General features: G+C 43.7%; 2 protein-coding genes across 4 annotated transcripts; one reads left to right on the forward strand and one right to left on the reverse strand.

The window, feature by feature from the left end:
- The first annotated feature begins 15,913 nt into the window (after positions 1-15,913).
- MRPS18A (mitochondrial ribosomal protein S18A) lies at positions 15,914-38,665 on the forward strand. 2 transcript variants are annotated; one of them, XM_085055147.1, is made up of 7 exons: positions 15,914-16,069; positions 16,240-16,271; positions 19,742-19,846; positions 28,218-28,341; positions 29,148-29,214; positions 37,867-38,032; positions 38,119-38,665. In XM_085055147.1, the coding sequence occupies exons 1-6, from the start codon at positions 15,970-15,972 to the stop codon at positions 38,009-38,011; spliced, it is 573 nt and encodes a 190-aa protein (XP_084911273.1). In that variant the 5' UTR covers positions 15,914-15,969; the 3' UTR covers positions 38,012-38,032; positions 38,119-38,665. The 2 variants fall into 2 exon arrangements, with proteins under 2 accessions (XP_084911273.1, XP_084911272.1); XM_085055146.1 differs by having other exon boundaries at positions 37,867-38,665.
- Positions 38,666-39,925: 1,260 nt separating this feature from the next.
- Positions 39,926-58,126, reverse strand: RSPH9 (radial spoke head component 9). Of its 2 annotated transcripts, none has more exons than XM_085055144.1 (5): positions 57,789-58,121; positions 57,462-57,624; positions 56,623-56,752; positions 55,954-56,100; positions 39,926-40,184 (listed from the first exon to the last, which is right to left on the reverse strand). In XM_085055144.1, exons 1-5 carry the CDS (start codon positions 58,013-58,015, stop codon positions 40,024-40,026), a joined length of 828 nt encoding a protein of 275 aa, XP_084911270.1. In that variant the 5' UTR covers positions 58,016-58,121; the 3' UTR covers positions 39,926-40,023. The 2 variants fall into 2 exon arrangements, with proteins under 2 accessions (XP_084911270.1, XP_084911271.1); XM_085055145.1 differs by lacking the exon at positions 39,926-40,184 and adding an exon at positions 40,194-41,167 and having other exon boundaries at positions 57,789-58,126.
- Between the last annotated feature and the right edge of the window lie 2,822 nt (positions 58,127-60,948).

The raw sequence follows: 60,948 nt of genomic DNA on the forward strand, positions 1-60,948 counted from the left end.
GCATTGCATCTCATTATACTGTCCCTGTTTTTCCTTAAAGCTCCAGAACCTGATGACAGATGATTAGGTGAGAAACATGTTATCTGCACAAGACAAGTTTCTAGCTCTATGTGTGTGTGTGTGTGTGTGTGTGTGTGTGTATAAAACCGAAAACTGTGACGCTAATGCAATATGTTTTCTACACAAGAGAAGTTTCTAGTAGTCTTCACTGTGGGGAAAAAGTACAAAATGCTATTTAAAGGCAACTCTAAGGCTCAGAAACTGGTGCAAAGAGATAAAATGTTGCATTTATTCTTTTACAAAAGCTAACAATTTTACCGTTATCACAAATTTTTGTGGTCCAGCTTAAAAGGTCTGAACCCTTGGGGCTAAAAATACTGAATTTTAGGCAATGTAAACTGCTTTAAGCTCCCTCATATCTCAGTTCTTTCTTGCTTCTCTCAGTTGCAGGGCAGCTCAGCAGCTCTTCAGAAACGCTCCTCTGCAGGGTCTGCCTCCCCCCATGCTGCTGACTTTCTAGATTTCATCAGACATCCCGTTCCAGTCACTGTTTTTCTTAAAGCTCCAGCTCTCAGACTCACTCAATTATGTGAAAACTTACATCGTATAAGGAAAGGTTCCTACGGCTCATAGCTGCCAGGAAAAGCTAGCAATGGAGCCTCACTGTAACCTGAAAGCCCAATATTGAAGGCCTGAGAAAAACACCAGTATCTTCTCACACTACTGAGATGTTTATGGTTTGAGAGATTCAGGTTTTGGATCGGGTATCTGAACTCCTGCTGGCAACATTGCTCTTCCAGCCCTCGATTTTGAATGGATTTCTCTCGCCTCCAGCCTGCTGCTATGCCCTTCTAGATTTACACTGCTGCTTCCTAAAAAAGGCTAAAGGGCTAAAACACCAAAACTCAGTCCACCGTTGAACACCAAAACTCAGTCCAGCTCAGGTACTAGTAGTATGTCCTTAGCATGGCCCTGAGCTTTGTCCCAGCAAATGTCACTGTCATGTCTGCCTCCAGCTGAGCTCTGTGTCACTCTCCTTCATCTCAGGGCACAGCATTGCCTGGCCAGGGAGCAAAAGCAGCTCTCCTCTTCCTCTTCTCCTCCATTCCTGGCTCCCCTGCCAGGCTAGCAGAGGTAGCCAGAAGCTGGTAAAGGTTACAACCAGTTTTCTACTGCTGTTGCAATTTGGTTCTTGTTTCTACAGCACAGCACCCTTTTGAGGATAGGCTTTTGAAACCCTAAAGGCTTTCTGACTTAAGATGGAGTTGGACCTGAGGTTAGGGTGTTCACAATTTGCATGGGAAGTTAATGACCAAGCCCAGGCTTTGACCCAGGTTTAGCATACAGTGTGAACATGCTCATATACTACACGTCTTGTCTTGGGGCCAACATCTTACAGCAGCATCTTTAAGGTGAATGTACACATCTCCTAACTTTGTGTAACCTGCTCAGCGAGGGGTTTCCAGTGCCTCCCTCACCCCTGTAGGTGTGTGAGATTTGCATCTGTGGCTGCTGCACACAGGCAGAGCTTTCCAGGAAAGATGTGTTTTCCAGCTCTTTCCTGTGCCAGTATTGCCGCCACCTGGAGATGAGAGGAATGAATGGCTCCCAGCCATTACCTTACCTTCATCTCTCTGCTTTTTCTCAGCCACAAAGCATCCTCCTCTGTTTCAGCTCGAGAGAGAGCTGGCAGCTTCCCAGCTTCTGTGGTTACGATGTCCCATGAGCGCAGCCTGTTGTGAGCCTTGCTCTGCAAGGGACGGGGCCCTTACGCTCTTGGTAAAAACAGCTCCTGGGCACTGGGGGAGGCTTTGGCAAAAGGAAGCAACCCCCACTCGGCTTACTCGGAGTCCTTCACCTTTTGGGAGGAGGCAACTTGCCCTGGGCTTTCCTGTCCTTGTTAGTTTAGAATTTAAGTTGCAGATCTGTGTGAATGAATACAAGCTTGTGTGTTCGGCAGAGCTGTACACAAAAAGGAGAAGGGGTTTTGTCCATGTATTTTATGGCACTGCCTGCGTAGGGAGATGGGAGGGAGCTTATATGCTGCATGTGCACGTGCACTTTTTCATGTTGTCTGCACGTGTGTGCATGCGTATGTGCATTTCCATATTGTGTCTAATAGGCTCTTTGTTTCTCCAGAGAAGAAGGAAAAGGAAATCCGCATGTAATGAATCCATTTATTTTATGGAGCTCCCCTGGAGAGGGGCCAGGGAGCACGATTTATGCAAAAAACCAGGCAGCTGCTGTTGGGAGGGGGACATCAATCTGGTTTTGATTTTAATTCGTAAGTGGAGGTGGCCACACAAGCCAAGGCCTCGTAAACTCCCCATAGAAGAGAGTGGCCCGTTGGTGTGAGGCTGTCAGAGCCTATTTGGGCCATTACTATCGAGCTGCTCTCCACTGCATCTGACTAATTCCTGCCCTGTTACTCTGCTTTCCTAGGATGTGTTTCCCCGTATTGAGGCCTCCCATTAGAAGGGAGAGGCAGAGCTGTACTGGGGCACAGACTGAAATCTTTGTATTGAAGGGCAAAAAAGCCCTTTACAGAGCATTTGCAGTTTATGTCACAATCCAGAGTACAATATACACTAATAAAAAAACCAACAAGAAGTAACATGACTTTTATGCTACAGTCCAGTTCCTCTATGCCATTTACAAAAACACAGAGAATGAGGTGGGATGGAAAAACTCCTGGGTTGGGATAAATGGCCTGGAAACTACATACAACTCATCAGTCTTTTTTCCATCCCTGCCATTCTGCATAACTCAATGCATATTGTCAGGACTCTGCATGTAAAGGGACAATGGTGAGATTCTCAGTGGAAGAGATGCTTTAACAGAGCAGAAGTCTTGACAGAATTCTGTTTTATTATATGATTCTTCATCAGATTAAGAGAACATGCAGTTTAACCATCAGTAGTATAAGAAAAAACTGCCCATAGCATACCATAACTCACTCTGTGATTCTACCATATGACAAGAAAGTTGCATTTGGCTTCCTGATGATCTCCCCCAGCTGTCTGTGCATGGCATAGCTGATATGCAAAGAATTTAACTCAGAATCTAACTCAGGTCTGTATTCTTCACCATAATCTCATGCATGTTCAGCAGAGATAGGTGGGTAAATGGACAGACAGATATATCAATTCAGGAAACCAAGAATGAAAACTGGTCTTTTCTGAAAACTGTCCTCACATGCTACCAGAAATTAATTACTGGACAAAAGTAATAATTTTTGTATTTTACTTACTCTATATAACTTGGGTCCCTGTAAAGAACACAGATTCTCTAGTTCTCAACACTGAATGATATTTTTAGATCACTCAGATACATGTTGTCCCTACAGAGAACAGACAACACGTCTGTTGACATTGAACTTTAAAAGACTTTTCCTTGGCAGAATTAAGGCCTAGTGGTGGGTCAGTGAGAAGAATTTGGAAGAGGTGTGGTTCACTTACCACTCCCTAAAATGCCCAAACCACCTTGCAGAAGAAGGATTTGTTTTGAGAGCTACAAAAAGGGAGATGGCTTATTTGCATGTTACACCTTTGTTGATTTTCCAGGTAGTCTTTCTGTGGCTTTCTAAGAACTTCATTTGGCACCAGCTTATAAATCAAGGGTGTTTACTCTATGCTGCCAGTAATACAGCCCCTGGCATCACCCTGCTCTTGCATCACCAAACATTCTGAACCTCCTGTTCCCAAGGATCTGGAAGGAAAAAAAAGCTTTGAAAACATAAAGGCCAAGTATGCACTAATGTGAAATGCTGACTTTAGGGAGCAGCCACAAGGAATGCTGGGGTTTTTTTCTGAAACCAGTGGGATTAGGGCCTTTCTCTGAAACCAAAAGTGGTAGGTCAATTGGACCATCAGTTTTCAGGCCAAAAGAAAAAGCTGCTTTTACAGGCCATGCTGGAAAACACTCCTATAACAGAGTCTGATCTGTGGAGGAATGGATCAGGTCATAGAACTTCCACCAGCAATAGCTTTCAAGAATAAAAGTGAATCCATTTCACAATTTTATTTTAAAAGAAACCTAATTGCTTAGGTCTCAGAACTACTAGCCCTGTAGCAGAGACTAATAAAGATTAGTTGAAAGACCTCAAATTTGCAGTAAAATGCCATTATCCACACTTGCCCTTGATAATCCCCATTTCATTCCCCAATTTACTTTGTTTGAGAGACAAGATTGAGCAACAACAACCAAAACTGCGAAAACCAGGTGAGTAGCTAAAAGGAAACAGATCACCTTCTCTTTTACATTTTTCTTCCTTGTATATAAACATAAGCGTCTTTAGTAGCATTGCAAAGAGTATTTACAAATAGGGAAATGTTTGAACTGATCTACCTCTTCACCTTCTGCATGTTTTCACTTCCACTTATCAAGCTCACATGTTTCAAGTCATCTGATGAACTGTATATTTTATGAACTTTTGGTTGAATGATACTGTACCTATCAAAGTTTTTCAATGGTCCTTTCAGCTACAGCTTGTGCAACGCCTAATTTTAATGTGTTCACCTTCATACAGACCTGCAGGAAAGAGAGGCACAATTATGTCCCAGTTATGGTTAAGCCCCTGAGGCACTCAAGACTAAGGCTCGTCCCACACTGCTCACAAAGCTCATTCAGTCAAAGAGGGCTACTGATATAACTGTGCCAGCAAAACACCTCATGCAGATGACTTCACACAGATGCAACTCTATACTGTCTTCATTTTTGTCACTGGGTAAAAATAAGGAAATGGCCTAAGGCTGGGAAAAGAGGCAGTAAATGATGCCCAGTCCAGCTTCTAGACATGCAGACTGGTGGCTCTGCCCATGTAGCTATGCTTCTGATCATAGGGTAATTAACTTATTCTTCAAGTGAAAACACACAGACCACATGTAGGTACTCTCTACTTCATGGATGGCCAGCATATAGAAATTTATTCTTGCTATTCTCTTGGAGTTTGACTTCTGCTTCTAAAAATGTGTCCCTCAATTGCCCACAAGAAAAACATGTTGGAAAAATCACCTTATGACGTGTCCAGGTCACACAGAAAGTCGGTAGCCAAGCAGAGAATTGAGGCTAGGTGATCTACATTCCTAGCTAGTCACCTGAGAACATGGATCGGATGAGGCATGAGAAGCAGGAGAGTCTGGAAGCACCCCGAGAAAATTTGTGCCATCATCAGGATGTAACAACCCAGAAAACAGAACACAGTCCTGTGAGGAAGGATGAGCTACTTCAACCAACCGACACCAGGGCATGCTTAGATATGCTGATGCAAGGCTAGAGACATGGCATGCTGAATATTCCACAAGATAACACTACATATATTGGTTATCATGCTAGGCTATGACACCTCCTCTCCAAATGGATGGCTCTGAGGACAGTGAGAGCAAACTGGTTCCTACAATATCCCTGAAGATCAAGAGAAGCCTCCACATAACCAGAGAGAAGGTTCCAGCCTGGCCTCTGGGCATCCACAAAGGGCATAAGTAACTTCTGATGCTCCATACACAACAGCTGTAGGGGCATTGCTGCCTCTTGGAAAGAGTTTTAGTATACAATGAGGAAAGTTGAAAAAAAACTTGAAGAGCCTAGTCTAGCTCAGCTGGTTGAGAACAAAGACCCTCCTAGCAGCAAATAACTCAGCATGGCCCTGACTCCTTCATCTAGGAGGTGGTTTTCATCCAAAAGCTCCTCACCAGGAATTACACCTTTTCAGCCAGCTCTCTGCAGCTCCTACTGTCTTGGTCTAATGAAAGTGACTCCTAACCAATACCAGCTTAGTAAAGCTCTCACCAGATCAAAACTGGCCTCGGTTGGCTCCTGTCATTTCCAAAAAGCTCCTGCTGATTTGGCTGACTGACTGAGCTCCAGGAAAATTGTGTGTAAGACTTGCATTTGCAGAGGGTAAAGTCTCCCTTTCTGGAACACAGAGGAGACAGGAACAAAGCCAACAGGAACAAACAGAGTCAATTTGTCCGGATGAAAATGTTTGCAGCAACCCCTGTTCTAGGGCTACTGCCTCTGAGCTGGACTCCAAGACATCCTGGGCAGAGCAGCATCCTATGCCACAGTGACACTTGGGCTTGGCCACTTTCTTTCTGGCTTTATTGACTGCCCCAGGCCTGGACACCAGCACAACGGCATGCTGTAGCCACTTGCTGAGAGAACTATCATTAGGAAGAGTTCTTTCATCTTGCAAGGGGCCAAAAGATTAGGCCCAAAGCAGACACTCAAAAGGACCCTGCACTTTGGAGATGAGCCCAGCAAGACTTTCAGGCACTTTCCTCACCTCTCTCAAACTCTTTGCAGAACTGTGATTCAAACTTATTGCTTTAATTAGAGGCCTACAGCTACTTAAGCATCTGACTTCCATGCATGGCCCACCTGGTAAAGCAGGCACACCTCCCCCAAACCCATGGGGGCCCATAACATTTGCAGGCTGTGTGGGCTGCTCTCTTTCACGGCCATGGAGCCTGCCGTGTTCCCCTCCAGCTGCAGCGTCGGCAGCATCACGCTGACAGGTTCAAGCCATGCAGAGAGGGGTGTTTTTATAACCCACTCTCTTTTAACAAAACTTTCCCAAGCTTATTCCTCTACATTACAGTCAAGATCACCTGCTGCTCAAGGGGATTCAGATTCTTAAAGCAAAATTGCAAAAAAAAAAAAAACGCCTGGAAAAACTGATACATAATAGCATCCAAAGAAGAAGAAAGCACCTCAGAACTAACCAGTTACTACAAACACTGAGCTCTGCCAACATCCCTCATTCCTGACTGGCAACTCCCCTCCTCTCTCTGCTGTTCCCTGGTGCCACCACAACAAGCTCTGCTGACCTGCAGCTCTCTCTACTGTTCCAGCCCTGGGACCACAACATACTGCCCAGTAGTTGTCTTTGAGCCTTGACCAACAGCCCCCAGTGCAACAGTAACACGCTGGTCCACTCACAAATTAATCGCAGCTCAGCTCAGTGATCCCACATCACACCTCTGCTGCATGCCTTGGCCTTCGCTCATGACATCCCAACTGTTCATGTTCCTCATTCACAGCACACCTCCTTCCATGCACCCCAGTCCCAGCCACCATCTTCTGCCCATGCAGATGGAAACCAGCAATGTGGAACATGTGAGTCACTCAGCTGCATCAGTCCCAAGGTCTCCATAGTTCAGTGTTTTACCTCCTGGAAAAGCTACCAGATTAGTCAGGGGAGGATTTAAAATCTACTTAGTAGCCTGTCCACCATCTAAATTTGAACTCACATTAGTTTAAAAGCCTGAAACATCATGTTTATTCTGGCTTTCCATTACGTTGTTAATAACCACAGTGATTCTCCATATACTTGCCATTCACACAGTGCCCTACCAAGTAAACAGCAATATTATAAGTGCACTGAGTAGTGCTGCTCAGGTATTTTCCTAAACTAACAATTTAATTAGAGCAATTCAAGATGTCTGGGCAAATGGGTTTTCTCCCAAATCACGCACTGTCTCCTGGTATTCTACAGGGAACTTAATTTGCCAAGGAACTTCCTCTTTAGCAAGTTTAGCTGGGTTTCACTGAACTGCTCTCTAGTCTTGATCAACCTAAATTTGGCTAGTGCTCACATAGTAATATTTAAAGCTCACGCAGTGCAAATGAAAAAAACATGCTATAAAAGGATTCAAAACAATACCATTTGTTTTTTGTTTCAATTCTGTATTGAATTTCATGCTATTGAATCCACAGCGCTGGAGACCAAAGTCCCCTTCTTAACTCAAATGGAGCTGCACAGGCAAGACAAGATGCTTCACAGGATGCTGGAAGATTGACTTCTATGCTCCCTAGTGAGTTTAGACTCTGAGTAATATTTAGTCCACAATTTCTTTGGTTAAAATATCAATGAGCGCAATGAAAGTCCAAGGCCTTTCAGAGAAAGGGATATTCTTGCTCACTAGGAATTGGACTACAAAAGACCCAACTTTTTTCACACATGTACTGCCAAAGAGCTGTCAAATGGAAACAGCTTATTGTGAAATGTTTTTGTCATGAGAATGAATATTCAGTCAAGAACAAAACAAAACCTACCAACCTCTCTGACTTTAAAAACAAAAAGCCCTCTGGCTAAGAGTTTCAAAGCTGTTCATCACCCTCAGTTGGCCCGACATCCAGGATCCAACAAAGTTCAAGAGCTGCTGCCCAGTAGGACAGAGAATGAGATCCCAAACAGGTGTGGACCAGGTGTGAAAAAGTAAAAGATTAACACACCCCATCCATCACTAGACAGCACAACTGTAAAAACGAAAATAAATATTAACTCAAGTCACTATTTGTCTGGAGATGAGCAGAATTCTCCCTAGTGGCAACTACAGAATATCATGTGGTAAGGACTGCAGCTGAGCTGTTTTACTGCTAAACTGTGCTTGTATGTTTGCAGGAGGCTCTCCTTCCCTTGCTGCTGAACTGCTTCTTCTTAATACAAGAGACAAAGAGTACTAGTTCTCCTCCAAATATCTCTCTGGTTCATTTTTTCAGTTGCAAAGCAAATGGTTTGAAGTTTCATTGTCTTGCCAGACTCATAAAAAGAAACTATCAAGCACTAGCCAAATTGTGAAGAACAGCATGTTTTATGAAAACCCAATTAAACTATGGCCATCAGTGTCTCACTTTCATCTTTGCCGAGCACTGCCTCAGCTTTCTTGTTGCATGCCAAATTCATGTTCTTCTCTGAGGCATTCAGTGAGATTACAGTTAATAGTTTTGTTTTGTTGTTTGGGGAAACACACACACACACAGACACAGACACACACACGCACACACACATACACAGTCCTTGTTTATATAGTGGATCTGCAGGGTACCAGGAGTAAGTATCTTTGGGATGAGGAGGGGATTTTATTTCCATTTATTGGCTATCAAAATGGAAATTGCTTGTCATTATCACTCACACAAACAGGCACAGAATGTCTTTCCCGAAAACGAACTGACAGAAAGTAAGTGAAAAGCACCATGTTGCAATACACTTTGGGAATCCTCATCTGTGGAACAGCTATTTGGACTGCACAACATAACCCATGTAGACCCTACAGTCCAATGTACCAGGAGATTTGGAAAGTGTCATAGAAGTACTCCTTTGGAAATTCTCTTTTCCCTTATCTGTCTCTAAACAGGTCAGGCATCCAGCCAGCTATGACTCAGGAAGACATAGGGAAATGCAAGATCATACTGTGTTTTCACCTGATTGCAAGGACATCACTATAGTTTTCCAGCAGCCTCCAAGTCTCTTCCAGTCGATGATAACTAAAATACTCAGTAAAAATGCAATGCAACAGATCACCAAGCAGAAAGCACACACAGGGATGAAGTAAAACTGATTTTAATGGACCACCAATCATCACTCCAGCCCATCTAACCTTTTTTCCAAATGCCAGTCCAGGAAGTAAGCTTGATCATGACTGAAACAAAACAAACAGAGATGTCCTACTGTCTTGTACTGTTATCACTCTATTGTCTTGTACTGTCTTCTCTTTAGATGACTGTCTAATAAGACTCTCTCTTATTGTCTACTACTCAGTGCAATTTTGATGCTAAGTGATAAAAATGCAATGAGAAGGGTATTCCTTGCTTTTTATTTGTCATGATGTTTGAGGCTTTTCATGCTGAGTAATACTGGGGGGAAAAAAACAAACAACCAAAAATTTAGAAAGCAAATGCATTCTTTCCATATTTGCAGAATGCAAAGAGAAATCAAGGTTCTGGTAACAGTTCTCTGTGGATTAAACAAATCTGCTGAGACCCAGATTGGTAGCGCATATAGGTGTGTACAAGAAGTGCCATGTTCTAAAAATTTCTAACCAGCTGGGAAACAGCAGCATCACAAAGAAATACCATTCTGAGAACTACATCAACAGCACAGTTGGCTGAGTAAGCACTCTTCTCAGAAATACTTGGAGGAGTTATATGACTGAAAGTCTCCAAAAGTAAAGGACTTTGAGGCGAATCCAGCTGCTATATTTGTTATATGGTGCCAACATAATTTCCCTGAATGGCTAAAGAAAATGGGAAGCATGAAAGGGGTCAGTTGGGAATATATGTACATGTGGGGGAGGGGAGCAAAGAAAAGGCAAAACTAGCTGAGAACAGGCTCCATTTAAATTGCATACAGACCTCACACAAAGCACAGAGAATTGGTCAGTAGATTGAAGCCATCTGGCTGGAGGAGCCATAAGAGTAAAACCCTGCTGGAGATCTCCCCATCACGTCCCATCATGGTCCAACATCAGAGCACAGCACGGGCTTCCCCCACTCCAATCTCATGGAGTGAAATATGGGAAGATGAGCAAGAAGAGGATTGAAAAGTTCATCGTTATGACAGAGCCCCTACTCTTTTCACAAAGTATGTTGTCCCAAGGCCTCTCCAATAAATCTCAAGCTTTGGTGGCAACAAGAGAGAAACTGAGTCAACGCTCTACGTGCTTCAGCCAACAGCACAGAACATTGACACAGACAGCTGGCTTCAGGCTTCCATGAGTCCCCAGTGAAAGACCACCCCAGGGCTCTCCTAATGTGAATGAACCAGAGGACTCCAGTCTCCTCCTGCTCATCCTAGCCATTTACAAGCACGTCTGCTGAGGAAGGCAAATGCAGCATTTGTTACAGTGCTGCCTGGAAACATCTGAAGAATTATAAAAACATATAAATGTATTTTAAAACTTATAAAATGTATCTTGATTTATGTCTCAGATAAAGCCCCTAATTTAATTTAATGCAAAGTAACACTGCTTGTGTTTCAGCACACTGGTATCTGAACACTCAGCAATGCAGTGGTCTTTATGCCAGCCAACCCTTACAAATTTAATGGGTTTTTATTGCCTGTTTTTCTGAAGTCCCTCCTTTACCTAGGTTGGAAAATCAAGGCACTTAACATCTGGAAAAATTAAAGCTTTGGAAGTTTGCCGGTCTGATTGCCATGGTGTTGTTACAGAGTTTTTGTTCCTTATGATTCTCCCATGCAGCCCAAATATTAATTGCCAGAGATCAAATCCAGTGCAAGTGGTTCAGTTGTTTTCCATCATTTTGACTTGCCCACATGGAACATTCCCAAAGCATCAAAAGTCACCAGTATTTTTTTAACACTGAAAAGCTCAGAACTTATCATTTCTGTATCAGAAGTGACTTTGAGTGATCCTAAAGTCTTCTCCCTCTAATAAATGCCATCACAGAGGTATTTTAGCTCATGTCAGCAATGCCACAGATACTGGGTATAAGAACAGTAGCAGTGAAAATCTATAAGGAGAGTGGTGGGAGGAGAAACAGAACTTAAATGCTCTTGCAAAAGGAAGTTGGATTAATTTTCCCACTGAATTTTTCTTGTTTACACTTAGCTTGAAATCTTGGAAGGAAACGTAATGAAATTACTCCTTGGTTATTTTACTTTGAAAAATAGCCATATCCACTGGGAAAATAAGAAAACCTTAAAAATATAAACAAGTTATATTCAAGTGAGTCACTCATTTTTCTATCAGAGTGCCATCTCTCTCTGCTCTCGTTGCAGCATTTCCTTCTTACCACCTCCAGCCACCTTTTCATCCCACTTCACTCTTCCAAATATTAGTTTTGGTCCCAATGTCATTCTTCTCCACCCTCTAAAATCTGTTTCAGAAGCCAGCTGTAACTTCTTCATGAACACAGGCATTTGGGGTACACTGTTGTGGTGTGGAATGGGCTGGCCTTTCCTGCTGACAAGATGCGGCCACTCTTGACCAGACACCTGATTCACATATGATGAAACCTGCAGGAGCCTCCATGCCCTAAAGAACTCATGACACTGGACAATCTTCAGGGACATTCCTGTATCTCAGTGGTTGAGAAGGATGAACTGTATTTTGGTGCAGGATGATTCTTATTCTCTTCCCTTATTTAGACTTCAGAGAGTTTTTGTCACTTTTGTCTTTTATGATAAGAAATTAGATCTGAATTATCCAGACTTTTGTTTACGTAACTATAAAATATTATAGTAATATTTGCTTTCTAAGTATGGATGACCCAATGGGATAAACCTGTGGATCTGTGTCATTCTCATTACAGCTGAGCATCCCCAGAACAGTTTTCAGGATCTGCAACATCTAACATATGTACATTTCTCACAAGTAGTTTTGAAGAGCTCGCTATTTTTCCTCATTTAAAATCCTGGATGATCAACTATTGGATTTGAACACAATTCTTTTGCTTTTGATCACCCAACATCAAATTATAGGCTATAACATAAATTCTAGACATTTTGCAACCTACTTGTAACCAGATGCAGGTTTCCTAATTTTTCAAGAAGGGGGAAGGGCTGTTGGATGCAAAGTGAGCGCTGACCTGCACTGACCCCTTCTGGAAAGCACCAAGAATGTACCATTGGAAGCAAACCTGCACTTGTCCTGGGGGTGCGTGTGGGAACTACTTGACCTATTAGCTTTTTCCATCTTGATTCCTATGATTTTAATCATGTTTGGTTGGAACACCCTCGGCCTTCATAAGCTATTTGCATGGGTAAGGCTCAGGAACAGATATACATGTCATCCATTAACATCCAGCGGACCAGAAAAAGCTCACAGGACCAGAAAAGTTTCTTTGTAGATGGAAGCAGATACATTAATACATTATAAGAAACAAGAAAAATAGCAAAATACAGTCCATTTTCAGAAAAGAACACAACACAAATTAGTATAAAAAGAAAAATGGAGCCTTACAGAACATCTACAATGTGTAATCCCAAAGCAGCTCAAACAAGAGAACAGTCCCACGAAATTTCTGGAGGCCATGAGCAATTAGGGCAAAAGTTTCTCAACTGAAATACCGTACTTCCTTGCTCCTGACTAGAGCCACATTTGAGAGCACAGGTTTAATTTTTATTTAAAAGGGAAAGGACTAATTCTTCAACAGCCAGCGACATCCTGTTCTGCTCCTTGGAAACGTCCAGTTCTATCTAAACTAGATGACCCACCACAGTGCTGACAAATCACAGACCACGCCTGAACCAGCTTACAGAAAGAAAATCACTTTCTTTTCTCTTGTGTACAGGGACATAGTATTCAGGGCTATATTTCTCTTTCCTGAACATGAGGGCTTGATGAAATAAACACATTCAAAAATTATCTGCAAGAAATCAGAAATATGTCAAATTTCCAAATTTGGAAAGAGATCATGGGCTTCAACTCAAATTGGCAAATGCTTTGTTTGTCTCCTTGGGACTCAATGGTCTGCACTGCTAACAGTTGTATAAAATACTCTCAACACAAAAAAAAATCCATCTCAGAAGAGACAAATCGCTCAACCCAGGGAGTGCAGGTTTTTAAGAAAGCAACGATCTTGTATCTGCACATGAAATTATCTGTCATGTTAACTCCTTTAGAGACAGCATTCGTTTGATGGTGAGGCTAGCTAGTAGAGTACTTACTGTGTTTGAATTATCACCATGTTGCTGGTCTCTTTCTGTCTGACCAAAACCCACACTGCTGCTTAAGTATCTGCTTCAAAAGTCCCCCGACACAGAGAAACTTTTGAACAGCCACTAACCCTCTGTCTACACATCTTAACCATGGTGAGCCAGCACTGCATTTATCAGCTATTGGTTTCCATCCCATAAAGAGAGCCATCGCTTTCGTTTTCCCAATCACAAGAGGCAAGAAAGCTAGCAGAAGAAATTGCATTTATTTTAAGCTATTGAATAAACTCTTCTGTTAGGTTGTTTCTTCCCCTAGAATAAAATTCACTTTATAAAGAAAAAAAAAACCTCATAAAAATGTGACATCACTAAGCACTGTGCCTAGCAATGTTCCTTGTCCTCTTAAGGAAATAACTCCCAGACTGGATGGCAGTAAATATTGTGTTTGGCTCTTATGTTTAAGCTTTTGGACAAGTTGAAGATCACCCTGCTTCTAGAAATCATCATATAGCATAAAGCGGCAAGAGAGGAAGAGATGCCTTCCGGCAAGCATTCTTACTCAATTTGTTCTCTGAATAAACGGGATGGCCCTGCTTTCACTGCTTGACATAAAGCACAAGGGTCTGGACAGAAGCCCTGCCTTCATTCCCACTTCTTTGGAAAGTCCCAGAGTCGAGTGCTTGGACCCGCAACAGAAAGAGATTTGCAAAGTAGATTGTAACAAGAAGCAAGTGCAACACACAAGAGGAAAGAGGTGGAAGACGTCCTGTGACAGGATGATCAAATTATATTCTACAATATATTTTACATTTGTGTTGCAGTTTGCATTTTGCACCACACTTGAGATACAAACTCAGAAAAACATACAGAATATCTTGGATGAGCACTGTTGACCACTCATGAAATAGAATGGCATGAATGTCCATCAGTACACATGACTCATAAGTGATTTTAATTTACTCTGTTGGTTTTCACTTTCTGGATTTTTTTTGAGTTGAAATGACATAAAACAAACAAGCACTGGGAGAAACTCCATGAATGACCTTTGCTCTCAAGTACAGTTCAACACAAGTACACTCTTCACAAAGATGCAACATTACCATCTAAGACGAATTGTTTGTTGCTATCTGAAATCCCAGCAGACTATGTGCATCTAAGCATGCACCGCTAGGCTACCTTCCACCAAAGGCAATTTTAAGAAGTCAAGAGATGAGGTATGCTAAGAAAGATGATGGGAAAAGTGACCTCTCAGCAGCCTTCAAAGTGTCAAATGCAAGTGATATTAGAACAAAAATGGTACGTAAACTATACCAACTGTTTACAAGAGTTACAGCCTGGCAACATACTGTTCCAATTGTCACCTGCTGAAATGCACAAAGCACTGCAGGAACAGGCAGGAACCTCAGGATCCCTGGAATATATAGACGTGATGACTGTGATTTGAAACAAATCCCTTCCCCAAATCCCACAGCTGGCCTGAAACCGTCCTTCATGCAGGAGCCACTTCAGAGCCTATCCAAACAGAGGAGCCATATAGTTCAAGCAAAACCACCTCTTGGTCTTGCCTTGCTGGAGCCAGGAGATTCAGGAGCTGTGGAAGAATTGTAGCTCAGGCTTCCACAACACAAAGGCAGCACTACCTCTAGATTTACCTCCATCCTCCTGAACAAGAGCCAGCGTGTGCCCAGGTGGCCAAGGAAGCTAATGGCATCAGCAATGGCATGGCCAGCAGGACCAGGGCAGGGATTGCCTGTACTCGGCACTTGAGGCCACACCTTGAGTGCTGTGCTCAGTTCTGGGTCCCTCACTGCACAAACTACACTGAGGTGCTGCAGCATGTCCAGAGGAGAACAATGGAGCTGGTGAAGGGCCTGGAGCACAAGTCCTGTGAGGAAAGGCTGAGGGAGCTGAGGGTGTTTAGCCTGAACAAAGAGGGTGACTTTATCGCTCTCGACAACTCCCTGAAAGGAGGCTGTAGCCAGCTGGGCTTGGCCTCTTCTCCCAGGCAACCAGGAACCGGACAGGAGGACACAGCCTCAGGCTGCACAGGGGAGGTTTAGGTTGGACATCAGGTTTAGGTTGGACATCAGGAGGAAGCTCTCCACAGAAGGGGTGCTTAGACATTGGAATGAACAGTCCAGGGAAGTGGTGGAATCACAGTGCTCAAGGAAAGACTGGATGTGGCACTCAGTGCCACGGTCTAGTTTCCATGATGTTGGGTCATGGGTTGGACTCGATGACCTCAGAAGTATTTTCCAACCTAACTGAATCTGTGATGCTATGATTTCAAGCTGATACAACCTATAAAAAACCCCACCCCCCAAGCCTCCAAACAAACCAACCAACAAAAAAAAAAAAAAAAAAAAAAAAACCAAAACCCCACAAACACAATGAGGAGGATCACCCCGCAGAGCAGGCGCTGTACCGGGGAACAGAGCGCTCCCGCCCCGCTCTGCCGCTCGGTGCCGGGCGGATGCGCCCCGAAATGGCGGCGGCAGCACCGCCCTCTCTCCCTGCCTCCCTCCCTGCCGCCGGCGGAAGCGGCGTGACGGCAGCGCCGGCCCGGCAAGATGGCGGCGCCCAGCCTGCTGCGCGGGGGGCTGCGGCGGGTCCTGTCCGGGCTGCTGGGCAGCGCCTGGGCCGCGCCGCCGGCCCGAGCCCTGCGCCAGGGTGAGTCCCCAGGGCACCCCGCGCTGCCCCGCGCCCCCTCGCCTCGCCGCTGTCGCGGAGAGATGGTTGCGGTCACTGTAATTCGCCCTCTCCCCCCGCACCCCAGAATGCTGCTTTTTTCAGGCTGCATGAGTCTCATTCTGGCTTCCCGTCTCTTTTTTCTTTCGCAGTCGTGGAGGTGACCGAAGGCAACACGACCACAGTAAGTCCCTGAAGCCCTTGTCCTTGGCAGCTTGGCCTTGGCCGCGGCTTCTCCCTGCTCTAGCCTCCAGCCATGTGTGTGTCCGTGCCCTGCCCCACAGCCAAGGAGAAAACAGGGGCACTTTGCTACTTAAAAGACCTCTCAGGGTGTGAAGGCAGAGCCAGGGTAGGAGTTTGTTGCGAGTGCAGGTAAGCAGTGGAGGGTTTGGCTGCTGGAGAACCGGATGGTCACCTTGTTGCTGGTGACAGGTGCCTGAAGTCAGAGCCACTCGGCAGCACCGGATAAAGGCGGCATCCCTGAGCAGAGGCAGGCAGGATTTGAAACTCTAGAGCCCATTCTTCAGACGGGTTAATTTCTTAAACTGGTCACATTTGGCTTTGTCTTGAGTGTGGACAGGCACAAGGCAGGTTTGCCAGTGGCTTTGTCACTTAGTCCTGTGCGATGTGGCGTTGCAGGGTGTTGTATCATACCGGCTACATGCCACACACATCTCTAGCTTTTGATCTGTGTTGTTCTTGCTAACCACAGCGTGTGCCATACTGACGTCGTGTGATACAAAGCTGGCATCTTATAACACACATGGTAAAAAAAAAATTCTGTGAAAGGAGTGTTTTCAAAGAGAGACCTTAAACACTAAAGGTAAACAGGTCCTGAAAATAAAACAGCAGTTATGAAAGAATTGATAAAGAAGGGCATATTCTCAGAAACAGTTTAAGGTAGGGAGGAAAAGATTAAAGCAGTAGAATTAGAATTTTACCTAGTTAGCACCGTCTAATTTGTTGTAACTTGATCAAGAGAATTGTCATTTTTCAGAAGAACCACTGAAATTACTGAGGGGGAAAGGAAATTGCATTCTTCTGCTCACGTTGCATATGCCAGTAGCAATATATGCCTTGATTGGAGAGAGGTAACACAGATATTTTGAAATGTATAAATAAGATGAGGAGAGTGGAGGAGGAATTTGGGAGTAGCTAGAAGACAGTGCACCTAAATGCTAGTCTACATATATATAAATAATAAGAAGAGGATGGACTTTTTTTGCTTGTTAATGAAACAGAAGAAAACTGGTTGTTCATGCCTTTGAAAGTGTAAGTATTTTTGTCAGAAATACATTTTGTTGAAAGTTTTGTTGTGTGTGTGTTAGAGGGCATTGTCCTGTTTGAAACTTGTGTGGAGCAAAACACTTACTCTGTTTGATGTTATATATCTAAAATATATGGCAGTTAGCAAGATGCCATAAACTGTCAACAAAAAAGAGGCTGTGACAGTAGTTATGATGGGAAGTATCTATTTCTTGCATTCAAGTACCAGACTACTAACCTTTGCCCAGAAACCTGAAGAGAAGACCTTGCAAGTGTGACCTGAAGTTGTTTTAACCAAAATAACAGGGGAGTGTGCACACCAACAAAACACACTCAGTGGATTCCTGTATTTTGCGCTCAGTCAGTTTCAAAGGAGATGTAATTATAATCTCAAAAATCTAAAACATTAACTGCAGCTTGAACTAAAAAAAAAGTAAGCATTACATTAGCAGGGCGCTTGATGAAAATAGCTCTTCCTGGGGATCTTGATGCATTTGCTGTGTATTATCCTAGCATCAGTCTGGAATCCGTCAGTGCTCCTAGATGAGGAAAATGTTGTTGAAAATGGTGTGAACTGACAAACCAAAGGGCTGATATGTTTCTCAGTTTATCCGTTGGTCACTCCACTTATCCTGCCAATTCTATATCAGCTTTCCCTGAATCCATCTTTCTCTGCTCACCTTTGTGTGCCCTTGTTTTTAATTAGTATTGAAGGAGGTGTTTGATGTGAACCTGATGAGTGAATTCCAGAGAAATACAGATTTCATCAGCATACTGGGAATGTAGAGCCCCTACACTCCCTCTTAGTTGTTCAACAAAAAAATAGCAACTGAGTGGATTAACAGTATAGAAGTCGTCAGCAGTTGGGGAATAATTGCCAAAACCTGTGCACTGAAATTTATATCAAGAAAAATTGATGTTGACATAGTATTCTGAATCTTTATTCATTTCCAAGGTAGAATTACAGTCAAAGTACAGTCTGAAGCCAGACTGGCAAGAATCAAGACCAGATACACCGGGTTCCCAAAAAAATAACATTACTGATTAATAGAAAATTAGATAAGGTGTACATCTTATATTCCTAGTTAAGTATTTGTTTTTGTAAAACTGGCTGGTGTACTTGTGGGGGGAGGAACCTTACCTGAAAATTGACAGTTCTGTCTTTTTGAGGTACTGAGATGCTTAAACTGCAAGTAACTGACCTGTTTCCGTTTTATCATCAGAAAGGCAGAAATCCAGGGTGTGAAATAGTTCTGCCAGTTCAGCTGGATGTCAGCTTCCCATTCACACTTACAGAAAATGTCATGCTTTTCTCTTCACAAGCTTTCGGGCACAGAACCTGATGGTTACTTAAAAGTAACCTTGCATTCCACCCAGGGTTTTCTTTTTAAACTCTCTGGTGCTTGTGCACTTTGAGGCTGACAGTTGGTGTTCAGAGTCTAGTTTTAATCTTAATTTGACCAGAGGAAACTCCCAAATGCCTTGGAGAAAAAATGGCTTAGTTTTATTGTCTCTTCTATTCATTTGGGTGCAATTTGAGATGGCTCTTGCTTCTATTAGTAAGTCAAAAAAAAAAAGACCCACTAACAAAAAAAATCACTAGTGCACATGTAGATAGACTTTATATTTCTAACACATATACGTTTAGGAAACAAATTTGTCAAGTTTTTCTTTTACACACCTCCTTCATCTCTTTGCATGTTACTTGTGAGAAAACTTGAGTATTAGATGTCACTGTGTAGTGATGTAGAAAAGACCATTTTGTAATCTCATAAAATAATTGTTCAGATAATTAAACTGGATAAAATATTGGTATTATAAAAGAAAACTACGAGCCCCACAGACATTTCCTAACAATCCTTTCTTAAATTTAACTTTTGCTCAGAAATTTCCCTGCTGGTGGTTTATAACCCAGCAAGCCACTACATGTTTTCAGCTATAACATGAATTTACTATTCTGTGACATTCTCATATTCCCAGAAAAAAGTTACTTTAAAGCTTTTGGCTAAAGAGCCACTACAGTTTCAAGGCACGGTAGTTCAAAAGAGTACTGCAATACACAGAACTCAGGTGAATATGAGAACTTCACACTGCCTGTCAACCAGTTTACATTTTGTAAAATATACGCAAGATTTTGCCAAACGGTTTCCTATGCCCTTTGTATTTGTCCTTCTCCCTATAGTCTGTGGCATAGACATACCAAAGGGCTTGGTATATCTATATAAAAGGGAGTTGAATAATACAGATTCTGTTCCCCTTACATCTGCACACAACCGGTCAATGTATTGTGGACTTGAAAAGTATTCCTCAATTCACAGGTTGAGTCACACGTGCAGATAGATCTCTTAAGTTATGCCTTATCATTACATCCTTTGAATTTTTTCCTAGATTGAAGGGAGAATTACAGAGCATGCTGAAGCACCACCTCCTCCCAACCCCTCTGGCCAGTGTCCAATCTGTCGCTGGAACCTGAAGCATAAGTACGATTATGTGGTAAGTTTAATGAAGGAGAGTTCCCCCATCCTCACTGCTAGACAAGTATTGCTCTCACATCTATGAACCTCACAACCTGCCCCTCTCGTCTTTTGCTGGGGGTTGTAAAGATCCTTGACTCCATCTCTGCTTCTCTTGGGTGCAGCAAGAGCCTCCTCCATAGTAATTGTTTGTCTTGGCTGGTGGTGTTCTGGGGAAAAAGGATGAGCTTGTATCAAATAGGTGATTTGGAATTACTCACATGGCCATCTGATCTGAAAAGGCCGTATATCTCTTCTGTACCCAGCTGCCTTTCACCACTGCACTTCCTGGAGAACTGAACTGGAATGCAGCATTTAGTCAGTGGATACAGGCCTAACCCCAGAGAGGCCAGAAGACTTGATCAGATCAATTGTACAACTTCAAGCACTATGGTTTCTCACTGGTCATTGTCAACTAAGTTAATAACTGTTACATACCTTTTAAAACGCTCAATGAATATGAAGGAGAGCATACATTTTTACTGACCTTGCAACAAAAAAACCCAGGTTTTATTCAAGCATTTTGCAGGAAATGCTAATGAGAAGTTTATTAATGGATGAGGGGATACCTAAACACTAAACCTAGACTATGGGAAGGAAATCCTGTAGTGCTTTAAAACAAAAGCATAGCAGTCATGAGCACTTTAGAATAAGAAGCATGAGATAGCAGATGCAGAATGTAACTTTGTGAGAGCTCATTCAATCACAGAGTTTACAAAAGGACTAAGTTCCCCTCTTGCAAGCTCAAAACCCAGCACTGGAATTAGAAAAGAAGAAAACCAGACAGGAACATGCTGTTACTAAGATAAGGCAACAGAAAACTCAGAATAAGCTAATGTCAATAGGATTAGAGAGGGAGATACAAATACATTGGAGAAAAAGAAATATTTGTGAGAAAGTCCATTAATGAGAGGGGGACTGAAAGCCACATTGGTTGCAAAATGACTGAGCTGCTTCTGTGTAATCCTAGTGCACACACACAAAGGAAAAATTATGTTTTAATATCTGTGTAGTGATGGCAATCTTGTGAACATAAAACAGTGGGAAAAATTAGATACAGAAATAACTTGAGCATTGAATTAGGTACAGAACAGCAGGTCTGGATTGCATGTTGCCTCAAGATCTTAAACGAATTAACAGATATATTACTTCACACACAGGATTTTTCTAAAGCATGAAAAAAAATCATAGGGAATCACCAAATGGTTTGAAAACAGCAAGTGAAATACTAAGTAGATGAGATAGGAAGGAGAATGACGCTAATGATTACCAATTTGTAAATAAAATGTTGCAAATTCCAAGTAAAAGGGTATCAGCTAGGAGTAAAAGCAAATAACCTGTTGGACAGGGCTAATTAAGACTCATTAATTATGAATAATATGAGTATGGCAATAGTACCAGACAAAATACTTGCAATTACTCCAGACAGGTGAAACAACAGATGTGAGGTGTAAATGAAATATGTTTAGTATCTTTCAAAGCCTGTCTTGCCGAAATTGAGGCATTTAGAACCTGAGTGTTTTCAGTGATTCTGGCTCAGGCTTACAGTATTAAATAGTGAAGTAAGTTGGGGGCAGAGGAATATTTAGTGTTTTCTGGCTGGTTTCTCAACAATGTGGGAAACCTGTAAATACAATGAATTTGCAGATTGTAATAAATTAGGTGAAATGACAAATCCCAGTACTTTGTAAAGTACTACAAAACCAGATCACGTCTGTTTTGTGTTGCCTATGTTCAAACAGAGGGATTCCTTGCAATTCTTTTTCATGGTTGCTGAATTGTGTTGTGATCAAAACCAACCAGTTACTTACTCTGGAAAATACTTTCTAAAGGTTCATATCGTTTTGTGTGACTTTTAAATGCAAGAAGTAAACAGCATCATTAAACTGGGTAATTCTGGAGATTTACAGAAAGCATTCTATGAGTCACACATTTACAACCCTAGAGAAACTATAAACTGATGTTCAGGGATGAAATGAGCTATGGCAGAGGATTACATCTTGGAAAGCAATACATGGACTTACATAGACTCAGTTTCTACTGCTGTGTGTGGTAGAAGACTCCACTGAGTATCTGGAGAGATAATAGTGCCATCAAGAAGCAAAGAAGTTTTAGGCAATGGGATTCTGTAGAGTCTGAGTTCCAGGATTAGAAACTGGTCACAACAAACAGTGTGAAACAGGAGTTTTACGTGTGTTTGTAGAGTGAACTAAGCTTATGAGTTTTCTTCCGCACTTCACTTTGATTCTTAGATCCTGATTTCTGCTGTTCAGTAAGGGGGCAAGAGAAAACTAAATGTGAAGAGAGATTCTGCAGCCAGTCTTGAGAATCATTGCTAAGATAATTTCTAAGAAATTGTGGTGCTGAGAGACAATCTACAAATGTGTCCTTCTCAGCTGTCACATAGATTTTGAATGCATGTGCATCTAGTGTGTATATATCTGGTACTCCTTCTGGACAAAAAGCCAAAGAGAGCAGTGTGAACTGGTTTCTTGGAATTGTAGCAGTTTCTTACTTCAGAAACATCCCTCTGTGGGGCTGATGACAACTAGGATAATTGTGAGTTCTGGAGTAGACCACTTCTCTGCTTGTGTAAGTCCCTTATGTTTTTGAATGCTTTGCACCAGTCACAGATTCTCAGGATTTTAAATGCTAAGGTAAACAAAAATCTCCCTTTTCTGCACTAGGACTACACGGTCCTAAAGCACTCTCTGCTATTTTATTCTTTGCTGCAGCAATGATGAGCAGCAGAATCTTGAGATGCTCAAGTACTAAAGTACAGGCATTTAACTCTGTGAGCAATTAAACAGTGGCACAATTTTCTCACTGGTAGTTAATTGTTTTAAATGTCTGTAAATTGAGAACAGCTATTTTTGTTAAAGATATAGCCTAGTTCATACAGCATAACCTATAAGCTGTGCTTGAAAGAGATTGGAATAGATGGTGGTTCCTTCGAGATTGATAAGCTGAGATCAGTCGGTTGCACAGAAGGGAAAGTGTGAGCTCTTTTGCTTGGGACGCTTGTAATTGGACTGAATGAGGCACTATGAAAAGGGAAGTGTTGAATTAGCCCCTGAGGGAGCTGAGTAATATGACCTCACAGGACTTTCCTTTTGTCATGTGCAACTAGCACAGTCTAAAGTAGTGGCATAATGAGTTACTCTGGCTGTCAGAGAACTGGGGGACCAAGGTCTCCAAAGTCATTAATCAACTGAACAGGCATTGTGAGCACTAGCAGGTCATGATTCTAACCTGCCCCAGCTGTGGTGTAGAGGGCTGCAGTTGTCTTTGCCAGTTCAAAGCCTGAGCCTCTGCTGTGGCTAAGGATAACAGAGCTTAAGATACAAATTCCCACAGTTTGTGCTCCGTGTGTTTGTCTGTCCAGTGAAACTGAGATCTCAGTTGATTTTTTTTTCCACATCCATTGGAGATAAAAAAATTGTTTTGGTCATTGTAAGGATGCAACTGGATTGAAAACTACAGTCCTGTTACAAAGTGCGTGGAGAAGCGTGTACAGCTCCCAGGAGTAAGGGAGAAAAGAAAAACTAGACTCTTGTATAACTGGAAATAATGACTGGCATACTTGTCCAATACAGCCCAATAGTAATTTGGCTGCACAGATAGAACTGTTCTTGTGGTAAATCAAAGTTTTAATGAATCATGTGTCAGTCAAGGATCCTGCTTTTCAAAGTGTCTGCAGATATTAAAATGCAGATACCTCTGCATTTTGGTTACCATCTATTCACAAGAATGCGTGTTATATAGTGCTCAGTTTAGCAAGTTTGTCCAGCCCTTTTAGAAGTGAAGGCTAAACTTGTTTTTTGTTTCCCCCCTTATCCACTTCAAACATCATTAGTTTGAGTAGGCAGTAAATATGTCATCTTGCTTTGGCAACAGTTCAGGAAACCAAACTGCAAGCTTTGCCTATTAGCCCTAGATTAATTCAGTCCAAGTTGTTTTCATCAAATGCTGCAGATTACAGGGGTGGGAATCTGGGTCCAGCCTCATGGGAGCTGTCCAGTGATTAAAGCAAATCTGTGGTTACAGGCTTGGCTGTCCACTAGCACAAAATGTGAATTTCATGGAACATGACGGCACCGTGAGAACTTGCCAGACATATTTTTTAATTTGACTGCTCCATGTACTTGTTCACTTCCCTCCACAGCTGCCCCATAAAGTTGGCTGTACCTGTCTGCTTTCTCCCAGTGGTAAGATACATCTGTGTGAGTACTCTGGGAGAGGCACCTGGCCTGTTAACTGTGGGGAATCTTCAGAAATGGACAAACCTTTTGTCAAGTGTGCAGCATTTTAAGCCAAGCAGCATGAGTGTAATTTGGAGCTGTAGCAGCTGGGACATGACTGATGATTTCAGTCAAGAAATGACTGCCACACCAGGGTGTTGGTCAGTTGGTAAAGCTGTTGGTCAGAGATGATAACAGAGAACAGATTTTCTTGATTATTTTTTCCCACAGGGAGAAAAAAAAAGATTATCTCCATTTGCTTCCCACCACCCCACTTTGCATGGAAACACTTGATAACAAGCCTGTGACTCCATGAGGTGTGGTGGTAATATGAGAAATCACTTGGACCACACACACACCCTTCACAAGAGTGTGTGGCCTACTTAGGCTTTCATGGCTGCAAAGACTGGAACTGCCTCAAACTTGCCATCAGCTCTCTTTTTCCTCTTCTCCACAGAGTAATGCAGGAGGCTAGTAGCAAAGTCTTGCAGGTTTTTCTCTTTCTAGGCACTTGGAGCTGAAGAGCCCTTTTTCACTTAGGGAGGTGATATGTGCTAAATGGCAAATTGGGCTGTTGGTGATTTGAAGATCTGAACAGCTAAAGAAGAGGAAAATGGGGGATGGAGTCTTGCTCTGGTTTCCTGAATCCAATGCAGTGTATTTCAGGAGTGGTCAAAAGTCAGTGCTGTTGGACTGTTTGGCTGGCCTCCATCCAGTTTCTGCCATGCAGCTGGCACCATCTGGTCTCATGGTTACTGTTCTCCTTGGCAGGGAGAACGTTTTAGCTGGGCTGAGGAACACTCTGCTTCCCTTTTAACCGTGGACAGCCTCCCAGGAGCATGCTGCTAGTTGCTCAGCTGGGCTCTTCTTCTTTGGATACAGCATTGCTCTGTAGGGTGCCTGATAAGTCATTTTGTGTCAGTGAGACATTAAACTCAGTGTCTAAATGTCAGTGAGCCTACATAATATGCCATATTTTCAAAGGAGCTGGATCTGAAAATCAGTCTGAATGTGTTCACTGTAGACAATTGGATGTAGAAAGAAGTGAGGGTGGTATTAAGGGGGAGTGGGGGATGAGAAGAACAAAAACCACAAAACCCCCAAACAAAAAGAAACCCTCTATAACACTTGTAACCAACACCTTGTCCCAGGTGACTGGAATCCATTTTTAAAAAGGTTAGAAAGGAGGACCCTGACAGTTACTGACCTGCCAGCTTCACCTCTGTGCCTAGGAAGATCACGGAACATCCTCCTAGAAGCTGTGCTAAGGCACATGGAGGACAGAGAGATGATTTGAGACAGCCAGCAAGGCTTCACCAAGGGCAGGTCCTGCCTGACCAACCCAGTGGCCTTCTGTGACAGAGTGACTCCATCAGTGGACAAGGGAAGGGCTTCAGATGCCATTTATCAGGACTTCTGTAAAACCTTTGACATGGTCCCCACAATATCTTTCTTTCTAAATTGGAGAGAGATAGACTCAATGAGTGGACTGTTAAATGGATAAGGAATTGGTTGGATAGTCTAATCCTGAGAGTAGTGGTGAACTGCTCAGAGTCTGATGTACATCAGTGACAAGTGGTGTACCTCAGGGGTCTTTATTGGGATCAGTTCTATTTAGTACCTTCATTAATGACATAGACAAAGGGATTGAGTGCACCCTCAGCAAGCTTGCAGATGACACACCTGAGGGGGGGATGCCATCCAGAGGAATGTGGACAGGTTCAGGAAGTGGGCCCATGGGAATTTCATGCAGTTCAACGAGGCCATGCACAAGGTGCTGCACCTGGGTCAGAGCAGCCTGCGATATCAAGACAGGCTGGGGATGAACAGATTAATAGCAGCCCTGGAAAGAAGGACTTGGGGGTGCTGGTGGATGAGAGGCTGGACATGAGCCAGCAATGTGCACTCACAAGCCAGAGTGAGTATTGCATCCTGGGCTTCATCATAGTGGCTAGCAGGGTGAGGGAGAGGATTCTGCCGCTCTGCTCTGCTCTGCTCTGCTGAGACCCCACCTGGAGTGCTGCATCCAGCTCTGGGGTTCCCAGCACAGGAAGGACTTGGACCTGTTGGTGACAATCCAGAGGAAGACCACCAGCATGATAGAAGACTGGAGCACCTTTCCTCCAGGAAAGGAAAGGGTGAGAGCATTGGGATTTTTCATCCTGGAGAAGAGAAGGTTTTGGGATGACCTAATGGCAGCCTTCCAATACCTGAAGGGAGCCTACAAGAAAGATGGAGAGAGGCTCTTTACAAGGAAATGTAGTGACAGGACAAGGAGGAATAGCTTTAAACTGACAGAGAATAAGTTTAGATTAGGTATTGGGAAGAAGTTCTTTAATGTGAGGGTGCTGAGGCACTGGAACTGGTTGCGCAGAGAGGTTGAGTGTCCCATCCCTTCAAGTGTTCAAGGCCAGATTGGATGGGGTGTTGGGCAGCCTGGTCTGTTGGAAGGTGTCCCTGCCTATGGAAGATGTCCCTGCCCATGGAAGGGGAGTTGGAACTCAGTGATCTTTAAGGTCCCTTCCAACTCAAGCCGTTCTATGACAGCATCTGTCAGAATCAGTCATTACCAGAAGGGCATCCTAAATTCCAGCAGTCCCCTTGACAGCTGAGCTGGTCTTGTGTAGTGGGGGTGGATGAATAATTCCCAGTTAGCTATATTTCTGATATTTACACATTTTATGTTTGCTCCTGATTGTTTGCTTTTGCAAGGGCAGTAAATGAAAAAGTAGGAATGCTCCAGGGAGCTCTTTGTAAAAGGGCAAAGATGGGGGGTAGGAGCAGGTCTGTGACTCTGTGAACAGGCAGTCAGGGTCACCCAACATGAAAAACAGCAAGTACTCTTTGTTCTTGCCTGTTGCCCTGGCTGGGGGGTGCAAAGTTCTGCCGTGCCTCGTTTGAACTTCCTCTCTGTCTGGGTGCTCACTGGCAAGTCCCCTCAGCCTGCAGGCAGCCTCTGCATGGTCCTCCTGCCTCAGCTAGTAACATGGAGAAGTAAACTCTCAACCAGCAACAAGTCTGTCAACAGAAGGGGAAAAAACAAGCATGGAGTCTCTGGAGGCCCTTTGGGCCAACTTAAGCTGATATCAGGAAGTCAAAGGTGCCTGTCTGTATTGGCCTGAGGGGTATCTTTGCAGTGGTGCTGCGTGTGGAAATGGAGAGCATGTATCTGAATCCTGGGCTGTTGTACTATGTGCAGTTAATGGGACACTCGTGCAACAGCTGTTGCTGTGTTTAAAAATCTGTCATTCCAGCCCTGTGATACTATCTGATCCTAGAGGTCTCTTTAATTTTGTTTTTATTAAGAGTGCTGCTTTACATTTCTAGAGCTTTTAATGGTAATGGTCAACAACAGTGTAGTCTAAATGGCTCTTGAATCACAGACGAGCCCTCGGCATGCTTCAAGTGCTCCTCACATCCACCATGACTGTCTCAGGCCCACCTAATGTACACACAACTGAAGGACTGAATGCAGCAATTTATCCTATTAGGCCTTACTCATCAGCACATACTCTTTTCTTACATAAAGCTTCCTCATGCAAGATCTTGGACCATTTCCCTGCTCTCCACCTCTTCAGAGAGACATGAGGGAAGCTCCACCATGGGAAACTGGATAAGAGTTTGAGGAGTAGATAGCATAGAATAGTCCTGCTCTGAGGGAACAAGGAGGGGGTCAGAGGTGATGTAACATATCTGTGACCTTTAGGATAGCAGCTGTGGTGGCATTTCAAGTTGTGTAAACAATATCCATCTGTAGGTCTTGTGTAACTGCCTGAGTACCTAGGACACATTATCTTAGCAAGAATCTTGGAGCAAGTAGTGAAACAGTGAAGGAGCAGGGATTGCAGCTGACGTCATGTGTTTACACTAGTGAAGTCAGGGGAAGACTCAAACCATCTGAGTGACCTTACTGGGCTAAACCGGCAGGCAGTGACAGCAAGCAAAAGCCACTTGTTGTCAAGCTGCAGACAAAATGTGTAGGAAGGAATCATTGTTTTGTTTTACATTGTTTTGAGTTCTGTACACAACGCAAGGCTCAGCACAACACCTGCAGTCACAGCAGTTACGGTAGCTGGAGCACTGATGGTTTTACCCTTCTCTCTCCCTCAGGATGTCTTGCTGCTGAGTCAGTTTATCCGTTCTGATGGAGGGATGCTGCCACGAAGGGTCACAGGCCTCTGCTTGGAGGAGCACAAGAAGGTTGTTGTCTGTGTGCAGATGGCTCACCGTGCAGGTACATAGCTCAGCCAGAGACAACCCCTTACTGTGAGGTACCTATTGAACCCCTTGAGAGGGGTCTTCTGCCCAGCTGGTGTAGCTCAGTAAGATGTCATTGTCCAGTCACCCAGCAAACTTGTTATGGTCCAAGTGCTGGGACAGGGTGATAGAACAGAGACTACTTGTTCTGCTTTCTCTGTGTCCTGACTCCTGCCTTGACAGCAGACATTTATCCCTGTAGATGAGACTAGCATTGCAGAAAGATCTGGGAAGTGGCTCAGTCTCCAGTAAATAATGATTAAACACCTGCTTCTGGAATTACTTGATTTACCTAAGCTTTACCTACCCCATTAGTAACGTGCAACTCTACCATCTGCCATGTGATGACTTTTTTACTTTTCCCTGGGAGCGGGACCCAGGTTGACGCAGTCAAGAATATTGTGCTGATCTTTATGCCTGGTACCTGAGTTATATCCAAGTTAAATGGACTGAGAATTTTAACAGTCAGATTTTCCATCCTGGAGATGGAATCTGATTGGACACCAGTGCTCTTTTTCCTGTGAAAAAGCCTCTGTGATGAGCCCAAGTGACAGTGTCTTTGGTGTGTATTTCCTCCCTATACCCAGCACAACTTCCCAGCTTCTCTGGGTGCAGGGTCAGCAGTGACTAAAGATAAAATATCCTTTCTACTGTACTTGAGCTTCTGTTGTGCTGCCCCAGTAGTGACCTGGGTTGCCTGGCTTATGAGGTATAATGTGACTTCTGAATGCAGTAGAAGCAAAGAGACACTGCAGAATATTCTCACATCTTTTTCTATTTCAGGTTTGTTGCCAAACCACAGGCCTCCACTTCCTGAAGGGCATATTCCCAAGAAACCCAAGCTGAACAGGTGAATAGTCTTGTCTTTCCACATTTCTCTTTTTCAATAATAAATTGGAAGGGGAAAAGCAGTTCCTTCCAACTGGGTAAGAAATGCCTCAGGCAGCAGGGTTCATAAAGAGAACTGAACATTTTGGAGAAGATCTGCCACAATATTCTCTTGGCAGTCTTTTAAGGACAAGTTCTATCTCATATAAACCATTTATTCACACAAGATTAAAACTGCCACACGTTAGAGTCTGCCTGCCCTTCCTCAGCTGTGCTCACCACCTCATCACTAACAATCAGTAAGGCAGTCACAGGAGGATGCCCCAGAAGGAGTCACAGCACCACAGAGTAGCTGAGGTTGGAAGAGGCCTCTGAAGGTTGTCCAGTCCAAGCTCCCCGCTTAAGCAGTCACCTAGAGCAGCTTACTCAGAACTATGTCCAGCCGGGTTTTGAGTATATCCAAGGACAGATCTTCAGTTTCTCCTGAAGGCAGCTTATTTCAGAGAACCAGCTTCATACAGGACAGTGTTCTCTTACATTCAGACACAATTTCTTTTTTCAGTTTGGGGCCATTGCCTCATCCTGTCATTGAGCACCAGTGACTGGGAAGAGCCCACCCCTGTCTCCTTTACACCCTCCCTTTAGGCTCTTATGATGAACATTGGTAAGACCCCCCTGAGCCTTCTCTTCTCCAGGCTGAGCAGTCCCTAGTCTCTTACCCTTTTTAGCTCATGACAGGAGGAGGGTGCCCAGGAGTGAGGGGGGCTGAGCAGCCAGCAGGGGCCCATCACAGGCCTGCTACCCTCTGCCCCATCCCAGTTTCCTCCAGTCAGCAATTCACTCTCCACCTGCCCTTCCTATGCAACAGGGTCTGTTCCCCCTCCCCAGCCTGAATGGCCCCTGGCCTTTGGTGGGCGAAGGGAAAGCCTGCAGCCGCCTCCTGCTCTGTGCTGGGCACTTGGAGGTGCTAATCCCCTGTTTATAACCTCACACTCTGTTTCCATGGGGATGTCAGAGCGGTGTATGAACCTCGCATTAGCAAACCATGGGGTTACCAGAGGCCATGGGGCTGTTGCTGGGAGAGCTTAGACTGCACGGCTGAGGACAGCTGGAGACTCCTGAATTTCAGGTCTGATTCTGCAGTGGGGATTGAGAGAGGCTCTTGGAAATGCTGGCAGGCTGCATAATGGGTATCAGTGAGGATCAAATTAGAGGATTCTACATTTGATGCGGACCTGTAGCCATCAGATACTTCAACTGTGATAAGTTCTTCCTTGTGTCTTTCAAGTCTTGGGGATTCTTTAGTATTTGTGTCTTATCTGGCAGCTGTGGGGTGGAGCACATTATCTTGTTAGCATTCCCATTGCAACCCTGCGTTGCAGGTTGAGACTGGAAATGGTAAATGCAGTATCTTGCTGGAATCACACCAGGATTCCAGATCTGATGCCCTGACTCTTACAAATTGTTCTATAGACTTGTAGTGAGAACAGAGAATGAATACCTCCGGATACATTCTACATGCAAGTAGGTGTGCTACGTTTCTGAGTTAATTAAATTGGAGGAGATTATTGCATTGCTAGCCCCTCCCTACACCACCCTTGTTTTTCTCTTCCCAGAGAGGGAATGTAGCAGGCATGGTGAATACAATCTAGAAAAAGAGAGCAGAGCTATTTGCTGAGGATATGGAACAGTATTGAAGTAGGCAGACTTTGGGGTCTGGGTGGAGACAAGAGAACAGGATCAAGAAATGGGATTGAAACTTTTGGTGGTGGGGCTGAAATTGAACAAAAGAGTCACAAGAGCTAGGATAAAGTGCAGGAGTACTTGAGTGCTCTCCTGGTCCCTCATGATACTGTCTTCTCAGCCTGCTGGAAAGGGAAAGCTCCGTATGTTGGAGCCTTGTGAAATCTTGGCCGTTCTGTAAGAGTTCTGAATGTGCAAACCCCCACCTGTACTTCCCTCATTGCTTTCTGGAGCAGTAGCTGGCACCACATGAGGCAGGAGTTACAAATTGCTTCCTTCCTCTAGCCTGAAGTGCACCCACACGCTGAATGACTGAAGTCATTCAACTGGTACTTATTTTGGGAATGAAGCCAGAGCTCTTATCAGAAGTTTCCCACATAAATGTTTGGTCCAAGCTTACCTTGTCTTTGCCTCTGTACTTGTTTCCAAAGCTTCCTGTAATTCTGTAGGAACTCAGGAAGCACTCAGCCTGTGGTGCTGCCAAATGTAAGTGAGCTGAGAGGGAAGAAAAGGGGCAGAATTGGGCTTGGACTTCAGAGTGGAACCAGCTGCCTTGTTCAGTGCCATCAGAACATGTCTGGGTCATCCTCTAGACATGTAATATCAGGGCTACTCACCTGACTTAGCATGTTCCTTCACTGAGTTTATGTCTGCTGGATTTTTAAGTGCCAGTTCAAAGAGTAATCAACAGGAACTAAGAAGAGCCTATTGTAGCAGGCAGTACAGTATGCAGTTAAGTGATGTGTTTTCCAAGTCTTTGAGCCTTAACTCTTTTTTGAGGTCTTCTTCTGTATTGTCTGTTCTAGCCATCTTTACCACTCTGCTTAGATGAGGGGTAGCAGTGCCTTTCTGCATTGCTACTATAGCGCTGGGAATGTCAACAGGGAGAAACTGAGATGCCTCCTAATATTATGCTTGGGCCCCTTGTTAAAGTTTTTCCAAGACAGAAATGCAGGTAATGTAACAATCTGTTGTCTGTCTCTTTACTCTGAATGGAAAAACGTTTCACTTTTGTAAACAAAGGGCTTCTGGGAAGTCACTGTCTATTCCAGATGTTACCTCACATACTCTGTGGGAATTCCTAGTGTCTGGGAACTGCCTGCTATCTTACACTGAGCTGAAGAATGTTTTGCTGATGGTAGAGCTCTTGACATCAGACTACAGAGTCAGCTGCTAGAATGACAGGACCACAATGAAAGCCTAAGATAGCCTTAGGGACTGATTCCACTCACACCACCTGAGGCTGAAGGAGATTCATTGTGGTGCAATGTGAAGCAGCAGTCCAGGCCCAGTGCCTCTGCCATGGTATAGACCTGAACATTGACTTACTGCGTGTAGACTCAGAGCAGCAGCCCCTGCCTGAAGTCTGGCAGATTACTTCATTTGGATGAGCAATCCCGCAATCCCTTTCATTTTTTTCCTGTCTGGCAAAGTTCTGGCTGGTGCTTGCTTTGCCCAGGCTTCTTCCAAGGCTCTGTCAGTATTTTTGAGAGCAGCTTCATTTGTTGCCAAAAGAGGGACAAATGAGCCTGATGAAAAACTGATTTGTCCCTTAGACAATGTACAATGTACACAGGAGAAACTATAGCTCCTGGACAAAGGTGCTAAGGAAGTATATAAAGGACTGAGGAGCTGCATTAATGTATACTTTTGAAAGCACCAAAAAAGCTGCTCCTCAGCTATTGCTTTACTGCAGTTGCTGTCTTGGCCAGAATGTTTGGCTCATGTCACTGTCACCCTGATTAAAGTGAGCCTGCGTCAAATCCAAAGAGTCTGGCATGCACTAACTAGCACCTAGCTGGGATTAAAAGGTATCATGCCACCATATGGAACTATCAGCAAAATGTCTTGTTTTAACAAGGGTCAGGGGTGCTGACATGCCATTGATTTAGTGTTGTGAAGTGTGGATTTATCATCCAGAACATTTCTGCCTCTCAAGAAGATGCTCTTCTGGTGCTTATTCAATGATGTTTCCCAAAAAGCAGAATTCCTGCTCTGTTTTCTGAACTGGTTTTATTATCTCAGTTGTACGAACTTTGGACATTCCCTTCTGCATGCCCCAGATTTCTCTGCAAAGAGATAAGGTTTTCCCTGCTTTGCACTGGGTCATTTGGCAGCTGGCCTTCCTCTACCTACTCCATCTCCTTATCCTGTTTCCACTACTGAAATTCAAGAAGAGCAGAATGCTTTGAGAACTACTGACCTGCAGATCCTGCCTTGTACTTGGTTATGCAACTGTCTAGCATGGTATGGAACATTCATCCAGCATGTAATGTGACGCAGAGAAGGAGACTGGGAACTGCAGAAGAAGGTGTAACATGGAAGTGAAATGCTAAGCATTGTGGTCCTAGGGGTGGTACGAGATGTATAAGAATACCTTGTGGTCAGAATTCAACTGGGGAGCATTGTACATCTCCCTCTTCCGCCCCCTGCAGTTGGGACACTGTCCAGATGAGACTGAGATATTTCTCATTTCTTGGACTTTACTTCTTTGCCTTTTTGCTTTCTGCCTGATTTGTTTTTGACAGCGATAGCTCATGAATGTTACCACTTAACTGCTTTACTAGCCATGGTTCTTTTGAAGAAATGGCCATGGGAGTAACTCACATCATCCTTGAACTCTTGAGTCTCCTGTCCTCACCTTCTTTTACGTATCATTTGTCTGCAGAAGTTGGACATAGAAAACAAATGAAGTTTACCCTGTCAATGCAGAATTACTCCCTACAGTTCATTTTCCTCATATTTGGCCCAGTTTGGGGCTTTCACTCTTTCCAGGGGATCATTCCACAAGTAAATTTGTCTTGCAGCCAAGGATTGTTCCCTCATCCTCAGCCTATATTCTCCTATTCAAAACTTCCTGCTGTTATTTCTGCATCTGTTCATGCTCCAGCCTGGCATGTTCCAGTTAAGTGTTGCAGCAACAAAATATTTTCACTAGCCCATGAGGCTGAGGAAGTTTCAAGCAATTTCACCAGCATTGTGTAGGGTGACAGACTGTTTCCATACTCCAGAGTCATGTGTGTACAGGCCACCACACACTAGAACCTTTTGGGAAACAGTCAAGCTCAGCTGTAGGTCAAAAACTTCTTCCTTTCAGTAATGGAAACCTGAATAGCTCAGCAGTTTTCAGCATGGAGGTTTTTGCATGGAAAATGTGTACTAACACTCTATGCAGAATAGTCCCTGAATTCCAGCCAGCATCTAAATGCTCTCTTAATGTGAATATAGCACTCATGTTCTTCTGGCAGATCCAAAGTATTGGTTAAAGCACAGCACTGGGAAGTTGTTCCCTTTCCAAAAGGACTAGGGGATGTCACGGGTTCCCTGACTCTGGGGTCTGTCAGCAAGAGGTGCTGTAAGATTATGGAGTACTTGATTTTGAGTGCTCAGCTGCCACTCCATTTCCAGCTTCCTACTGCAAGAGCATAACTTGGCACAGATAGTATCCAAGTCAATCCCTCCTCCATCACCTGAACTGGAGGAGTTTCTCTGTGTTAAGAAAGAGGCAGGCTCCATACAAATTCCTCATGAATTACAAAGTTCTCAGGCTCTGTGGACACCTCTCATCCCTGGGAGCAGAATCTGGTTTCACTACAATCAGCATTTCACTCCAGCAGTATGTGGTTCCTCTCATCTGCATGGGAACTGTGTTGTGCATAGCATGTGTATTCAAAAGCAAAGAGCCAGAGCGGCTGCAGGTGAGCAAAGCCAAGAGGTGTCATGGGAAGGATGTGGCAGGGAGGAGGCAGTCTTGCCAGAACTTTGATCGAGTGCTTCCTGCAGTCTGTAGCCCTCTGCCTTCTGCTCTTAATCCAAAAAAAAGCCATACTGAAAAAATTCAGTGAGGGTTCAGAAGTTCAGACTCGAACTGTACCAACATGGCCTTTGCTTGAGCTATGTACAGGCCTGAGGTTGCCACATTTCCCTTACCCTGCATGTAGAAGCCCTGTGCCTACTCCTAGGTCTACAGTGGCAGCCTCCAAGTGGGAAGGCCTGCCCACTGAATAGAATCCATGAAAACAGACTTGGCATGCTACTGGGAACCAGCAGAGAGATTTTAGGCTATTACAATGACTACAGGTGAACTAACTGTAGTTGTTTCCATCCTGCTTATATCTTGCCCTTTCCCATCAGGGAAATCCCACCAGGGTTCCTGTCACACTTTATCCAAACTACTCATTTGTGCAGTTGGAGTCTAGCAATTCTTGTTCTTGCTCAGGACCCTACCATACTCAAGGGGCTAAGCAGAGCCCCAAGGTGTGTCACCAGTTCCCATGAATGGCAGTTTTGTCCCCCTTTGCCTACAGTGGGAGCTCTGCACATTGAGGTAACAGGTTAGGATACTGGGGACCAGCCATACTGGGCATCCATGTGGAAGGTCTGTCTTGACAACCTTCAGTTGCTTGAGAAAATTCAGACTGTCTGCCAGTGTGTGTTTATAGGTGATTATAAAAACTCCCCGAGACAAACCTTGTTGGATACAATGACAAGTTGGGAGACTTGGCTAGTAAAGGGTGTGCACTACCTTACATGGATGGCAGAGTTTGCAGAAAACTCCTGTGTGCTGGGCTTGAAGCTCTCCTATGTGAGTTTTGTGGATTGTTTTTACTCACAGAAAAAAACCCCAAGTCTGTGAATCAGTAGGAAATGGAGTTAGTCAATGAGGAGAAGGAACTTTGTAGACTGACTGCTCCCAGGCATCAAGCTTTTGCACTGCTGAATCAAGGTAAAAAAAAAAAAAAGAGGCAGCAAACAAAATAGGACAAGTTTGAGTTTGGGACAAAGCAAGTATTAAAAGCCCTAAAAGCAAATGTGCTCCAGGAAGGGAAAGCGTCCAAATGTCTGTTTCAGCTAACAATGAAAAGCCCCAGCCTGCAGTCCCCAAAGGAAGCCAAAAGCCTGGACCAGAGGGCTGGATTAGACCTGCTCAAAAGAGAAATAACAAAAGCTTTAAAATCAGGCCATTACTAAATCCTCCTTCCTATGCAGAATTGGGGTGTGCACTTCCAGCCCCCACACAGAAACAGAGGGATTTCTTAAAAAGCCACTGTCTGTCTAAACCTGCATACAGCATTGATGTGTATCTCACATTCACACATTCACTTCTCTCCCAGTGAGATCATTTATTATCACAGGAGAACTTTCCCGTAATCGTGTGGACACGTGACCAGAATTGCACTTGGCACATTGATGCATTAAAACAATTTGGGATTTTTTTTTTCTTCCTTTGCTGTAAATGTAATCTTGCAATACCAAAACTTGTGCTATGGCACTCCCCTTGCAGCAAGGGAAATATGAAAAGGAGGACCTAGCCCATGTGCCCATCTAATACCCCTACAGCTTCTCCCAAAGGAGCTGCCTTGCCATGGTCCTTCACCAGATTCCAAACTGGGGACCTGCGTTTGCTCTCTCTAAACTCCCCTTGCATGTGAAATTAGAGACAGGAAAGTCTCTCCTACTTCCTGTCCTGATGCTGTTACGTAAGGGATTCCACTAATGCACTAGCATAGCATTGCAGGTCAGAAGGAATGAGTTTAATGCACGCATAGGAGAACAAGGGGCTGGATCTTGCTCCGTGTTGGCACCCAGACCCCTCCTGTTGTTGCTTCTAGGTGTTTTATCTACCATAAACGCCTCAAAGCAAAAGCAAAGCATTTTGAAAGCGGCTTGATTTCAGAGGCAGAAAGCTCCACATGTGATTCATTTTTCAGTTTGTGCTGGTAGGGAGTGCTGAGGAAGAAAAGTGCTAAATGGGCTGCTGTTATGCAGTCTGTAGCTGCCTGGCATAGCAAGCTTTCTTTGTAGTTCTCAGGAATGTGCCAAATGCCTTCAAACAAATGTATTGCATGGTCTCTGTCCAAAGTTCTTAATATCTCAAGTTTGTACGATGCAAATAAAAGGTAACAAAGCATTTTGTTGGGAGGATGACTGATTGAGGTTACATTAAGACCATGGGATTACTCAACAGAGGCATGCAAACATCGCTGGACAAGGTTTATCAGTCTGTTCCAAATTCTAATTTGTTGGAGCATTGTTTGTGCAGATTATGCTAAGGTTTTACTTTGGATCTTTATTGTCTGAAAAGACTCCTCTTTCTCTAAGGACCTCTATTCCCCTCTCTACTGGTAGCAAAAGATTTAAAGCCTAACAAAACTCCAGGCCACCCAGCCACAGAGTAAGATTTCCAGTAACTGATTCTGGATCTGAAATCCCCTGCCTGTTTGCAAAGCCAAGTCTAAAACTTCAAATGGTAAAAAGCAGAGGATATTTGCCAGACATTGCTCTTCACAGAGATTTGTAGTTGTGATGATAATTCCATTCTAATACCTCTAACACTGTAGGTGCTGACTTCGTTCACTAGCAAGCTGAAATAGTATTGTACAGAAAACACTAGAGCAAATTTGGACATATAAAAATACAAGACTAGGCCAGAAACCCATTCCATGCAGAAGTAATAACCAATTATCCCCCCAATGTAAATTAATTCCTTTTTAGAAGCTTTCTCACAGAATTTAGCCTTTGTAATTAGTTTACCTTATTGAGACCAGCTGTTGAAATAACACTTCCCTTAGAGGCTGGATGCAGTCAGTCTTGGACTGAGTTGCAATGAAGGGATTTGGCACTCCTGTTTAGCTGCAGGTGGACAACTTGCCAGCAGCCTGGAGACTACACCTGATTTGTTTTGTGAAACTGGAAGTCAAGCAGGTGCTGCCAGTGAGCTCAGTAGAGAGATGAGCTTAGAAATTCCAAAACAAACAAAAACTGCTTTCCAGTGGTCCCTTCTGAATTGAGGGAACTGTGCTCATGGTTATTCCTTTAATAAAGAGGCATGTTAGGGAGGCAAAGGCTATAGTGCCTTGCTACTGCTTCAGTTGGAACATTTTCTCAGTGATCAGTCTCAAACTGAAATGTGTTTGTATTGTTTTGACAGGTACCTGACCCGCTTGTCCATCAGAGCTGCAAAGCCCATTTGGAAGAGGGGCCCTAAGTGGTGCAAAAAGCCCTTCCCAGTCGGACACCCTTTGCTGAAGGATAATGTCAAATATACACAAAAGCCTCTCTGTTTAAACCACTAGTGGCCAAAACTGGCATAGTCAGTAGGCACGTTTTCCACTGTTCTGCTGGTGGGGTTTTTTCAAGTTTGTCAATATCTCTGATTTTCTTATTCCAAAATTGTCCATAGTACTCTATATTGTGTCCAGCTGTGATCTCTTCCTCTGGGAGAATACAAGAGCCATCAAAGCAAAGTTCAGTGTGCAGGATGATTTGACGAAAGCAAGGGGCAACGACTTCTACCTCAAAGCCAGAAAGGATCTGAAGGCTTTTGTTTCTTTATGTTCCACAAATGGATTTGGAAAAGGATGTTTCCTTCTTTTTCTAACAGTGAGTGGTGTTTCTCCATTAACTTGTGTTTCAACTCTTATTTGCCTCCTTTGGGCTTTTGTACATGTGACACAGATGGAAGAAAAATTTCTCTGCAGCACTGTATTTTCTCGGCAGTAACAGAAATTGTTAATGACTACTGAATTTTTTTTATTATTGGCATCTGTACTATCCTTAATTTGCAGCAGAACACCTGTGGCAGTGGGAAAGAGGTGTGTGTGTTACATGTTCCCTTAAGAATTCCTAGCCTGTGCTTCACTCCTGAATCTGGCAAATACACAAGGTTGGCATCCTTGATGACCTGGCCTGTTTTTTTTCCCCAGTAAATAAATTTTTCATAAATCTTCCATGTGTTGCTTCCTGGGATACTTTGGAGCAGATTATCCATCCCTTAACTAAAAGGTGGCACCATTTTTCTGCCTGTCTAGTACACGTATGGATGTTCCACCTACTGACCACTGCTAATTATGGGCCTGGTATGAAAGGCTCATTAAATTTATCATGGTCATTATTGTTTTGGCTCCATTTCTTTGGTATTTATCTGGGGGCTACAAATCAATACAGAATTTTTATGTACTACTATGCCACTTAACCTTGTATTGCTTTTATCAGAATCATCTGCTAATACCTATCAGTATGGACAGGAACAAAAGGTAAAGATAAACCTGTATTATCCAAGAAATCAAAATAGATTTAAATGGTTCTTTTTAGCCTTATTTTGTGAAATGAAAGCCTTAGATTCAGCCCCTTGAGCTGGCCAAGACCTTTTGCTTTGGGAGACAGAGCCAAGACTTCGTTAACTATACTGAGATAAAATCTCTGGCTGACTATCTCTGTTTTATAAAGCTTTGAAAGCTACAGCCCTTCAGAAAGGGAAATATTTTCTTAATTCTCATACATACAGAAGTTACTATGTCTTCTAGCCCAGGAAGCTCTACTCAGTGAGCTTTGCTAATGGAAAAGTCACTGGATTAAACCACTATCTTGACATGAACCTAAATAAGCACGTTTTTCAAGACCAGATGATGCCCACAGCTATTTTTTTCCCTACAATTTAGTGACATGAGGTGGAAAAACCCCTCTAATTGTGGTGAAATCTAGCATCTGAAAAGCAAAATACTCTCTTCAATATGCCTTTCTAGAGTTCAGGGTTTAGTACAGATCTCTTACAGTATACAACAGCTTTCTACTTTGATTCCAACTCTGCTTTTGTCATTCATGGGTGACAGCAGGTACTGATTCATGTCTCCAAATTAGTTCTTGTGTAAGCAAGGTGCTTTTGTAATCAGACAGATGGCCTAGGTTTGATTTCTGATACAGAGCTTGCCTGTCAGGGAAGAAAATGCCATTTGTTACTATCTAAAGGATCTGCAGTGACACATTACAGGGAGAGCTTGGTGTTAATAATGCCAAGGTTGTGTTCCATCCCCATATGGGCCATTCACTTAAGAACTAGACTCAGTGGTCCTCGTGGGTCCTTTCCAATTCAGAATATTCTATGATTCTCTGAATTCAATCTGGAGTTGAGGGAGGATTGTATACAATGAAGTCCTAGGAAAAGAATCAGGGCCAGAGTCCAGGCACAAAAGAATTCTGCTCAAAGTGCAGAGGTTTCACATTTTTATTAGAACAAGCAGTAAACAAAAAGCTACATATAAAATCTAAATCTTTTCTAGTTCTTGAGTCCTTGTCCCAGACAGAAGAGTCACAGCATGAAGGGCAGATCAAGGTTCTTCTCACCAGTGCCAAAGTAGACATAGCCGAATTGCTTGGTCATTGGGACGTGGTAGAATGTCAGTCCCAGCCACAGCAGGCTCCGCAGCACCACCACAGTGCCTCCCTTCTCCAGCTGGATACTCCAGGAGCCTGTGCAAGAAGATGTGCAAGTGAATCACTGGAAAAGAGAAAGAGGCAGCATTCCTGCAGCAACGTGTCCTAAGCTGAGAGAAGGGCTGCCATGGGCTCTGCCTGACCAGTTTACACTGTGCAAGGCTGCACTGGAGTTTGTGACACCTGAAAAGAGGGAATTCGGGGAGAACATAAACCTCAATGCCCTTTTTTCCTTTTGTCAGTTCAGCACTGCAGGCTGCCCTAGTTTCCAGATGTCTGTGTCTGGGTTCACATAGTAGCATGTTCCCATGGCTATGGTGGTAATGTCACATGCGTCACAGGAAGGGACCCTCGAGCTCCAGACTTGCACAGTTGATCCCCAGGAGAGGCTGCAGCTATTCTTGGCTGCTTCTGAGTGGGCAGCAGTTACTCCAACAAGCTCTGCCACCTACTTGGTGTGGCTTATGGCTATGCAGAGCCAAGATGAGCTATAGCAATCCTGCATAGGTACAAAATTTGTCCTTAAAATAAACTTCTAACATTAGTAGTGGGAAGAGGAAGAAGGTGCTTTCCTCCTTCAGGGAAGACTGGTTTGTATGATGCAGCAACTGGAAAAAAATGAGAAAATGAAAAGTAGGGTATTTCCTATCTGAGAAATTTATGGAAAAGGCTAATTCTTTTCAGTCTTTCTTGGCTCCACCATTGAAGAGAATGTGCGTGGTAGGGGCAAAGGGATTAGTTTCCACATTAATTTTGCTTTGGCTCCGCAGAGGAGCTTCAGAGCCAGTGTGAAAACGCAGTTTCTTCTGGATGCAAGGAGCTCAGAGCCACTGAGTATTTATTTTGCATCTGACACGACAGCTTGGGAACTGTGCCAGAGGGAGGCGGCTGAAGCATCAGCTTGGATTCAATGCCGGAGGGCAAGGAGCTGCCAGGAGAAGAAAATATGAGCTTCAGCACCAAATCAGTAATGCCTAGAGGCTACAATGTGGGGAAGAAGGTTCCTGCTGAATCTCCATCTAAAAGAAAAAGGAGCAGGCCCAAATTAAAAAAAAAAAAATGCAGTTGGAACTGTCAGGCTACCACTGGCCTAGAGTCAAGCTATCAGCCTATCTGCATCCAAAGCCAAAATCTGCCAATTCCAGAGTAAGCAGAAAGCCCATAATGTGCTGGACCATTTAGGCCGTATTCATCTTTGTAGATAATTTTAGGCTCATTAATTTTAGGCTCATCAATTTATGCTATGATTCATGCTTACTCATGTCATGGTTAGCCTGGGGAAGGGCTTCTGTGATTGCTGTCAGCTGCCAGTTCTCCCCCTCCCACTCACTTGTGACTCTTGGCCAATTTTAGTCACATCCGACAAAGGGCTGAAGGGCTTTAACACTGCAGGTTCGTACAGCAGGTCACCCCGGGATGTGGCCCAAGGGTTGACTGCAGCTCCTGGAGCTTTGGTCTGCCAGCACCTGCAAGGAAGCACAGGCTGTAGGCCTGCCTGGCAGCCACAAGGCAGCAGCTAGCTGGGCAATCCATCTTTGTGTAGCTTTGGGCTCTCGTGTGCTCCCTCACAGTACATGTTGTCTTGTGCAGTTCCTGACAAACTACAGTAGTTGAGGGAAGAAGGAAAGTTGAGGGAAAACATCTATGTGGTGGCTGCAGAATCAGAAAGGAACAGTACAGTTCAAAACCCTGTAAAAGCAGGTCGTGTGAGTTGTGCTGCTCACCTTTTACTTTTACCTAACTCTTCACTGTATTTCTGTACTTTTCAAAAGTTTCTTGGATACCTTTGTTTCCTCTGTCAAGTCCTGTGTCATCTCTGATTTGTTACCTTTAAAAGTACCCTCTTCAGTCATGTGCAAATGTGGAACTCAGCAGCAAGAATACCTACCTCCTTTCTGACAGACTGACTCGAGTTGCTGGACAGAAGTGAAAAAGAAACATTCACAGTCTTTTGATTTGGGAGATCTCTGCTTTGGAGGACTTACTTCTGACTCACTCTCCTCCACATTTCCACTAAAGACAAACAACTGGGGTTGCCATAAAGCAGAGCACTCCTTAATATGGAACGGTCAATACAGGTGGGTGTGCCATCTTTTCACCTTCCTTGCACTGTGACATGCTTTACACAAGTCTTAGATAAAACATGAGCTAATGTCTTCACAAGCAGTGGCTTCACATACAAGGCAACCCCAGTCTCCCATTCAGTCTCTCAAGTGCTGCTCATATGGACACAAACTGGACCCGATCTTTTTCATACCTGGAGTAAAAACACCTATTATGGTTCAGCCACTGGGAACACAAATACAGACTGAGGGGGTCTCTTACAAAACATGCATGTTCTTAAGAACCTTCTCCACTTGGACAGTATGGAAACCCAGATGAGGAACATTTCACCAAAAGGCAGATCATCAGTGACTGAAGCTCTACAGCCATCTGCTGTCAAAGGACAAGCTTTCAGTTTCTTGAACTTTGTCTCTGCAAGTTTTCAGCATTCAGCAAGTGGCAGTAGCATGACTATGCATAGAAGTGTTGAGCAGCAACTAGCAAGCAAATAAGTCTGAATGTAATAATGACCGATAACTTTCTCAATTTCTCCTTTGAATGACTGCTCCAAGTGCATGGTTCTTCAGCTTGAATTTGCAGAAATGAACTACAAGTCCTTCCTCCAAATACTGGTGGTTCTTGCTGCAGCTTTACACACTGGTTTGTGGGGAAGGGGATGATGACACACCGTAAACTTTTGGAAAGTTTCTCTCACAAAAAGATAATGCAATGAGGAATTCTCATTGTCTTTGATTTAGGACCAGTTCTCTGCAAAGCAAGTCTGTCAAGATTAGGACTGTGCCCTGCCTTGCTGGCTGGTGAAAACTTTTAGGGATTATCTAATTTGGTAATGCCTTTCAACACACTGGAAGCATCTAACAACCTAGGTACATGTGATAGCTTGTTTATATATCTTCACCTACACAGATGAACCCTCTGCCCCAGATAGTTTACACAGAACAAAAAGAAATGCCTGGAGCATGACAAGTGGGAAGGTAAGAGGGAAAGCAGGGATTTTAATACTCTTAGGAGCTATATCTGGATTCAGATGGCTTTTTGTTGGACAAATTCACAGAGGAGGTAGTGTAAATCGAGTTCAACATCATTAAATCCCCGTATCTGTGCTCTGGAGCAGTAAAGTACAGGGATCCATGATCTCAGAACATTTACTCAGTGACACACAGGCTTATCAATCTCAGGAGACTATTCATCAGCAGTTAACTGTGCTGATCAAAGGAACTTCCATGCACCTTCACACCTGGCAGAAATGGGCAGATATAATCGAAGATGGCTCCATTCACTTTCATGCTACATCACTGTGATGTGCAGCTTCTACATTTCCCTACTGTCTGTCCAAGATGCAAACCCTCAAAGGACTCAAATTTGTCATTTCATAAATGTGAGACCTTTGGGGAATATTTTTTTATACTTTCCAGTTCTTCTCTGACCCTTCATTGTGCATGTAGTGCTACACAAATACGGACAGTAGAATTTTGCTGATGCTGCATCAGCCTTCCTGTGAAATGGGGGCCTGAACAAAAACAAGCAGGTTACGTAAGGGCAACCCCATCTGGACCAGCACAACTTAGGCTGAGAACAGGAAAAAATTACAAGAAGCTATCTGGAACCGTAATGTCATTTTCACTGGCATCCTGTTTTCAGCCACAATGATGTTTAATCCTAGAGCTGCTCTTTATTCTGCAGAGCCAAAGAGTAGCAGCAGTGCCACCTTCCACCTTTTACTAACTGGATCACTGTGGACATTTTTCTAACCTAGTCATCAGAGGTGATTTATTCAATATACTTTTCCAGACCAGACTTCTGCAACACACAAAATCCATTCAGAAACTGCATTTGATACACAATGCTAGTGTATCTTAGAAGAGATTGCATTAAAGTTCTGGAACCTATATGGGTTCTTTGGACATTTTCATTAAGGGAAGAAATTAGAACCTGTTATCTCAGTACTTTTTTCCCCCATACCTCACCACATCAGCAGTATTTGCGGAATTGTGCATAAAACAAAATTTGAACTTATAAGACATGGAGAAAGTTGTTCTCTTGGAAAGAAACAAGACAATTGTATTCCATCACAGCTCAAATCTCACAATATTCAAACAAGATGCTCTTTTAGACCCACCTTTCTTGTAGGAGTTTGAAATATTGATGTCATAAATCACTCTAAAAGTACTTTCATCAGTAACTAATGAACAGTATGCAATAATAAAATGAATATGCCACCTTCCACAAAAGAAAGTCTTAGAAATGAATTTAATAATACAATATAAAAAGGAATGAGAACTATGAAAACCAAATACTTCTTTCATCCTTTTTTTTTCTTTTGCTTTCTTGTTTTTTTAACTTCCCTACTATTACAGCTGGTTCTTGGGGTAAACCATTGCATTGGTAGCTGTAGGTCTGTATTAACTATAAAAATGTAGAAGTGGGCTGCTGGGTCCAAATCCTTTCTGTCACTGGCTGAGGATATGCCATGGCAGTCCCTGTGTCAGACAATATGTCTCTTACTGAGAGACTGAGAAGCTCAAAGCATTGGTCTGTAAGGTACATCAAGATTCCTAGATAACAATTGTCAAGAAAAAGAAATTTAAAAGCATTATTATTTGCATTGGAGGGAATTCAACTAGAACTAGAAGACAGCAAGTAAAGGCTGGATTTCCTGAAGTACTGATTTTAACTTGCATCTCTGTGAGTGCTGTCTCTAAATCAGGCAGCAGAGTTAACTTCACTCACCATGTAAAGCTTGCTGAGGTGCAGGGAACTGGTCATTGTTCTCACACTAGAGATTCCTACCAGTAACACTGCTCTGGTGAGGTTCCCAATCTTCAAAATACATTTTTTTAAAAGAGCAGGTTAGTATTTAAGCTGCACCCAGCAAACTTAAGAAAGCCAAGCACTGTCTGTGCTGAAACTATTGCTGTTCCTGCTCCAGAAGGGAAGGGAGGGAGCTGCTGTGTGGGAGGAAAGAGCATGGGAAAAGTATCCGCTGGATGAAGATCTGGAGCTTCCTATTCCCTCTTTGGATCAGGCTGCAGCCTCCACCCCTCCAAACACAGGCAGGAATTCTGAGGAGTTCCTTACATCTTTCCCAAACAAGAAAGTGCTTTGAAGATCCTGATGCTCACCCAGTGTTAAACCACTGCCTTTTTTATGGCCCTTCAACAGCTGCCAGAACACCAGGGCTGAATTTCAAACGTCAACCTCCTTCTCAGCTTCTTCTTCCTTTCCAGTCGCCAGTAGAAATCCCTGTCTCATCCCCCATGTCTGCCTCAGCTATGGGCTGAATCTTGTAATCCACAGAAGCAATAGGGTGCGTGAGACATGAGCTTTTAAACAAAACCCTTTTAAGAGGGCTGTTTGCAGAAGAACTTTCCTGCTCTAACTGGTCCACTTTCAGTATGACCTCTCATAGCACTGCTGCTTTGGAGGTGATTCAGCAATGCCTCATTTCAGTGCAAGCTTGAGAAGAAGCAGCTTTAAGAGCTAGACAGCCTGATAGAGAGGCTCCATGTCGCAAAAGCTCACAGAGGGTCATAAAAGTGACATTATCAATTCCTCTTCAAAGGAGGAAATGTCTCAAGGGAAAAGCAGCTACAGCGTGGTTGCACTTACCATTAACACAATATGCTGCCACAAGAGCAGATTACAACATATATTGCTGCAGTGAGTCCTGAGTGAGCATCAAGTATGGAGTTACAGGACAAATAATAACACTGAGAGAGGAGCAACATAACCATTTCTCTCTGCAAAAGCACCACTGCTTGGCTGCGTGACCCCAAGCACTTAGAGCTGACAAAGCCTCACTATACCCATGGGATTTAGCTTCCATTTCCCTCCAGCAGAAAATCCTGCACTGGGAAGAGCTTCCTACTTCTAATTTGCTGTCTGTAGGGAACAAAGACAAATTGCAAACCAGAGCAGCTGTAAGGAAAGGTCACCGTGCTTTGGCTCTCAATAAATTGTGCCACACGGACATTTCACGCACAGCCTACCAGCCATAAGGACACATCCAAACACTCCTATGTGGGGCCCAAACTCCTTCGTGCCACTTACTGGCTGCAAACTAAATCTCTTCCATTTGCTTGACACACCACCTGCACCCCATATGTTAACACTGCTGTCAATATTTCCAATTCCCCGTATAACTATTTAATAATAATTAAATAAAAACACAGACTGGTTGCAGGTTCAGTACTATTTTTAAAAGCCTCCAGAGCCAGGAAAGCACAGCTTACAGTCAGATGCTGCCAAGTGGCTCTTGCATGGTCCTAATGCCTGCCATGTCCTTGACACACAAATACCACCATGCCCAAACCTCAAAGTAAAATGATCATACTTTAGAGGCTTTTCCTTCCATTATCCTCTCCCACTGGGAATGGCTCTGCAGTAGAAATTATTTCAACAGCCCCAGACCTTTCATTTACACATGAAGAACCTGTTTCCTTCTGACAAGGAAGACTCAGGGATTGCAGTGCTGTCCAAGATGTCCAGTATTCAGGTACCTCCAAGTAAAAATGAAATTCAGGCCATACTTAGACATCTGACAACAGTGCTGCTTAATCCAATTGAAGCAGCATCTGCCCTCAAACCCTTATTCCCGCCCTCATCATTCTTCCATCATAAAGACCATAAAAATGTTTATTTACTGCTCAGTGAGTCAGGTCGGGGAAATGATCTGGCTGAAAAATACACTAGACAGAAATAACATTATTTTTCCAGCTGGAATATGACTGCACAGCCAGCAGTGCCAACACAAAAGAAGGGACAATACACAAATACAAATGAGTAGCAGAGGATGGGAAGGACTGAAAAAGCTAGCACTGAAGTAATACACACCAAATTAGAGCCTTCCTTATAGCTCTGTTAGTTTGCCCTTTAGTCCTAAAGCCACCTGATAAAACAAAACAAAAGATCATAATTAAGAAAAAGATGCAGCCTGTGCAGAAAGCATCAGAATAAAGACTTGGAATAGGGCTGTGCACTAGAGAAAACAGCAAGACAATAAGCAATCAAAACTTACAAGGAGTAGGAAAAACTGATTAAAATCCATGCTATTTGTATTCTGATAACTACAATACTGATCATTGTATTTTGGGTTTTCTGTAGCAAATTTAGAAATCTCTCAGAGTGGCAAATCACCTCCTTCCAAAGCACAAGTTTATGCTAGATCTCATCACACTCCATATTTCTTGTTCAGCTGGTCGCTGTGGAAACGTTTTAGGAGCGTGCCAGGAGTCACGTAGCATCTACCTGGGGAGCCCCTGCATTAATCCGTCACCTTCGTGGGCTTCTCTGAGCCCATTGGTTGGTAGGAAGAAAAAGGAGTCTCTCGCCCCTCCCTGCTCTGAATGAAAGACGCTTCCTCTAAATCTTGCTACAGGATTTCAGGCTCAATTCAGCTTCTTTGGGGCTTTTGTCACCAAACAAATGTGATGTCTTTGAAAGAAAGATTAACAGTTTGATGAAAGGATGCAATGGGGAGCTTTGTTCTAGCCTGCTTCCCCTAGAGCTTTTGGTCACTGTCACTTTCTTACCCACGGGAGAATATCTGTCTGACTCTCAGAGGAGATTATGGCCACCTTGTAAGATTTTTCCTCTCCTGGTAACAAAGCACTGGCCACTTTGAGGAGGTGATAATGATGAACAGGGGCTGGATTAGGGGCAAAGAACCTCACATTGATCTCTGAATTCTGAGAAAACACAAAGGAGTCGATGCCGGGATTCAAAACTCACCAAATGCTCAGAGCACATCCAATTTGCTCTCCTGCAGGAGGGGCAAGGCCACAAGCTCTGACAGTCCCCCAGTTGTACTTCTTACCTCATCATGAAATTAGCAAGGCTAGTTAAAAGGGTTTGGGATGAGGAACAGATGGCACGGATTATAAACTGTTGATGTTTTTGTACTAAACTAGATACGAATTCTGGACCAAATTACCCGAAGAGTTTACCAGTTTCTGAGAATACTGTCACAGTGAGCATATCCACACAGCACACTGCAGTGTTGATATTCAAGCTAATTCTGAACACTAAAGATGGCTAAGGATCTTTTAATGCCTGCGATGGCCTAGCTATTCCACTCAGTGTAACTGCTGTACAAATACATCTGTAGGTGAATTGTCCCTTGTCCTTTTCCCTTTACACCCTGCCACACAGCCCTTCAGCATGCAGAATTTCAATCCATATGATATTTGTGTACAGTAAAACAAGATAATGCCAAATGGCTTCCTCTCTTCAAAATCTCTGTGGCCAAAGGGGCAGCAAAAAGCAAAGCAAAGCTATATGCAGGGCTGGCACCAATGTCAACAACTGCACAGGCAGGAGCTGCCACTCACTGGAGCCCCTTCAGAAATAGATCACTCCTAGCAAAAGCTGACCTTGTTCTGACTTCAGTGAGACACAAACTGTCCTAGGATTTCCCCCACAAATAATTTTTCATCATTCTCTAGAGAAAAAGGGGGGCCACGGCTGACTGATGTGGTGATAAATGTGCAGTTTCTGGTTCTATAAGGCTTTACCAGTATTCCCCATCATTTTAGCAAGAAGTTCATCTCCTTTTTATATCCAAGGAACTAGGAGCTGATATGGAGACAGGTTCAGTCTTAATTTCTTTCACGGAGGAGAAAAAACCCTCTAAATACAATCCCTGGAAAGCTGCTACGAAGACTCTGCTTCTGAACTCATTCTTTCCCTACAGCAGTCAGGAAGGTGAAGGACTCCACCACAGCTCTCAGCTGATAGGTAGCCCTGTTCCAGTATAAACTCATCCAAGGTCTGACTAAACAAGACCCTGAGGTGATACAGACCTAGGATCCGAAAGCAGTGAATGCATCGCTTTATTACCCATAGGCACAAAGCCCAAGTCAAACAGGCTCCTTTCCAGTAATCAAGGCAGACCATGATCAGCCAGTCAAAAGCTCTAATACTAGCTGGCCCAGGAGTCCTCCTGCTGTGCTGCCACGTGAGAGGTTCCAGTCTGATCTTGAACTCCTGAGCTGGCAGCACCCAGCTTGTAAGAGGGACAGCATCGTCTTGCTCCCAGGCAACTTTCTTGAGTCACTGCAGGAATGGCCTTGACAGCCTCTACACATCACTAGCAAAAATGAAGAGTGACCCTACTTTTGAAGAATGTCGGGGACATGCTTATAAATTGTGCATGTCCATTTGCATGCATGTGATCTCTAAGGATGCAGAAAAAGCTATTGAAAAGCCTAGTGAGCATTCCAGAAATTGCCTAAGCTTCAAAGGGAGAGAGTATCTTCTCTGTACCTACAGTTCAGGAGGCCAGTATGCCACACAGAGTCTGGAAACTCAGGTCATACTTTTTCCTCTATTTGATGCTGCTCTTGGTGCTTTTCTTTCTCATTTTACTTTTCTGTGGTTTCCTTTTCTGTGCTCTGCACTGACAATGCTGGCACCATAGTGCGCCCTGCTGGAAGGAAGTAGCTAGAGCCATCCTGGAATTATTTCTAGGGATGGCCGACTTCAGTTTTAAACAGAGAAATTCAGGTACCAATGCTTATACTAACAACCCACTGGGCCAGCAACTGGGTTCGATTTTCAAATCAGAAATCCTACTGTTCTGATGCACACTCATCTGATTTCTCCCTTCTTTAACACTGTGTTTGTTTGTCAAAACTACTTGTATTAACATCAGGTAAATCCACAGCATTCTGTAGCACAGTTTCACACAAGCCTACGGATCACATCTCCTCACGAGGAATGAGAATAGCTGTGAGCCATGCTAGGTATTTCAGTCTACATTTGGCTACTTCTTCTTACCCTTGCAAACATGAAGCACTGCCCTCTCATTTATTATGAACCTTTTAGTTTGGATTTCAGTGAGACAGCTTGAAAAGCCTTGTCCCCGTGTGGCTCTTGGCAGGCTAAGGAGTAAAGTGCTCTTGCTCTCCGCTTTCACAGGGCTAGGGAGGTGCTGCTTATTGTTAAGCAATGAAAGGGGAGGGCTCAGGTCACATCTGTGAAATGTTAGTGGAGAAGGGAGGCTGGGTGAAAGTAGGTGGCCAGCACAGCATAGCACTTCGCTGGATTTTGCAAGGCCACTGGGGAGATAGGCAGCCATTTGTCTTAGAGCCCTGATAACGGGCCCTTGCCTCTGCTGGCTGGCTGGGGGCTGTAAATACCTCTGCAGACACAGACTCTTCAAATGGCTGGAGACCGAGGCTGATAGGGGATTAATCGCCTTGAAGGGAGGGGGGAGGGGGATCGAAAGCGAGTTAATTAGCTGTGTTAATGTATGGAGATAAAGCAGGGTCGTGCCTTCTGGCCTTCTTCCTTCCTGCACCCTGACTTTTGGGACAGCCGTGATGGGGCTACCAAAATGGCCCTTGAGAGCAGCCACAGAAACCATCTCCCACTTAGAAATGCAACCCCTCCATCTTCAAGGACCCATTAGGCACCAGCTTTTGCTAAACCGATAAAGACTGTGCTAATGAACCTTAGATGACAGGAGGTTAGTGTTCTAACCGCGGCTACTGTTCAGCAAGCTTACAGAAAAGCCAGTGCTCATAGTTTTCAGCCAAAAAAATGGCCACAAATCCCTTTGTCTGTAATGCTGTGTAAAGAATGCTCCCAAACCACTGCACTTTCAGATGAAGAAACAAAGCAAGAATCCAAGTGGCTATCATTTCCTCCGCAGTCAAATGGTAAAGGAGCTGAAATGGTCTTCTGTCTAGGCACTTCTCCCCTACCTTCATCTTGAAACAGCAAGTAGACAGGACTCACTGATTCACCCTGCCACTGTATACCCTTTTAGAATGATGCTATAAAATCTCTGCCAGCAATAAAGATCCACAGTGGACAGCAGTAAGCCAGGAATCTCCTTGTGCCTCTTTTGAGCTCTCATGTATCATAGTTCAGAAAGCAAAGCTAGCTGAAATGAGCTGACTTGCACTTAGAGTCACTGTCTCAGGAACCCACTGTCACCTTTGTATTACTGTCACTGACAATGAAGAAGTCCAAGCTGAACACCACCCTCCACAGCTGTCATCAAGTTTATGGCCAGGCATACCAGGAATCTGGACTCCTACACACCACTGCCCATTAAACTGAAGTCAGTTACACATGTCTGGGACTATCAACTTGTATTTGCATTTGACTGAAACACAATTCCCAGGAAGACATTCCGCATTATGTTAAGATACCAAGAGACAGCAGGCTCATCCATTATCCTTTCTAACTGTTAATCATTTCACTGTTACAAATTGTATCTAACTGTTCATTTTAGTTCTGGCTATAATTTTTAGCTGTTGATTCCCATTATGCCTTTCTCTGCTATAATAAATAGATCTTTGGTACCTAATACTTTAACTCCACGGAGTATTTACACAGTGTAATACAGCCATTCTCATGGGCTTTTCCTCAAGATAAACAGATTGAGCTGTTTATGTCTCTCACCAGCCCTTGAATAATTTTGTGACTCTTCTGCAACTCTCCTGTTTTGCAACATGCAGTGATCCAGTTATGGTTCCACTAACAGTATATGCAAAAGTAAAGTCACCGCCCTGTTTCCTATTTGCTACACCCTTGTTTATGTATCTGCAGATCAAGTTACCCTTTTAATTCTCAGGATCAGCCTGGGAGCTGGTGTTCAATGGGTTGTGCCTGGATTTCTTTTCAGAGCCACAGCTTCTGGAATACAATTCTCAAAGTCTGACTTACAGTCCTTACTTTCCTTATGTGACTTTGCAGGTAGATCAAATGTACTATATTTAAGTAAGCCCAGTTTTCCAGATCTCTGTATCCATCCTGCCCTTGCCATTAATTGGCACTCCACCAACCATTTACTTTTAGATAATTTACAAATAAGTTGAAGAATATCAATATTGGCACTGGTCCCTTTCTGACCTCTTCCAGAAATACACCCATCCAGTGAATTCTGAATCACAACTGCTAAGGAAGATTAAATTTAGGGGAATAATTCTGCAATGCCAGGATTTATTAAAGATTATTATGCCACAAGTCTCCTGAGATAGTGATTTCAGAAGGAACTTATCTGACTCTGCCATTTTAATGTTTTTGACCCATAGTAAATGTTGCTTAACTCTACCCTCCCTTAGCAAACACTCTGAAAAATGTCTGAAACAGTATTTTATTGTCTTTTCTTGATGCAAGTTCATATTCTTTAAAAAAACAAAAAAAACTGAGCTCTTCTGCCCTTCCACATGCTTATCAGCCTTTTTACCATCACCATTTAGTGACAGTTGCCAGTACCTTTACTATGCTTTCTTTTCTTCTCAATATAGTTTTAAAAAATCTGCCTCACCGTTGTCATGGACTACTCCAGTTATTCTGGCTCCCTTTGTCATTCTCTATTCATTATAAATTCCAATTTATATCAATCATTAATCATACCAAACCTTCTGCATTCCCTTTTTTATGTCTTTTTAAGTTCTAATTTCTACTCTTAATCTACAAGTGAACTGTGGTAGGTTTTCAGCCAAAGGCAGTTACTTGCTGACTGGGGGTCATGACTTTTGAAGAAAGTCTTCTCATACAAATCCTATTTCCACTCATATCTTTTTCTATCTAGACATACCTCCCCACCTACATCAGTTTTTAGCAGTGTTCTGGTGGTGTCCCTAATCTCCATATCAAAGTGATCGGAGTCAGTAATCTGTAACAAACCCTCATAGTCAAGTTATTGCTTTTCTGAACTGTATGTATGGCACTTTCTGTAGTTTGAAAGTGCCAAAGAACGGAATTCTTCATTCCTTGTCTCACTTCCTTTCAGGCTTTCAATTCTACACGAGTACCTTAGGCTTTCACTCATTCCCTTTCTTTATCATTGCAGAATGGAGCACAGTCTCATCTCATACCAAGGTCACAGTAAAATCTACCTTCCCCCTCCATTTTCACATCCCCCATCATTATCAATGACTGAAAAATGTCTATTCTTTCATATCTCCACAACATTAAGTCATCAAGTGAAAATGCTGTAGGAATGCTAGGAATTATTGCTATTTGCTTTGCCATTCCATTATCTACAAGGAGATGTAAAACTGCCACAGCCCTAGTTCCTGAAATACTATGTCCAGGGTTCCAAACTCCATGCACCAGAAAGGACAACACTGGCAACATGCCAGCAGCTGAAAGGCCACATCTAATTGTGCACAAAGTTGAACAGATTGTCTGCTTAGACTGGAGCAAACAAGCTTATCTTTAATGCAGACATATGGCCAGCAAAACCTACAGATCCCAGCATGCAACATTCTGGCCAGCTGGCCATTTGGATCAGGGTGAAGCATTACATGATCTGATACTGTGGTGACACAAGATCAGTATCCATGTTCATGCTGTCGAGACAAGGTTCTCATTTCCCACTTTTCTCTAGAATAGTTTTTAAAAATGCAAGTTTTTTTTTTAAAAAAAAAGCTAAGTCAAACAGTCACTTGTCTGTGGGAGCTGAGACACCAAGAAAAAACAGACAGACTCACAGGATGATTAAAAGAGGAGCAGCAACATATTCTCAACTCTTAAAGTGCACAGATAACCTAATAGATAGACACACAGACAGAATCTGGAACCTGCAAACACCACACATATCACTGGTAAAGATAAGAATGGCAGACAGTTTTGTTACAAAACTCCAGGTTTTCCAATTTTGCACTAAACTCTGCTTTTATCATTGTTGCCTTTATTCAACCCAGTTTTAACTTCCTTTCTTCCCACCTCTCAGCTGTCATATAAAGTGTTCTCTCTGCCTCCAACTTTCCATTCTGTAAGACACCTCTGCTCTCCTATAATGACACACCATATATCTTATGACAGTAACCCCCTTGACAGCCATCACAGATGCTAAGTCTCCAATTAATAGAGAAAACTATTCCAACAGAGTTGTTACTTTTAGACAGGTTAAACTCAGCCCTTAATCTCTCAGTTCTGTTCTTTAGGTCTTTTAAAATGCTATGGGAATTTAGCCAATGCACGCTGGGAGCATCACTCCAATGTCACTTACCCCCAGGTCACTTCTTATGTATTTGTTGAGAAAAAAGACAATTCTAGCTTCAGTCACAATTCCAGAAGCAATAAATTTTAGAATTCCTACTTCTGCTCTGACAATAACTGTTCAAGACAGGATCTAACCAGGAAAGGCAAGAAAAACTTCAGGTCAAAACCTCATCCCTGAATTCAGGACAGAGCAGGCAGAGCTGCACAGGCACCATGAAGAATCTTCTCTTCCATAAAGAAGCACTCAGCTGCACTTTAGCTCAGGTAGTCTTTGAGAGGTAACATTTTAAAGAAAACTGAGATCTACACTAACAGCACATCCATTCTCCCAGGAAGGGGGCAGAGGTTCCTGCCTACACAGACATCAGGCTGCCACAGGAAGACAATCACGACAGGGTCACAGTTGAGCCCCACTTTCTATCTGCCACGGGGTAAAATACAGCTACAAGTCAAATTTGATTTGAACACTTTAATGAAACTGTCATCTTCATGTCTAACACATGGTGTGTCTCCCTACCATGAGAGAGGGAGGAAAAAAGAGTGGGGAGTAGGGGGCAGGCAAACAGTAGCAGCAACCAGAACTACCATACAAAACTGTAGCTAGAATTTTCTTAGGAGGTAACTAGGATCTAATCCCTCTTGCAATACTGCTTTGAGTCAAAAGAGCCACCTCAATGAGTGTATGTAAAATGTGCAGTCTCTCCAGACTACACCTCTGGAAAACAACTGCATCAAGGACACTCCCAGTAAATTGGAGAATGGTTTAGATTTTAGCAGTTTATGCTCTGTCAAAAATGTTCAGAATTCAGGCAGGAGCTCACATTCTCAGTTCTTTTTTTGCCAAAGGGAAGATTGGGAGGAGCGGGTAAGAAGAGAGAGGAAGGGAGGGGGAGAGAGTCTGAAAAGCTGTTTTCAAGACTGGCAATTCACTGTCTGTCCACTCAATTCCATCTGGCACAGGTCACCTAGAATCCGATCCTACTACTCCAGGACAGGAATAAAATAATAAATCTAAATTCTAATTGTTTCCCTAGAATCTTTGTACACAGAGGACGTGAAAACACTTGATCCAATCCAAAAAAATGCAGCAAATCAGCAAAAAGCAGATAGAAACACTATAACAAGCCACTCCCATTCCTTTAGAGAAATACCCTGCCAGAGGGATCCCTGAAAGAGACTTTAAATATATTTGCAATTGTCCAGCAGAACAGCAGAGATGTAAGCTGAAGATACAATCCAGTATGCCTATTTTTTTCTCCTTTCATGGTGTAAATCCCATCAAAGTACAGACTATTCCAACAGAGTTTATCAAAGGAACATTTGAATTCAGCCTCTCTGAGTTATCACCTTGGTGTTAATGAGAGCCCATTTAGATAAAGAAGAGCAATACTGGGTGGGATAAGAGGTGTGAAATACTTCAAACCACATAAAATCCCTCTATCAGTGGTGGAGTTATCTCTCCCAATAGGGTCACCAGTTGTCACAGGCTTTACAGAAGTCAGGAGGGAGTATGGCACTGAGGCAGAGTGTGGTCAAGACTGTTGTGAGGATGCGACAGCCTTGATACACTTACATCTTTCTACTGTAAGCATTTAGAATTGCATAAACCAGGAAATAACTACAATATTTAGTAAAGGATAAAGTTCCTTTACAGATTCACGGAAGCTTCTCCCAAGCACACCGCCTCTACAGTAACCCACACCAGTCCCCTCAGTATTTTTTAGGCTGTTCAAACTGCCTTCTCTTTCACTGCATCTGTTGATTTTGCTGCCTTTACCTTTTGGGAGATCATGCTCCAGAGAATCTAGAAAGTCGGTGGATGGGTCGAGGTCAGCCTTTTCCAGCAGGGTTTTATTCTTCAGGTTAAAAGGCTTAGTGAAATGGAAATAGGAACTTAACTTTTTTGCCTCTGCCAAAGACAGACCTGCAAACAGCAATGGGTGACCATCAATATAGTGAACCAGGGAAACATTGATTATACTGTCGAGTATAACACTGTTTCTGTAATGCCCACAGCCTAGGACAGAATCACAATCTTTCTCCAGTAGACTCCACAGAAGGCCTGTCAGAAACAGGTGTCAGCACTCCCTGATGCTGTGCATTGCAGACCATTCTAACTGCAGTCTCAGATAACCTACGGGTACCAAGTTGAGGACAGCTCTCTGTGCCCATTTGGTCATATCCTATATTGACATAAACTACAGTTTATACAGACAAATGACTCAGTTTAATGACTCAGAACTATTACTGACTCTTTTCCCACCTTCCAGAGTTGAATCATGCACTTGAACATTAGTGGCACTAGATTCTCTTCTCCCTGTTCATCTTACCCAAAGGGGAAAAAAACCCCAACTGAAATCAAAATATCAGTTAGAGAAAGTCATCTGAATTTCCAGCCTTTATGATCAAAGTACAGTTGATCCTGACAGAGATAATCAGAATTTACCTTCAAAGTGTCTGTTTTCATGCACAGACCCAAGAGGAGTCTTCACAAATGCCCCCCGGGGTACAATACCAACTTCTCTGTCTATCTGTTCTATCGTAGCTATGAGGCGGGTCTCCTCCTTGATCACAGGCTTTAAAGAAAAATAGGGAAATTTTAAAGGCAGGGCTTTCCTTGTGTTCATTTCTGAAAATAAACTTGAGGCAACACAATGGACTTACCATCTTGGAGTCCAGTGGCACTAAGAGGACCACGAATCAGACATTTCTCTCATGAGATATGATAGAAAACGTGTCTAGGAGCAGACAGTTTAGACTCACCAGAAATCTAACTATCCATCTCTTCATCTGTTCTTTCCTCCCTCTTAATTCACCTGCTTATGACTTGTCTGTACATTTATAAAGAATGGTGCCTGCAGTTAACTATTAAAGCTTCAGAAACTGCAGTGAGGATCTGTACCAGTTGTGCATAATAAAGCATAAGGGATATACACTATTTCTGAAGCCTGTTGAACTCCAGGAGAAACTGAAGTAAGAGTTCAATCAAGAAGCTGTTGCTACACAATGACAGCGAAGAATTACAGATGGAGTTATGGAATATTCTGAGTTGGAAGGGAGCGACAAGGATCATCAAATCCAACTCTTCAGCAAATGGCCTGTAGAGTGATTGAACCTGCAACCGTAGTGTTATTTGCACCATCCTCTAACCAAGAGGAAACCGTGTATCTTTTTCCTGACCACAGGCTCATGGTGCTCATTACAAACGAGGAGAAGCCACCATCTGTCCAGTGTGAGGGGCACAACTGTAGCAAAGAGAGTTCAAAAGTGTTTTGCTGTATTTACCTCCTTACCACCTTCAATCAATCTTGCAGCAGCTTCTGGGTTTGTCGCAGCCAAGTCATAATCGAAAGAAGGATCCCCCTGAAAGCGGCCCTTCAGCTGCTCCGCCACTGCAAGCGTCTCCGCGGGGGCTGCTGTCAGGAGGCTCCAGTCCAAGCAGTTCAAGCTGCCAACGACAAGCACGGCTCAGGGCCGAGCCCCTTAAAGAGCAGGGCTCGAAGCGACTTCGCCAGGCCCCTCAGGGCACAGCGGGGCTCCGGCCAGCACCCCCCGCCTCCCACAGCCCCAGGCCGGCCCGGCGGGTCCCTGCGCCCGCGGCGGCCCCCGCACCTGTAGAGGCGGCTGCGGGGCGCGGCGCGGTCGGGGCCCAGCCCCTCGGCGATGTAGTAGGCGCCGCGCACGCCCTGGATGCAGCCCCAGAACCAGACCCGCTCGAAGCGATAGTCGCGCTGCAGCAGCAGCAGCGAGGTGCCCAGCGCCGCCCGCTTCTCCGGGCTGAGCCCGGCGCCGCCGCCAGCCACCATCGCCAGCGCCGCGGGCAGCCACTGCGTGTCCATCGCGTCCCCGTTGCCGGGACACCACGGCCCGCGCCGCGTCACGGCCGGGAGGCTGCGGGGCTCCCCGCGCTTCCGCCGCCGCAGCGAGGGACAGGGCAGGCCGCGCCGGCTGGGCCTGCTCGGCTATCGCTGCTCGGCTATCGCTGCTCGGCTATCCCTGCTCGACTCTCCCTGCTCGGCTCTCCCCGCCCGGCTCTCCCCGCCCGGCTATCCCCGCTCGGCTATCCCTGCCCGGCTATCCCCGCCCGGCAGCCTGAGACGCTGGCAAGCAGCAGCCCAGGGAGGATGCTGTTATGAGTGTCTGCCTGCGCCTGTGCTCCTCAGTTCCAAGAGGCCTAAATCTAAAGCCAAGTCCGAAAAGCAGGATGGCATACAGTTGCATTGCACCTTCACCGGGATATCACAAAGGGCTCCATTTTCTTCATTTCTTACATGGACAACAGGGGGAAAAAACCTTCTGAAGCTCACTGCTTACAGAGCCAGAGGAGGGCCATGAAATTGATAAGAGGACTGAAACACCTCCCATATGAAAACAGGCTGAGAAAGTTGGGACTCCAGCTTGGAGAAGGCTTCATGGAGACCCCATAGCAACCTTCCACTATCTACAGGGCAGCCAGAGAGGGACTCTACATCTGGAACCATAGTGATAGAGCAAGGAGTGATGGGTACAAACTGAAAGACAGGAAATTAAGGTTAGCTATTAGGGACGAATTCTTTACTGTGAGGGTGGTGAGACACTGGAACAGGTTGCTCAGGGCAGTTGTGGATGCCCCAACCCTGGCAGTGTTCAAAGCCAGGTTGGGGAAGACCTTGAGCAACCTGGTCTAGTGGGAGGTGTTCCTGCCCATGGTGGGGGGGTTGGGACTAGATGATCTCTAAGGTCCATTCCAATCCCTTAACATTCCATGATTCTGTGATCTTATCTAGCTCATGCACATCTATAAATAAATGGCTTATTTATAAAAAAAAGCATTTGGATTGTTCTTTGGCAGCTCATTTTGCTGAATCACATACAGACAGACATCCAGGAAACAGCTCCTGCCCTAAAAATCTTGCAGTCTGGCTTAAGAGAAAATACAATAAATTAGTAATGAGATTGTGCAGCTGCTTAGACAAATAGAATTTCTGTTTGACGTCTTCAGGAAATTTAAGCTTTTATATGTGTGTGTTATATAAATAAATATGTGCATGTACTTACATTTAAATCCAATGTAAAGTCATAAATTCTTTTTTTTTCCATCTGTTTCCTGTTCACATCTAAGGAAAACACTGATCCTGGAACCGCTGCCTGTAACAGTTGTCACCTGATTTTTTGTCAAGTGAGATGTTTAATGAGCTGTACAGCACACAGTCTGACCCATTAGCTTTACTTACCCTGCACAAAAGGTAACTCAGATTCCTGAAGGTTAACCACCTCTCTTTGACGTGAATCAGGCAGAACACACAGGAATGACCACAGACTTTTGGTCCACGCTGCCACCTACCTGTGCCTGATTTGCTCAGTGGAATAGGAATTTTCAGGATTTCACTGATTTCTCTAGAAGTGTGTGTTAATATTATATGTTAGGGCTACGATTGACCAGTAAACAGCAGAACTGCAAGCCAAACTAATTTCGCATGAGTCAGAGAGGCAACGCAAGATCCTAATGAATTTCTGCCACTGTCAACCACAGCTGGATTCAAACCAGATGCTAACAGCTGAGAGGCTCTTTAGCTTGTTATGGATCTTCTAAGCCACCAAGTCTCTAGTCTTTGCCTGTACTGACTGAAGATTATCAAAAAGAATATCTACAGCTTAAGGAAATTCTTCCTGGTTCGGTAAAGTCTGGTGGGTAACTCTGCTCTCCTTTGTCTTGACCCCAATTACTAAACACTGATAAGGATCGGGAAGTAAGTGGTTGCATTATTTAACAAATGAAAGGTCAAAAGAGCTGCTATTCAGTAAGGTCAAAGGTTACCATCACTGTTATTAAACAGTTTGAAAGCAGTTTCTCCCATTCCTTGCCATCCCAGGCTCAAACAAGGAGCTGCTCAGCAGTGGAGCAGACCGGAGGGAAGAGAGGCACCAGGCATCATTCAGCTGGCAGCTGGCTAGGTAGCATTTCTGAGACCTGCTTTGGCACAGGAAGGTGCCACAGTGCAACAGCTCCCATCAGAGGAATGAGCTTTCCTGCCTTTGCACAGAACATGCACATACCCGTGTGCCAGAGAGCTTCAGCTTCTCCCAACTTCACCTCTTAGAGCTGGCATCCTTTAGGGGAGAAATCAGTCTCAGGCTCCCTTCCACTCGTCTCAGGCAAGACAGTGAAGCTTACAGAACTGAACATCTTGAAATGCATGTAAGTTGCTGCTGTGTGCACAGTGGCTCCTGGATGCTTGCACTCTTTCATAAAACATTTGAAAACACTCTTAGTGATGTAGTGAACTTGAGCTCATCTTCCTACATGTTCTTTAATATACCTCATCTCAAAAGAAAGAAAAATAGCTCCATGTCACTTCCATTTCCTCTGGTACAGATTAAGAAGGTTGTCCTCAAAATACGCTTGCAGAACAACTGTTTCACTGTCCTGGGCATCCATTGCGCTGGCACTGATCTCAGTTTATACTGCTATCCATCATCCAGTTTTTCATGCGGTGGGGACAAATCTGCAGTTGGTTCTGATGCAGCAGAAAGTAGATAGTGGTCATTCCTCCCAGGTGTGTTGAATATAAAATCTGATTTTCCTTCACATTATCTCAAAAGTTCAGACTGTCTCTGATTTAATAAACATTGTAGCTTTGAATAACTTTCCTGCCTGTAAGTCATTACTGTTAAGGATAGTAAAAGATAGTAAACGAGACAAAAGTACAGGGTTTTTCTCAAAAGGAAGGAAAGATAGATGGCTGCATGTCAGAAGGGGAGGAGGCTGTGGATGACAAACAGCTGAACAAAC

The sequence above is a fragment of the Lichenostomus cassidix genome, chromosome 3 (assembly GCF_008360975.1).
Source record: "Lichenostomus cassidix isolate B80296 chromosome 3, HeHo_3.0, whole genome shotgun sequence".
Lineage (NCBI taxonomy): Eukaryota > Metazoa > Chordata > Aves > Passeriformes > Meliphagidae > Lichenostomus > Lichenostomus cassidix.

Bases quoted from the DNA above. Each gene is read 5' to 3' on its own strand.
- MRPS18A (XM_085055146.1), top strand. From the start codon at position 15,970: ATGGCGGCGCCCAGCCTGCTGCGCGGGGGGCTGCGGCGGGTCCTGTCC. The intron at 16,070-16,239 runs GTGAGTCCCCAG...TTTCTTTCGCAG, and splicing joins GGCCCGAGCCCTGCGCCAGG to TCGTGGAGGTGACCGAAGGC. The intron at 19,847-28,217 runs GTAAGTTTAATG...TCTCTCCCTCAG, and splicing joins AGCATAAGTACGATTATGTG to GATGTCTTGCTGCTGAGTCA.
- RSPH9 (XM_085055144.1), bottom strand. From the start codon at position 58,015: ATGGACACGCAGTGGCTGCCCGCGGCGCTGGCGATGGTGGCTGGCGGC. The intron at 56,753-57,461 runs GTAAATACAGCA...TTTTCTTTAAAG, and splicing joins TGATTGAAGGTGGTAAGGAG to CCTGTGATCAAGGAGGAGAC. The intron at 56,101-56,622 runs GTAAATTCTGAT...TGCTGTTTGCAG, and splicing joins TGAAAACAGACACTTTGAAG to GTCTGTCTTTGGCAGAGGCA.